Below are 72,089 nucleotides of genomic sequence, written 5' to 3' on the forward strand. Positions count from 1 at the left end.
TAACAGTCAGATGGACTTCTTCTCCTAGAGACTCGGGCAAATTAGTTGTTTGAGAGACGTTGGACCCGAAAGACCAGGTCTACAACGTTCAAGTGGGGAATATCCGCCGGATCCCGGTCTAATAGGATAGTTTGTTCAATTTCTTTTACTATAAATAGATGGGGCGGATCAGATTAAGGCACACAATTTTACACTCGCACTCTTTCATACACTTTAGCTCTCTAGTTACTAGCAACCACCACACAAACACTTGTACTCAAATTACATTGTAACACCTAGTTGATCCGCACTACATCCTGCACTGTATCCTGACGTTTGAAGTAATAGAAGAACAAGGCAGCTGCGATTGTCAGCTCCCGATGTTTTGTGCCGGCGATCTAGATTGATCAAGGGCTTTCCTCGTACATCACGTGTCAACCTTGACTTTTTTGCTCATTGTTTGATCACGGATACAGCTCTATATCCTGAGCCGTATCCTGAAACTGTTTTTACAAATAACTCAATTAACATATTTTTAAACACATTCTCTTAGCACACTACCTCACTTAACTAATTTGATCACTTAATTGCTTCGGTAATTTTTGACCAAAACAATCACCGCTTCTGCTCCAAATACTAAGGAGAAAGGGGTTTGGCCAGTTGCACTCTTTATTTTTGTTCTATCAGCCCACAAAACAAAGGGTAGTTCTTCTGACCATCTTCCTTTTTTAGCTCCTAGTCTCTTTTTCAGGTTGTTGACTATTATCTTGTTTGAAGATTCTGCTTGCCCATTTGCTTGAGGATGTACCGGAGTAGATGTGATCATTTTGATTCCCCAACTCTTGCAAAAGTCAGTAGTCCTCTTGCTTATGAACTGAGAACCATTGTCACAGATGATCTCGGCTGGTACTCCAAACCTGGTCAGGATATTTCTCTTTATGAAGGATAGTACTTCTTGGTCTCTAACTTGGACAAATGCTTCAGCTTCAACCCATTTAGAAAAATAGTCGGTCATTGCTAGCATTAAAACTTTTCCTCCTAGAGCTTTTGGCAACTTTCCTACTATGTCCATTCCCCACTTCATGAATGGCCAAGGGGAAGCTATAGGATATAATGGTTCAGCCGGTTGATGCAATATGTTGCTATGCCTCTGACATGCATAACATCTTCGAGCGTATTCTGCAGCATCTTTCTTCATTGTCAGCCAATAGTATCCTGTTCTCAACACTTTTGAGAATAAAGATCTGCCCCCAGTATGGTTACCACAATCCCCTTCGTGTATATCCTGAAGCACTTCCATGGCCTCAGGATCCTTCAAGCATCTTAGGTATGGACCTGCAAGAGATTTCTTATACAAAATATTATTTATAATGGTGAATCGTGATACCTTCATCCTAAATGCCTTAAGATTCTCGTCTTCAGGAATGTGTCCTTCCTTGAGATATCTTATGATTGGAGTCATCCAGGATCCAATATCCTTCTCAGGATCATGACCAGGATCCTGAGTGCTTGTTACCTCTTTATCCCGAGCTTTGAAGGGATCCATGGTAGGATACAGGATATGAAGTATCGGTATTTGGGTTCCCTCCGGTATCTTGACTGATGATCCTAAGTTTGCCAAGGCATCCGCTTCAGCATTATCCTCTCTTGGTACCTGTTCAAGTGTAAAAACATCGAAATATCCTGCTAATTTTTTGAGAATATCGAGATATTCGATTAACTTCTCACCTTTAACTGCATAGGATCCATTAAAATGATTAGTTATTAACAAGGAGTCAACATATACTTGCAAACTTTTAATATTCATGTTCTTAGCCAATTCTAATCCTGCAATCAAAGCCTCATATTCTGCTTCAATATTAGTGGCAGGAAATTCACATCTAATAGCCTGGGGTATTATGTCCCCCTGTGGCAATTTTAGTAGTATACCCAATCTTACTCCTCTAACATTAGATACACCATCAGTATATAATGTCCAGGATTCTGAAGATTCTCCTAGTTGTTGCACTTCTAAGTCTACTTCATTTTGAATATCACTACTAAAATCAACCACAAAGTCAGCTAAAGCCTGAGATTTTATGCATTTCTAGGTTCGTACACTAGATCATAGGCACTTAACTTTACTGACCATTTAGCCATTCTACCTGACATCTCGGGTTTCCTAAGCACATTTTTAACAGGATAGCTGGTTTTAACATGAATCCTATGTGTTTCAAAGTAATGTCTAAGCTTTGTTGATGCCATAACTAGAGCCAATATTAACTTTTCTAAATGAGAATATCTAGTTTCAGCATGTAAAAAGCTTTTGCTAACATAATAAACAGGATACTGCTGACCTTCATGATCCTTTACGAGGACATCACTTACTGCATTCCTTGATACTGCAAGTGTTAGGGCTGGATTTTTATGACCTATGATCCTTACATGTGATCCTTACGTGTGATCCTAATCAGTGATCCTTGTTTCTTTGGCAGATAGTGATCCTCAGAAGAGTTCCAGGATCAGGATCACGGAGCAACCTAGGGATCCTCATACTAACGATTGTTCTCTTTGAATTTAATGTTGTCTTGCAGGAATTTCGAGTAGGATCCGCTCTTAACAACGTAAACAAGGAACCTGTCACGCTACTTTGGCATATGCATAATCAAAGATGGACGTTGTGGACAATATGGAAACTCAGCACAATTTAAGGGCGATAATTTAGGCTAAATTTACTTCTATTCTTGAAGGGGTAACGAGCTAATAGTTAGGTTATTTACCTAAAATACGACCACACACACTTGTATAAGTAGCACTCTTCAACATTCGGAAGACACAACACATTTCTCACACGCTTTAGCATACGATACTATAGTGATCCTTGTACCTAGCTCGTTACCATCCGAAGTTGTAAAAATATTGTTTGTTATATTGAAGTTTGGTGATCGGTAGTTTCCATCACCCGAGGTTTTTTATGCCGGAGATAATTGATCAAGGGCTTTTTCCTCGTATAAATCCTTGTGTCACTTGTGCATTTTACATTTGAGTGATCCTTCACTTTGTTCATCGTACCAAGCATCATTCCCCGTTTACATAAAGTTTGGTTGCATTATCCTTGTGTGATTTTTGACCAAAACAGTTTGGCGCCCACCGTGGGGCAATTGGTGCTTCATTCACAAGAAAGTTTTTCTGTTGGTGATCATTCCGGAAGTGTTGCATGGCTTCATCATTGAAGAATACTTCCACAGCGATGTCGGCAGTCAATTCATCTAATGGCATTCCACCTTTGCCTCCACCACCAGCTGGATCTCAGAAAAATGCTGAGAAGAGACCAACTCCTATCTCCTCTAAACCATCATCTTCTGCTCTAACTTCTTCTATTCCCAGTACTAGTGATATATTTACTTTGATTTTGCAGATGAGGGATCGTATGCAGCAGCAGGATGAAACTAATGACAGGATCCTCAAGGAAATCGGAGATCTCAAAAGACAAAAGAAAACGGCAGAGGATCATTCCCCACTGATGCCCAAATCTTTGAATTTTGATACTCCGACGATTACTTCTCAGCCATCAGAGGTCCCAGACGTTCAACACATGTGTGGATCAAGAGGAGTGCATTTCGGCCCAGCAGTAGTGACTCAGGCATCAGGATCATATTTCCAACCTGCAGGATCCTATACTCAGCATATGGGATCCTTCATGAACTCAGGATCCTCCTTCGTTCCAGGATCATCCCATATTCAGGGATCCCTTCAGATACCAGGATCCTTGAAGAATTTGCAAACAGGAAGTCCAGATGTCCATCAAGGAGATTTTATTCCAATGCAGACCATTGCTTCCACTGGTCCATCCATCATCCCAGAATCCCAGCAATATGGATTCACATCCAATGTTCCTAACTTGAACCCGATGGGAGGTAACACTTTTAATAATTCTCTTACCACTAACCATGGATTCATGCAGGATACAGGTATCAATCATGCTATGGCCAGAGAACTACAAAAACTGAAGGATATGATATCAAGTGTTCCAGGGGTAGTCAAACCTATCCCGGAAATTGCAGATGGAAGCCATAAGGTATCTCGTTTTGCACCACCAATTTGTGATGCTGAGATACCCAAAAGGTTCCATATCCCTACTATGAAGCTGTATGATGGTACAACGGATCCTGAGGAACACATAGCACAATACAGGGAGAGGATGGAGATCAATCCAATTCCAGAAAAGTTAAAGGAAGCATGCTTATGCAAAGGATTTGGATCCACTCTTACTGGATCAGCTCTTAAATGGCTGTTAAGTCTTCCCCCTTACTCTATTACCTCATTTGCTAATCTAGTTAATTTATTCAATAATCAATTCTCTTGTAGTAGAAAATTTGAAAGATTGACTAGTAATTTATATAGGGTAACTCAGGGTCATAATGAATCATTAAGGGATTATATAACCAAATTCAGTAAAGAATCCTTAGATATTCCCAACTTGGATATGGCCACAGCTGTTGAAGCCTTCAAAATGGGATTGCTTAGGGATTCATTGTTCTATGATGATCTTGTTATGACACCATGCAGGAACCTAGATGAAGTAAGAACTCGTGCACTCAGGTTCATCCGGCTAGAGGATGACAAAAGGATCCAGGAAAGACAAGTAGGATCCTCAAAACAAGAAAAGCAAGGATCCTCTTTCAAAAGCAACAGATTCAAATCCTACAATAGGAATGACAACCAGAACGTGCATGCCGTTGACCAAGAAGAGGATGATGAGGATTATCCTCCGATTTCTGAATATTGTTTTTCCGTTGATAATCATGAACTAATCCTTGCAATGCAGAATCTAGGAGAAAAAGCCAGATGGCCCAGAAAAAACGACAAACCAGCCGGAACTAAAGACAAGTCAAAGTGGTGTGCATACCACGAGGATTTCGGGCATTTAACTGAAGAATGCATCGCATTGAGAAAAGAAATTGGATATCTGCTAAGCAAGGGACATCTAAAAGAGTTGTTGGGAAGAAAAAAGCAAAGGACTCAGGATCCTGAAAGGATCCCTGAAAAAGCTCCAGCCCCTCCGGCAAATGCACAAGTGATCAACTTTATTTCTGGAGGATCAGGCATCTGTGGTACATCCTTCTCAGCAGCTAAAAGGCATGCAAAGGAAGCTAAAATGGATAACGGAGAAAGACCTATTCGAACATCAAGTGTCTCGGAAGGAAAAATCATAACCTTTGATGAGGATGATAGAATCAACATCCAGGATCCTCATCATGATAGTCTAGTCATCACTCTCTTTATCTCTAACCATTTTGTCCGTAGGATCCTTATTGACTGAGGAAGCTCAGTGAATATTATCCAACTTGATGTTCTGAAGAAGATGGGTATCCCTGAATCAGATATCACTCCAAGATCCTCCGTGCTTGTGGGATTTAGTGGCGAAACTAAGAAAACCCTGGGGGACATCAAACTCCCAATCTATGTGGAAGGGTTACATAATTATCAAAAATTTTGTGTTATTGACTGTTTGTCTTGTTGTAATGTCATCCTTGGCAGGCCCTGGATACGCGATATGAAGGCAGTCCCATCCACCTACCATCAATGTGTGAAGCTCCCTAGCCCATGGGGAATAATCAAGATCGACAGTGATCAGCAGGAGGCTAAGGATTGTTACACCTCATCAATGAAACCAGCCTCGAAGCCAAGGGAGCAATAGCAATTACAGTATCCTCCAAGGAATGTCCTGGAGGCGAGAGAACAGGATGTGGACGAAATCCTTTTGGATCCTAATGATCCTGAATCAAAAATCTATATCGGATCAGGGATCCTTGGCAAGATAAAAGAAGACATAGTATCCTTCCTTAAAAGAAGAAAGTCTACCTTTGCATGGAAACATGAGGATATGACAGGTATATCTAAGGATATTATAACTCATAAACTTGGCATCGACAGGTCAATCAAACCAATCCATCAAAAAAGGAGGAAGTTTGCACCAGAAAGAAATGCCATTATCCAGGAAGAAGTAGAAAGATTACTTCGAGCAGGTATGATTAGAGAGGTAAAGTATCCAAAATGGCTAGCCAATGTGGTTGTTGTTCAAAAGAAAAACGGAAAGTGGAGGGTATGTGTCGATTTCACTGATTTGAATAAAGCATGTCCCAAGGATCCTTTCCCATTACCCCACATTGACTCCATGGTGGATGCAACGGCGGGGCATGAACTGTTAACCTTTATGGATGCATCATCTGGATTCCAACAAATTCAGATGGAGCCATCTGACCAAGAGGATACAGCTTTTATGACCCCAACCGGTTTATATTGTTATATTGCTATGCCTTTTGGACTAAGAAATGCAGGTGCAACATATCAAAGGCTAGTGAATATGATGTTCAAAGGTCAAATTGGACAAACTATGGAAGTATACATAGACGATATGGTGGTAAAGTCAAAGAAGGCTGAGGATCACCTAAGGGACTTGGAGGAAGCATTTGATATCCTTGATAATTATAACATGAAGCTTAATCCTTCAAAATGTCACTTCGGTGTTAAAGCAGGCAAATTCTTAGGATATATGGTAACTCAGAGGGGCATTGAAGCAAGCCCGGAACAAATCAGAGCATTGGTGAATATCAAATCCCCTGCCAACGCTAAGGATGTGCAAAGGTTAACAGGCAGGATAGCAGCTCTAAACAGATTCATATCCAAATCCTCGGAAAGGTGTAAAGAATTCTATGATATCCTAAGAAAGAACAAGAAATTTGAGTGGACTGAAAAGCATGAGAATGCTTTACAAGCCCTCAAAGAATACATGTCCTCAGCTCCAGCATTGATGAAACCAGAAAAAGGAGATGTGTTATCCTTATACCTTGCGGTATCCTCAAAAGCAGTAAGTGCGGTCCTTGTTAAGGATCATGAAGGTACACAATATCCTGTCTATTATGTAAGTAAGAGTTTACTTGATGCTGAATCCAGGTATTCACACCTTGAAAAACTTATCCTTGCATTAATTATGGCATCTACTAAACTAAGACATTATTTTGAAACCCATGTTATTGTTGTTAGAACTAATTTTCCAATTAAGAATGTCCTCAGGAAACCAGGGATGTCCGGAAGAATGGCTAAGTGGGCAGTAAAGCTTAGTGCCCATGATATAAGATATGAGCCCAGAACAGCCATCAAATCTCAAGCATTAGCAGACTTTGTGGCTGATTTCAGTAGTGATCTACAAAAGGAAGCCGAATTGGAGGTCCAACAGCTGGATGAGACCAAGGATCCTTGGATACTACATACTGATGGATCCTTAAATGTCAAAGGCACAGGGCTTGGTATACTACTAAAATCGCCACAGGGGGACATAATACCCCATTCCATAGCTTGTGAGTTCCAAGCCACTAATAATGAGGCTGAATATGAAGCCTTAATCGCTGGCTTACAAATTGCTAAGCATATGGGGATCAGGTATCTTGAGGTATACGTGGATTCATTGTTAATCACTAATCACTTTAATGGATCCTATGCTGTGAAAGGTGAAAAACTAACCAAATATTTAGAGATAGTCAAAAAATTGGCACTCTCCTTTGCTTCTTTCAGTTTGACACAGGTACCAAGGGAGGAAAACACAGAAGCTGATGCATTGGCCAATCTAGGATCATCTTTGAAGATCCCAGAGGATATAAGTATCCCCATCATCCATATCCTGGCTCCTGCTATTGAAAATCAGGTGGCCATGGAAATAGAAGAGGATACTGCAATGATCCCTAGTGAGGATACTCAATCTTGTTCAGGATCATGGATCTCACCAATCATGAGATACTTACAACACGGGGAGATTCCTATGGGAGAAAATCCTAGGGCTTTCAGGATTAAGGTATCTCAATTCACAATCTTAAATAATGTGCTATATAAGCGATCTCTTGCAGGACCATATTTAAGATGTATCGAGGATCCTGAAGTTCAAGAAGTGTTAAAAGACTTCCATGAAGGAGACTATGGAAACCACACTGGGGGCAGGGCATTGTTCTCAAGGATCTTAAGAACAGGATACTACTGGCCAACTATGAAAAGGGATGCTGTGGAGTATGCTAAGAAGTGTGATCCTTGTCAAAGACACAGCAATATTCTTCATCAGCCGGCTAAATTTCTACATCCTATACCATCCTCCTGGCCATTCATGAGATGGGGGATGGATATAGTTGGCAAGCTCCCTAAAGCACCTGGTGGAAAAGTATTCATGCTTGCTATGACTGACTACTTCTCCAAGTGGATAGAGGCTGAAGCTTTTGCCCAAGTCAGAGAAAAGGAAGTTATATCCTTTATTAAGAGAAACATTATAACTAGATTTGGCATTCCTTCTGAAATTGTATGTGATAATGGTTCCCAATTTATTGGGAGCAGGACTACTAACTTTTGTGACAGTTGGGGGATTAAGATGATAACATCAACACCAGTCCACCCACAAGCCAATGGTCAAGCAGAATCATCCAACAAGATCATCATCAACAATCTGAAGAAGAAACTTGGATCCAAGAAGGGGAAATGGGCAGAGGAATTGCCTTATGTGCTTTGGGCTGATAGGACAACTCCCAAGAATGCTACTGGTTAAACGCCCTTCTCTTTGGTGTTTGGGGCAGAATCAGTAATCCCAACAGAAATGGTGGTTCCAACTGCTAGAACAAGTACCCATGATCCTGAGGAAAATGATGCAAACCTGGCTCAAGACTTGGATACTATTGAAGAAATCAGGGATCTGGCTAGGATAAGGATGGCTAGCTACCAACAAAGAATGGCTGGTGCTTACAACAAAAATGTCAGGATAAGGAAATTCCAAGTTGGGGATATGGTATTGAGAAAAGCATTCCAAAATACCATCAATCCTGCTGATGGGAAATTGGCACCAAAATTGGAAGGCCCTTACTTGATTGAAGCCGAAGCAGGAAAGGGGGCATATAGATTGCTAACCATGGAAGGAAATTTGTTACCAAGAGCCTGGAATGCTGTTCACTTAAAGAAATATTTCATGTGAAGCAGGATCCTTCTGGCATGAGTGATCCTTACATTGGAAGTATCCTTCAAGGATCCCTGAAGGATCAATGATCCTTACTCTGGTAATGTCCTAAGCTCGAACTCTTATTTACATATCTTCTTATTTAAGGATAAGGATCATGTATCCTTCATCCTTCTCTAACGAGATTTTGAGTTCTGATAAGTCCAGGTATCCTTAGCATAATGTCAACAATCTTCAAAAGCAACTCAGATCCTTGGGCTTGTCCCCAGTTATCTTTGGGCTTGTCCCCAGTTTTTGCCTGTAGCGCACGATGATCCTGGTATAGTTCACGTCTTTGGGACCAGTACTCGCTTTAGGGGCTGATAACCTCATCGTACTGGCTATACCTAGGATCCTACGTATAATGGTAGACGTACCATACATCCGTTCCTTAGGTTTCTAACGTTTTCACGTTAGCTAAGGTTTTGGCATTTTCATGTCACTAAGTTTGGATAGTCGCCAGTGAGGGCCATACTCCAGTTTACATACGATCCTTGGGCTTGTCCCCAGTTATCCTTTGGGCTTATCCCCAGTTATCCTTTGGGCTTGTCCCCAGTTATCCTTTGGGCTTGTCCCCAGTGATCCTTTGGGCTTGTCCCCAGTTATCCTTTGGGCATGTCCCCAGTTACTAACTTATCTTTTATATTGGCTTAGTCCCAAGTTATATCCCATTTTTTCAGGTTTTCGAAGTTAAACAATTAAGGATCCTTAATCCTTACTATCCATTAAAGTTTTACTTATGGTTATCCTGATTAAAGGTTAGGATCCTAACTTGGACCCTCAGGTATGATCCTTAACTATTTTTAATTTCATTCATTATTCATTTGAATAACCCTGAGACCTTGACAACTGAACCTATGATCCTTAAAATAAACTACTTTGAAAATTTTCGATTATAGGATATTTGATCCAGGATCATATCCTAAATTTCTTAAACATAGTTTGCTTAACTTTTCTTATTCAAACAAATATGTATTAAAACAATTGGAAATTAGAAGGATAACAATACGAGATAAGCCAAAAAGATTAGAGTTATTTTATTACCAAAGGTTTGAAACCCTTCAAAGTTGTCAAAATCGCCAACCCACGTTTCTACCAGCAAAACGTGGCCCGTCCACATGGGTTGGCAAAGGGTGTCCATTGTTTGTGCGGTCATAGCATGCAGGTAAATAAAAGGCGGCAGGATCACAATGGCTTCATCCCCCAAACAGAGGATCCCTCCACCATTTGCAATCCTACCTATTGTTCAAAGTTACAGACCATAATTGTTTCTAAAAAAACATCAACAACCACAAAAAAAAATTGGGCTCCGGCTATGTCTAGAAGTTTCCTTCATCGCCCAATCCTGCAGCTCAAGCCTTCGCTGCACCATCACCACCAGCTCCACTTGCCTCTCCACCCTGATCCTTGCCAATATCACCACCCTCAAGCATCGGGATCTCCTCAGCTTCCTCATCATCCTCCAACTCTGTCAGCCTCGCCTTCCAGCCCTCCACGTCCCATGTGCTTTTGTCGAAGGCAGGATCCTGAGCTTCCGCAGCCATCTGCAGCTGGATCTTATACATGGCTATCGCAGCAGAGACCTTGGCATCCTGGGTGATATCATGCTTCTCGTAATCAAAGTTGATCAGCATTTTGGCAGCTTCATCCTTGGTAGCTCGGAGCTCCTTCTCAAGATCAGCAATCTTGAGATCCTTCAGCACACCCATCTGTTGGAGGTCAGCAATTTGACGGTCTTGATCCTCAACGTGGCCAACATAAGTCTCTATTTCAGCAAATTTCTGCAAGGAAAACAAGGCATAACGTCAGTAACAAGTGATCCTCAAAACTGTCAGGATAACAAACAGGGGCAGTGATCCTTACCTCATTGAAGTAGTCTAGAAACTGTTGGCGGAGCAGGGGCAGACCTTGTAAATCCTCAGAGGCCTTTCTCTTCTTTCCTTTACCCCTAATAGGTGCTTTAGGGGCTGAAGCACTTGGGCTAGCAAGATTCTTCTTCCTTGAGGATTTCACGTTGGTCAGATCATCGATGCCAAACTTTGAGGCAGACTTAGAAGGTTTTCCAGCACCTACACAACCAAAATAAGATAAGTATTCTAATTAAAATTGAAATCCTACACAGAATTACTTTATGAATATGAATACTTACTTGACATTGTGGCAGAGGCAGAAGATACTTCTTGAGAATCCTGGGTGGCAACTTGGAAAGTTCTTGTCTCCGGGTCAAGCTTCTTAAAGGCCAAAAGTCTCTCTTTTGCAGCAGGTGTTAACTTCAGATGAGAAATGGAGATAGCTGCACAACAAACAAGAAAATATCAGTGATCCTCATCCTAAGGAACATATTTTATGGTGATCCCTCCAGGATCCTCTATCCTATCATGGATAGCCCACTCCTTGGGCAAATCCTTCCCATCAGGAATGGTATCTCTCCTAACAAAAAAGAACCGACGCTTCCAGTTCGTGTCGTTCTTGGTAACTTTGAAGACAGGGTGATCCTCTCCAGCTTTTCGCTTAAACAAATAACGATGGGATCCGAAAGTAGTAAGATCATACATCTCGGCCAACTCCGCCATACCAAGGTCAATCCCCTCTTGATCAATGATCCTCTCAAGGGTATATAACACCCTCCAGATCACGGGCATGGCCTGGATATAGCAGATGCCGGTGAGAGAGAAGAAGGATTGAGTGAACTGTGGGAAAGGATACGAATATCCTATCAAGAACGGAGTAACCGGGAAGGCTACCCAAGCATCAGAAATAAAATCACTCAAAGCAGTGGGGGTGAAAGACTTGAAGATGGTGTTCGCCGGAAAACAATGACGGATTCTGTCGACCTGAGGATCGGTAAAACAGCACCTCTCGGTGGGAGAATCTTTAATAATCCCCTGACCCTTCAAGGGGCTGGTCTTCTTAGGATCCTTATGCGGGGAGTTCCGGAGCAACATCTTAACAAAAGGATGGAAAGAAGAAGAAAAACAGAGCAAGCAAGGTAGAAGGAGAAGGGGAATACCTGTTCAATTCTCTGATCGCGGTTATAAAGGGAAGAGTTCTCGAATTTAAATGCATTCGATCCTATCCCTATTTCTATTTATAATGATGATACGTGCAGGGTTGTCACTTCCGTGACGTCAGATCGCAATGGATAGTTCCATTGTAACGGCTATATATCCGTTAAGTCAGTTAGAGATAAGACCGGCAAAATATAACTCGTTTATATTAGATAAATACTCCTTATATTTTGGGGGCAATTGTTAGGGCTGGATTTTTATGACCTATGATCCTTACATGTGATCCTTACGCGTGATCCTAATCAGTGATCCTTGTTTCTTTGGCAGATAGTGATCCTCAGAAGAGTTCCAGGATCACGATCACGGAGCAACCTAGGGATCCTCATACTAACGATTGTTCTCTTTGAATTTAATGTTGTCTTGCAGGAATTTCGAGTAGGATCCGCTCTTAACAACGTAAACAAGGAACCTGTCACGCTACTTTGGCATATGCATAATCAAAGATGGACGTTGTGGACAATATGGAAACTCAGCACAATTTAAGGGCGATAATTTAGGCTAAATTTACTTCTATTCTTGAAGGGGTAACGAGCTAATAGTTAGGTTATTTACCTAAAATACGACCACACACACTTGTATAAGTAGCACTCTTCAACATTCGGAAGACACAACACATTTCTCACACGCTTTAGCATACGATACTATAGTGATCGTTGTACCTAGCTCGTTACCATCCGAAGTTGTAAAAATATTGTTTGTTATATTGAAGTTTGGTGATCGGTAGTTTCCATCACCCGAGGTTTTTTATGCCGGAGATCATTGATCAAGGGCTTTTTCCTCGTATAAATCCTTGTGTCACTTGTGCATTTTACATTTGAGTGATCCTTCACTTTGTTCATCGTACCAAGCATCATTCCCCGTTTACATAAAGTTTGGTTGCATTATCCTTGTGTGATTTTTGACCAAAACAGCAAGATACAGGGATAATGGTTCACCATCCTCAGGTTTCATTAATAGAGGTGCTGTTGAGAGGTATTGCTTCAAATCCTGCAAGGTTGCTTCATGCTTCTCCCCCCATTCAAACTTCTTATTTTTCTTCAGGATATCATAAAACTCCTTGCATTTTTCTGAGGATCTTGAGATAAATCTAGTTAACGCTACTACTCGTCCTGTTAGTCTTTGAACATCCTTCATGTTAGAAGGTGATTTGATATCTAGGATGGCTTTGATCTGTTCTGGGCTCGCTTCTATCCCTCTTTTAGTTACCATATATCCTAGAAACTTTCCTGCCCCCACTCCAAAATGGCACTTAGCAGGATTCAGCTTCACATTGTACTGATCCAGGATATCGAATGCTGCTTCAATATCCTGAAGATGATCCTCAGCCTTCTTAGACTTCACTACCATGTCATCGATGTACACCTCCATAGTGTCCCCCAGTTTGTCTTTGAACATCATGTTTACCAATCTTTGATACGTTGCACCTTCATTTTTCAAACCAAAAGGCATAGCAGTATAACAATAAATACCTGTTGGTGTCATGAAGGCAGTATCCTCCTAGTCTGAAGGTTCCATCTGGATCTGCTGAAATCTTGAGGATGCATCCATGAAGGTTAACATTTCATGGCCGGCAGTAGCATCTACCATTGAGTTAATATGAGGAAGAGGAAATGGGTCTTTTGGACAAGCCTTGTTTAAGTCTGTGTAATCTACACTAACTCTCCATTTCCCGTTTTTCTTTTGTACCACCACTACATTTGCTAGCCACCTTGGAAACTTGACCTCTCTGATCATTTTTTTACTTCAATAATCTGTCTACTTCTTCCTGAATAATTGCATTTCGTTCTGGAGCGAATTTCCTTCTTTTCTGTTGGATAGGCTTGAATGACCTGTCAATACCAAGCTTGTGTGTTATAACATCCTTGGAAATACCTGTCATATCCTCGTGCTTCCACGCGAATGTTGACATCCTGCATTTCAAAAAATTAGTTAATTGGTCCTCAATATCCTGAGGGATATTGGTTCCCACGAGCACCGAGATATCCGGATTATCCTGATCCACGATAATTTTCTTTACATCCTACTCCGAAGCCTCCGCAATATCCTGGGCCCGTATCTTTAATTGCTATGCTACATTAGGCTTGGTAGAGGATCTCATGGAGGATGAGTAGCACTCCTTCGCCTCCTGCTGGTCACTATCTACTTTGACAACTCCCCAGGGTGTAGGGATCTTGATGCACTGGTGATAAGTTGACGACACAGCTTTCATATCATGGATCCATGGCCTGCCCAATATGATATTGTAGCAGGATAAGGAGTCCATCACATAAAAGCGCTGCATTGAGTTGACCCCTTCAACATACGCGGGCAACTTTATCTCTCCCACGGTATTCCTTCCTTCTCCACTGAACCCAACAAGTACGGTGGATTTCGAAGTAATATCTATCGGGGATACATTCATCCTCTTCAATGTCTCCAGCTGAATTATGTTGACGGAGCTGCCATTATCCACCAGTATCCTGCGTACAAAATGGTTAGCAACATATAAGGTTATTACCAAAGCATCATGGTGAGGATTCTGGACGGTATCCTGTCATCGCTATCGAACGTGATCACTTTATCAGTCGTGAGGGTTGACATCCTGGTTGGCTTATCTCCTCTCTCTGCCTTGGCCTCCTTCGTGTGTCTTTTCGCCGTAGAATATGATGTCCCGCAAATGTCGGATCCTCCTGAAATGAAATTAATTATCTTGGCATCCGCAGGAGGTGATGCTGCTCGTTCAGGATCCTTCTCAGTATCCTGACCCTTCTTCTTCTTTCTTCCCAGGAGATCCTTCAGATATCCCTTGCTCAAGAGATAGCTTATTTCATTCCTTAGAGCAATGCAATCCTCAGTAACATGTCCGAAATCCTCGTGGAAGGCACACCACTTGGATTTATCCTTCCAATCAGTTTTTTGTTGATTCTTCCGGGGCCATCTTGCTTTTTCTCCTAAACCCTGCATAGCATACATTAGTTCAGGTATATTAACAGAAAAACAATATTCAGATGACTCAGGATACTCCTCAGGATCCTCGTCTTCAACAGCATTCACTTTTTTGTTGTCATTCCGGCCATATGGCTTAGAGCGATATGGTTTATACGAGGATTCTGACTTCCTGTTAGTTGATTCATATGTTGAGGATGCATTCATCCTCTCTTGCATTTTCTTGTCATCCTCGAGCCTTATGTATCTTAAGGCCCTGTTCCGAGCTTCGTCCAAGTTCCTGCAAGGATTCATCACAAGATCTTGATAAAATTGAGAATCCTTCTGTAACCCCCATTTTGAACGCTTGTACTGCCGTGGCAACATCAAGGTTCGGGATATCCAGGGATTCTCTACTAAATTTGTTAACATAGTCCCACAGGGATATTTGGCTTTCATTTCTCTTTAAGGAACTTGAACTTGTGGAGGAGGAGGAAGCACCAAACCAGTTGTTGCAGAGGTTGTAGTAGACACAGTAGAAGAGCTCATGCTTGATCTCGAGGCCATTGAAAATAGTTGTGCAAAAAGTTTCGAAAAAAAGAAAACCAAGTAACGATTTTAGCAAGGTTTTTAGCAAGAATAGCACCACTTGCCCTACGGTGGCGCCAAATTGTTTTGGTCAAAAATTACCAAAGCAATTAAGTGATCAAATTAGTATTGTGAGGTAGTGTGCTAGTAATAATTTGTGAAAAAATATGTTGGTTTGTTAGTTTGCAAAAACAGTTTCAGGATATAGCTCAGGATACCCAGCTATATCAATAATCAAACAATGAGCAAAAATGTAAAGGTTGACACGAGATATACGAGGAAAGCCCTTGATCAATCTAGATCTCTGGCATAAAACCTCGGGAGCTGACAATCGTCGGCTGCCTTCTTCTTCTTATTGCTTGAATAACCAGGATACAGTGCAGGATATGACTCAGATCAATGCTAAGTGGTACAACAATTACAAGTGTTGAGTGTTTGTGCGTAACAGAAAGAAAAAAAGAAGTGTGAGTTCGAGAGTAGAGAGTGAAGTGTGTGTTCCTATTGATCTGGCCTTCTATTTATAGTTACAAATAACAAACTAACTCTCCTATTATTCCGGGATGCTGGGAATATTCCATTCTGAACGTTGGGGGGCTGTTTCTACTTGTTTTCCACGCGCATATTAACCATAATTCCGGGATTTAAGCTTCCATAACCGTTACAACATTAGTATCTTTGACCAGCTTCCATAAAACATGCCTTTCTTCAATGCCGACCGTTACAAGAGCTATTCTTCCGCCATCAACGTCTTTATCCTGACCAATTTGAGCGGGTCTTCAGGATAACTTGGTCCTCATGAACGTTAGTCCCTTGTAACCAACGTTTTACAAGCCAATCATTAGTAATAGTCAGGATACTGCCCCAGGATGTTACCAATATCCTAACTCGGTATCCTGATACGGTATCCTGATATGGTATCCTGATCCGATATCCTGATCATATACAACTAATAAAAAATCAAGATACAAAGTCAGGATATGGGCTCGGAACACCATAAAATCAAGATACAAAGTCAGGATATGTTCCCAGGAGTGTGTGTGGAATGATGGACTCTAATGCCATAAAATCCATAAAAGAGGGTTATATTATTAACATACCATGTGTTCCCAAGAATGTTCGAACAAAATGTTCATCATGTTAATGGAATGTTCATCATGTTACTAAAATGTTCATCATTTTACTGAAATGTTCATCATGTTAATGGAATGTTCATCATGTTACTGAAATTTTCATCATGTTAATGTAATGTTCATCATGTTACTGGAGTGTTCATCATGTTGATGGAATGTTCATCATGTTACTAAAATGTTCATCATTTTAATGAAATGTTAATCATGTTAATGGAATGTTCATTATGTTACTGAAATGTTCATCATGTTAATGGAATGTTCATTATGTTATGGAAATGTTCATCATGTTAATGGAATGTTCATCATGTTACTGAAATGTTCATCATGTTAATGGAATGCTCATCATGTTACTGAAATGTTGATCATGTTAATGTAATGTTCATCATGTTTTTTTGGAAGTTAGTCGGTTATGTTTAATTGCTTTTGCATTGATTTGTTTTGATATGTTTGTTAGGTAAGGCTCCATTTACAAATAAGTGAATGTGACTTGTATGTATGTAGATATGGAATTGTACCGTGTGTAAGTAGTGTGAACTTGTATGTACGCACGTATGAATGTACTTAGGTATATGAAAGTGTATACACGTGTTGTAATCTAATGATTGTAGATCACTAGTATACGTATATGTGAAGATGTGGGTTTTCAATATGTTTGAGATTACGTATCCCTAACCATGTTACTATTGAGAATGAAATGGAGTGCAGGTTTGGGAACGCCGGACTCTCGAGGAATTGATGTCGGACTCGAGTAAATAAAATTGAGAGGATGTTACAATGGAATACCTGTAGGATTGTGTGATGACCCGAACGAGTCGTTCAGAGGAGTTTTGATCTGTTTCAGAGGCGGAAACTAAGAAACAGACGTCGACACAGCTTGCAAATCACTTTAAACACCTTTCTGATTGATATAACACTGATTACATGCGGAAAACAAACCGGCAGCACCTCGGTATGAAAATCCAGAACTACCCACATGATTTCGCTTGAACTTGCTTTATATAAACAAAGTGATTCCGCTTGAAACAGCTTCAAGCAGAATAAGGAATGTTGTTGATTCCGCTTGAAAGTGACAAAAGTCATTTCAAGCGGAATATCATCCTTCAAGCAAAATCACATTAATTCAATCTAAACTCCTCTATTTTCTCGTACAACGTGCCCTGATCTAACATATCTAGTACAAGACTCGATACAAGACGAAGACGACAGATGTACGCACCAACAGACTCCCCCTCAGATGTTGACGAGTCTTAAATGTCAAGTCTTCTCATCTTCAGTCTTTATCAGTCTTTGGGCTTTCAGAATCTCTTCTCTTCCAGAATCTTGACCTAGATCTTCCTCAATCAGCTCCAGCAAATTCCTCCCCTTGAATACTAATAACTTCTAGGATCTGAGCCTGGCTCTTGAGCTTTCTAATTCTCTTGATCAGATCTCTTGATTCCTTAAGTTCATCAGCATCATCTGTTTCAGAATCTTTACCTAGCTCAAACTATCCACCAAGTCCTCAGGTATCGAAAACCTGGCTCTGCTCAAATTTCAAACCTACATTATCTCTACCACAAACATAAGTTTTATGATTTTAACAGTTTAAAATTAAAATGTATGCACCAACAACCAGAATCTCTGTGACCACTTGCAGAAAAATATTTAAACATATTTAGAATTAATAGACTCCCCCTCAAAATATGCTCATCATGTTTAGCACTTGGAATTTTGAAAATCAGCTCTCCAACATCAGTTGTCAAAAATCTTTTTGAATTTTTCAAAATTTATGCTAAAATACACTGAAAATCTTTTTGGATTTTTCATATGAAATGCAGTAAAGAAATATTTACAGACAATATTTTTGTGAGATTGTGTAAGAGGATCATAAGAGTTTATGAGACAAATCATCAACACCGTTAAGCTTCATTTCATTTTAAGTTTTAAACAATTCACTTAGATTGTCAGTATATAGGTCCACTTAAATTTTCACACAAAGTTCAATTGTTTCGAGATACGAGATTAATGTCTTAAGCACTTAAACTTATTCGCGTGTCCCACTATTTGAATATACTCCCGTATCCAGATCCCAATATTCAGTCTTACAGGTGAGTATACAAAAGATGATATCTGTAAAGGGGTTAGATTGCGAAATCGTGAGAGCTCAGGTCAGAACTTCCGTTCAGCAGAAAGATGACGGCTCGACTTTAGGTGTGTCCCCTTTAGAGGATCTTTTCTTCAACAGCAATGATTATCAATTTTATTGTTTCATTATTTTTGCTGAGGGTAGTGCTATATTTCAAGCATTTTTCAGAAAGTATTATACGGGGACTAGGTCAGAATTTCCATTCAGCAGAAGTCCCGGGAGAATACCCCAGATATCACTAAGTATAAAGACCTAGTATCTCAGATAGAGGGACCTTTCAAACAAGATTTCGGGGGTTACCCATATATCCAAGAAATGTTACCCACGATATAAGCAGGTTTGAAATTTAGGTTTATATCTCGTCACAATTTACTAAATGTGTAAAAACCTACTGGCACATCCGCAGTGAGATTGTTTATCACATTTTTGACTTTCCATTTCTTTAGCATGTTGTGATAGTCCACTGATGTACTATCATTTCCTCTTTTATACAACAAAAACTCATTTTTTGATTTTTTATCATGTTTTTGACTTTTTCAAATTTTCTAATGTTTTTGGATTTTCTGAAATTCTTACTCCCCCTAAAATTCAAACACATTTAAAGAAATTTGAAAACAAACTATACAAAAAAAATTACAACTGAAATCGAATCACCTCAATTCTCCATTCACTTAGCATAAACAATCATAACTCCCCCTTTCAACAAGCTATTTTCTCATTATGATTTCAAAACACTTAAGTTTGTTTTAATCAAAATGATTTTTCCGGAAAATAAGTTTTGTTGATTTTACCACTTGTAGGGATGGGTTCATCATCTTGTTCATTCAATCACTTGTATGAGGATTACATCAAGTTCAACTTAATGACCTTGATGAATCACTAATAAGATCCAACCTCATACCACTTGTAAGAAAAACACATGTAATAGAATCAACTTGTAGGATCGTTTTCGACCCGAATGAGTCGGTCGGAAGAGCTCTAGTTCGTTTCAGAGGCGGAAACTAAGAAACGAACGTGAAAACCAGCTGAAAATACACTTTAATACTCTTTTGCATTGATATGACAGTGTTTACAGCGAGAAACAATACCGGCAGCACTTCGGTACAACTTTTCTAACCGTTACAAATGACAAAGAGCTGAACCCTATTTATACTAAAGCCTGTCCGTTTGAACCTTTTCAAACGGTCACATGTTCAAACGGGCACTCGTTCAAACGATGGCTTCATATAGTTCAAACGGTCAACATTCTTTATAAAGTTCAAACGGTCAACTTATAACATATGAAAATCTCAAACTATTGGACCTCAAATGCCATCCTTTCTTGTGATTGGACCTCAAATGGATGAACTCTAATTGGACCATTTCATTCTTGCTTCTCATTGGACCTAAACTTCTTTTGTCTTATGTTAACTAAGCATGATGAGTATATAAACAGTTTCTATCTCGTGAAGTTTGCACAGCATGATGTCATCATATGATGTCATCATCAAAGATGATGACATCATGTTTGATCCAAAAACCGCAACGAACCAGAGACTCGATATAAAGACGAAGACGACAGATGACTGCACCAACAGACTCCCCCTCAGATGTTGACGAGTCTTAAGTGTCGAGTCTTCAACGACTTCAGTCTTTATCAGTCCTCTGAGCTTCTTTCTATTTCTGTCTTCAGACTCCCCCTCTCGATTTGCCGGCATTCCTTTGTTCTTCAGCAACATCTTCAGGATCGTTGTCTGATCTTCACATGTCACAACTTTTCATCTAATTCCTGCAAACACTCTACCTCAAAATAAATTTCTTTCACATACATATTTCAAACATATACCCCTGCACTAACTCAGACTCTCTCTTAGATCATTCACATATGATGAACCATTAGTTGATATAAAAACATATTTTGACAATTAGAAGCACTCCCCCTCACAACAATGTCATCATGTTTAGCACTCGGAATTTTGATAATCAGCTTTCCAACATCACTTTGTCGAAAATCTTTTTGAATTTTTCAAAATTTATGCTAAAACACACACAAAATCTTTTTGGATTTTTCAATGTAAAGAAATGAAATGCAGAGAATGAAATATTTACAAACAGATTTTTGTGAGTTCGTGTAAGAGGATCATATCAGTTTATGAGACATGTCACTAACACCGTTAAGCTGATTTCATTTTCAGTTCTAAACAATTTACCTAGATTGTCAGTATATCGGTCCACTGAAATTTTCACACAAAGTTCAACTGATCCGAGATACGATATTAATGTTTTAAGAACTTAAACTTATCCGTGTGTCCCACTACTTGAATATACTCCCGTATCCAGATCCCAATATTCAGTCTTACAGGTGAGTATACCACAACTGATATCTGTATAGGGGTTAGGTGCGAAACCGTGAGAGCTCAGGTCAGAACTTCCGTTCAGCAGAGAGATGACGGCTCGACTTTTGGTGTGTCCCCTTTAGAGGATCTTTTAATTTCAACAGCAGCGACTGTCAATTTTATTGTTTCATCAGCTTGCTGAGGGCGACACTTATGTTTCAAAGCTTTGCGGAAAGCATTATCCGGGGACTAGGTCAGTACTTCCATACAGCAGAAGTCCCGGGATAATACCCCAGATATCACTGAGTATAAAGACCTAGTATCTTAGAATAAGGGACCTTTCAAACAAGATTTCAGGGGTTACCTATATATCCAAGTTTGTGTTAACCCACAGAACAAGCAAGTTTGAAATTTAGTTTATATCTCGTCACAATCTACTAAATGTGTAAAAATCTACTGACACATCCGCAGTAAGATTGTTTATCACATATTATCTTTCCAATTCTTTAGCATGTTGTGACAGCTCACTGATGTACTATCATTTCCTCTTTTCACAACGAAACTCATTTTAGAATTTTATCATGTTTTTGTCTTTTTCAAATTTTCTAATGTTTTTGGATTTTCTGAAATTTTCTACTCCCCCTAAAATGCAAACACATTTCAAAGGAAATTTGAAAACTACTAGACTCTTGAAAACATAGAAAACAACACAAACTGTACAGAAACTTGACAACTGATATCGAATCACATCAAATCTCCATTCACTCGGCATAAACAATCAGAACTCCCCCTTTCAACAAACCATTTTCTCATTTAGATTTCAAAACACTCAAGTTTGTTTTAATCGAAATGATTTTTCCGGAAAATGAGTTTGTGTGTACCACTTTTAAGTTTACTACTTATGAAGCATGGGGATATGGTTCATCATCTTGTTTATCAATCTTATATGAATAATAAATCAAGTACAACTTAATGTCCCTGATTTATCATTTGCAGTTCAAAATCACTGTACCACTTGTAAATGTAAATTCTTCAGAGTTTAACTACAAATACCACTTGTATATCAAAAATACCATATGCAAGTTTTGCTGTAGGAATTAAACATCTACAGAAACCTCTTTTGCACTTGTCGAATTATTCAGAAAGATGCCGATTCCTGCTTCTCAATTACTAACCTGGAAGCTCCGGCGTAGTCCTTCAACCTGTAAAATTCAAATACTATTCAAAATCTTTCAAACAAACTTTTCAAACACTAGAATGATGCCGATTCCTGATCCACGATATAAACTTGGGACCTCCGGCGTAGTCCTTAGACTATCATGGAAAGCAGACTTCCATCCAAGTCTTCTCAGACTTGATGGATTTCAACTCTTGAGCAGTAGGGTTGTATGTTGCCTTTTTAGTCGCGTAAAAATCTTTAACCCCCTTTGCCCTCCCACTCAACATTTTCCCAAATATCTTTTTAACATTCCCGTTGAATGTTTTCTCGACATCAAAATCTTTTTTCTCATGATAAAACTGATTTGAAATCTCAGTTTTTCCAACTTTCTTTTTAACTTCCTCAAATTTCAGCGATGGAAACTCTTCATCATTCACGGAAATCTTCTCCTCAACCTGTGGCTCTTCTGGCTTTGTGGAACCAGATTCATCGCCGACATTCACATCAACCTTCTTAGCAACCCACATTTGGTTGTCTTTTTCTTTCTTTTTGTAAAAATTCTTCTTCGAACACTCACCAACCACATATTTTGAATTTTCAAAAATTTTAAGTCTATTGGTTGGTGGTTCAACATCGACAACTTTTTCTTTCAATTTCTGAGAAACTCCCTGTGTTGTTTTTGCATCTTTCGAACAATTCCATGCAATGTGACCAACTTCATTGCATCGGTAACAGGTACGAGTTTCTCTTTGATAACACACTTCAGCTCCATTTTTCTTCTTCTCAGCAAGAAACTCCTGGTTTGACTGTCTCCAGAACGGTTTCTTCTGTTCCTCATCTGAGCTTCCACCTGACACAAAATTTGTTTTTGTTTTAGAATTTTTATCATTTTTATAGTTTTCTGGTGGAATGAAACCTAATCCTTTCTTTTTTAGCTACGATTTTGATTAGGTTTCTTTTGAAAACCAGAACCAGAATTGTAACCCCTTTTCTTGTTTAGACGTTGTTGAACTCTTGAAGTGTATTTTTTAGGTTTTTCAATAAGATTTAAATCTTTTATTTCAGAAATATTGATTTCTGTCATTTTGAAAACCTTTTTGATCATGTCAAAACGAACACTTCTTATTGGAAATTCTTTGTCATAGTATAATTTGTCCGAATCATTTAAAGTGTATGCAACTTCAAATGTTTCATCATCCAAATTTGCTTTTGATAACAAAAATTCTATACTGTAAGACCGTTTAACCGACGAATTTTGACTGTTGACTGACGAATTTGACCCTTCAGACTCAGATTTTGACTCAGATTCCTCATCAGTATCCAACACCTGATCGACCACCTTTTTAATTATCTCAGACTCATGATCGGTATCGGACGAGGTAAACGTGACATCAATGTTATCTGGTAAAACGTCAGTTGTGTCGGTTTTTAGCTTTATATTGACTGCTTTCTCAAGTTGCTCCTCGTTTGGTTTCCTAGGAGAATACCCATCCCAAATTGGAGGCGGACACTTGTTATAGCTAACAGTCGATTTCTTACCACAATCTTTCTTCTTCTTTTGCTTCTCGTCTTGAAAAGCTTCCATTCCTGCAACAGTTGGCTAAATACGATCAATGAGATAATCAGAACTAGAATAGCTAAGCAATAAACGTCTAATCCTCTCATTTTCGATCTTCTCGGTCTCCAACTCTTGCTTCCACTTTGCACTCTCTTCGATGTAAAAATTGATCGCTTTTTGTTTTGACATCAAAGTTGCATTCATCATTGTCAGTGCTTGTTCTCTTTCTGAGTTTGTCTTTTGGAGACCAGTTACTGTTTTGTTCAAGACATCGTACGATTCTTTCACGTAGTTGAGGTTGAATAGTAACTGCTCCTTCTTCTTCTCGTACTCAGCTATAATGTCGTCTTTTGCTGCACATTCCTTGCAAGCTTCCAAACATTTCTCGCAAGGCTTGACGACTTCAACAATCTTCTCAACCTCGATTGTTTTCACAATTTCAATCACCTTTTCAGTTTCAGTCACCTTTTCTTCTTCTTTCTCTTTTTCAACTTCGGTAATCTTCTCAGCATCACTTTCAACATTTTGAACATCACCTTCAGACTTCTTTTGTTGTTCTTTAGCATCTCTTTTCTCCTTCAATTTCTCCATGCGATCTGCAAAATAGAAATGAAAACTTTCAGGAGAAAGATGAGATTTAGCAACATTTATATGTTTTTCTTCCTCAACATCACTGCTACTGTCAACTGGTGATTGATCAAACTGTACAGATTTTTCAGAATCAGCATCTGATACACCAGAATCAGACGGTGTTTGATCAAATACAACTGCTTTTTCTGAAATAACCTCATTCTGTACACTCTCACATGAACTTTGTAAACTTTCATCGGAGCCTTCTGAAATATCTCCAGATCTTTCTGAAAATTCATCAGTACTTTCTGAATTTTCATCAGATGTAACAGACTTTTCATTCTCACTAGTTACATTCACTCCAATAGATTTCATCTAAGTAGCAAACAAATCTGGCTCTCTGACAATCTTGGCAATGAATGCTTTGAACTCTCCCTTCTCATTAACAAACATATCCCAACTAAAACCTTCAGGTAGTTTCTCATCATCTTGATCGATTATGCGTGCTGCTTTGCCTTCAGATGATATGTAATCACTCCAGCTGAAATCTACCAAACATGCTCTTTTGGGATCTTCAATCTTCCTCCCATGAGCCGTCTGTGGTTCTTGAGATTGACCAACTTGTTGATAGATAGCTTTGCGGTAGTAATCATCTTTCCCGAATGGATTTTGTGCTCCGCTAGCTTCTCTTCCTTTGCACTCCCGCTTGAAATGGCCTTTCTCCCTGCATCGAAAACAAGTAACTTTAGATTTATCAAAACCTAAAGTAGAGACATGTGCATCAAGAAAGTCATTTCTCCCGGTAATGGTTTTGAACTTCTCAGCTCGTCGAAGAACACTAGCAAGACACCATTTGATATCCATGAGTTCCATTTCTTCGGCGTCTATCTGATCGTAATCCTCTTTGGTAAGCATAGGATTTCCGATCCGACCAGCAACAAGACCCTCATAAGATAACAGTACGGAACCAAGAAGTGCCATGTGGTCTTTCGCAGTGTCTTTAGAGAAACTTTGACCTTCTGGAAGGTTAAGAGCTATGTTGCACTGAATCACATATCCATTTCCGGTTTTAGTGCTCTGAGACTGAAAGCTTGTATTTGTCTCTTTTGGATTGACCCTCGGAAATGATGAAAACCCGCTGCTACTCTTGTTTGAACTCTGATCAGCTTTCTCAGATGAATCACCAGCACTGAAAGCAGTTTGAATCTTTGGACTTCTTTCAGACTCAGTGGTTGGAACACTACCCCGGTAATACATCTTCACATCCTGTTGACCACTCGGACTATTCATCCTCGCGATCTTTTGCTGTTCAAGATCCTGACTCTCAATTTTCTCAATAAACTGTGAGATTGTCAATCCATCGTACACACCAGTATTCTTCAAGATCATCAAATACGTTCCCCACTCCTTCTTAGGTAACGCATCAACCAATTTATCCACCCACTCTTCACGACCCTTTTCAACACCCAACATCGACAGTGATCGCACCAAGTGACAGTATCTCTCAATCAGCTTTTTAGTATCCTCTCCTGGTAAACTGCTAAACAAATCGAACTCCTTTTTAAGCAACGCTTTCTTGCTTTTGATCATATTCTCGCTTCCCTCAAACTTGACTTTAAGAGCATCCCAGATTGATTTAGCAGTTTTATCATGTTGTAGCAGAATGAATATATCTTCTTTGATCGCCTGCTGCAACAAACTGATCATCATTTTCTCGCTCAAACTTAATGTCCCTGATTTATCGCTTGTAGGAATATCACACCTACACAAAATCATTTTACCAGTAAAGATGCCGATTCTTGCTTCACACTTACCAACCTGGAAGCTCCGGGAAGTCGCAACCTGTAATATTCAACGTTTTTTTTAAGATTCATTCTCAAAAACAAACTTTATCTAGAATGATGCCGATTCCTGATCCACGATTACAAACTTGGGATCTCCGGCAAGTCAGGTTTTTCAAGCAAAGAAAATGTCCACCCAAGCCTGACCAGCCTTGAGTGATCTCAACTCTGATTCACTTGGGTTATAAGTTGCCTTCTTTGTTGAATAAAAATCTTTAACCCCTTTGGCCTTCCCCTCGACCATTTTCCCAAAAATCCTTTTCACGTTTCCATTGAATGCCTTCTCAACATCAAATTCTTTCTTCTCAGAATAGAATTGATTTGAGATCTCAACCTTCCCAACTTTTGATTTAAAATTCTCAGCCTTCAATGGTGGAAATTATCATCATCCATCGAAGGTACTAAGTTTTCCTCTTTTACATCAACCTGTGGCTCCACTGATTTTGTGGAATCAGATTCATCGCCGACTTTCTCATCAGATTTTTTAACAATCCACATTTGGTTGTCTTTTGCTCTTCTTTTGTAAAAAAATTTCTTTGAACATTCACCAACCTCATAAGTTGAATTTTCAAAAATTTTGAATTTTTCAGTTGGTTGTTCATCTTTCTCAACAACTTTTCCTTTAAGTTTTTCAGAAACTCCCTATTTTGTCTTTGTATTCATTGGACAATTCCATGCAATGTGACCAGCTTCATTGCATTTAAAACAGGTTCGAGTATCTTTTCTGTGAAAAACTCCAGTTCCTATTCTCTTCTTCTCAGTAAGAAATTCCTGATTTGATTGTCTCCAGAAAGGTTTCTTCTGTTCTTCCTCAGCACTTCCTCCTGAAACAAATTTTGTGTTAGTTTTAGAAATTTTGTCATTTTTATAGTTTTCTGGTGGAATAAAACCAAGACCTTTCTTTTTGTAATTACCATTATGGTTTGGTTTCCTTTGAAAACCAGAACCAGAATTGTAACCTTTTTTCTTGTTTAATCGCTGTTGTACTCTTGAAGTGTATTTTTTAGGTTTTCCAGTAAGATTTAAATCTTTTATTTCAATAATATTGATTTCTGTCATTTTGAAAACCTTTTTGATCATTTCAAATCTAACACTTCTTATTGGAAACTCTTTGTCAGAATCATTCAAAGTATATGCTATTTCGAATGTTTCATCGTTCATATTCGATTTTGATAAGAAAAACTCTTTACTGTAAGCCCGTTTAACTGATGGTTTTGGACTGTTGACTGACGAACTTGAACCTCCAGATTCAGACTTTGACTCAGACTCCTCATCTGTATCCAACACCTGATCGACCACCTTTTTTATTAACTCAGACTCATGATCAGTGTCAGACGATGTGAAAGTGACGTCAATGTTTTCTGGTAATTCATCAGTTATATCAGTTTTATATTGACTGCCTTTTGAACTTGCTCCTCATTTGGTTTTCTGGGAGAATAACCTTCCCAGATCGGAGGCGGACACTTGTTATAGCTAACACTTGGTTTCTTACCCGTATCCTTCTTCTTTAGCTTCTCATCCTAAAATGCTTCGAAACCTGCAACAGTTGGATAAATTCGATCAATAAGATAATCAGAACTAGAATAACTTTGTAACAAGCGTCTGATTCTCTCATTTTCAATTTTCTCAGTCTCCAACTCTTGTTTCAGCTTTGCACATTCTTCAATGTAATAGTTTATAGCTTTTTGCTTCGTCATCATCTTTGCATTCATCATTGTCAAAGCGTCTTCTCTCTCAGAATTTGTCTTTTGAAGACCAGTTACTGTTCTATTCAATACATCATAAGATTCCTTCACGTAATTGAGATTGAACAGTAATTGTTCCTTCATCTTCTCAATCTTAGCCAACTTCTCGTCTTTTGCTGCACATTCCTTGCAATATTTAGAGACTTTGAGCAAGGCTTAATGACTTCCACAATTTTTCTACTTCAATAATTTTTTCAGATTCAACAACTTTTTCAGCTTCCGTCACCTTCTCTGTTTCAACAATCTCCTCAGCAACACTTTTAACTTCATTATTTTGAACAGTCTCATCTTCTTGAACAACACTTTCAGACTTCATTTGCTTTTGTTCTTTTGCTGCTTGTCTCTCCTTCAGCTTCTCCAAGCGATCTGCAAAATAAAAATGAAAGCTTTCAGGAGATAGATGAGTTTTTGCAACATTAATATGTCTTTCTTCTTCATCGTCACCATTGTCATCAGTTGGTGATTTATCAAACTCAATTGATTTATCAGAACTATCATCTGTGAAGTCAGACTCAGATGGTGTTTGATCAAAAACAGTTGCTTTTTCTGAACTTTCATCTGAACTAAGTGAGCTTTCATCTGATGAAACAGACTTTTCTTCTTCATTCTTCACACTAACACCAATAGCGTTCATCCATTCTGTAAACATATCCGGTTCTTTCACAATTTTAGCTATGAAAGCTTTGAACTCTCCTTTTTCATCCACAAACATATCCCAGCTAAAACCTTCAGGTAATCTTTCATCATCCTGATTGATTAAACATGCTTTGCTGTCGGATGAAATGTATTTGTTCCAGCTAAAATTTTCTTGATTTACTAAACATGCTCTCTTCGAATCCTCTATCACTTTTCTACCATGAGCCACTTGTGGTTCTTGTTGTTGTTGTTGTTGACCAACTTGTTGATATATGGCTTTCCAATAGTAATCATCTTTTCCGAATGGATTCTTTGCTTCACTTGCTTCCCTATTCTTGCATTCCCTCTTGAAATGACCTTTCCCCCTGCATCGAAAACAAGTAACTTTAGATTTATCAAAACCTAAAGTAGGCACATGTGCATCAAGAAAATCATTTCTTCCTGTAATCAATTTGAACTTTTCTGCTCTTCTTAGGACACTAGCTAGACACCATTTGATGTCCATGAGTTAAATTTCTTCAGCGTCTAACTGATCATAATCCTCCTTTGTCAGCATAGGATTCCCGATCTTCCCTGCAACTAAACCTTCATAGGATTGTAGCACAGTTGCAAGTAGCGCCATGTGATCTTTTGCAATGTACTTAAGTATGCATTTGAAGAAAACTAACAGTATGTTATGTGTAAGGTAAGCGTAATTGCATGGAGAGGATGATCCATGAATGCGGTCTAGGACCTGCACCAAGGCATGTATTAAGAGAAATTAACCCAGGTATGTAAATTTAACATGTGGGTGCGTGTAATGGTAAAATCTATCAAGTGAAGGAAAATTTTAAATGAAATATAATAATAGAATGGTAATGAAGATTTGAAAATGTTACACATGCCGAAACCTTATTTTTCGGACATAAGGTGACGATTACACGAAGACACGAAACTAGTATGTGGATTGTGTACCTGGCCAGTACACAAGAAACATATGACGTTCGTGAGACCGTGATAATTGTTACAGGTATGTCCGTTAGAATTAGGTAGTAGGTGGGCGTGAGGGTGAAGGGAAATGTAAGACTTTCAGGGATTTGAAAGTATCAAATACACATGAGAAGTATAAATGAAAGATATGAATGATATGTTAGAATCCGAGAGACGGATTCGAAACATGAAAGGAATGAAAGATATGAATGATATGTTAGAATCCATGAGACGGAATTCGAAACATGAAAGGAATGAAAGATATGAATGATATGTTAGAATCCGCGAGACAGATTCGAAACATAGAAGGGAATGAATGATAGAATGAAAAGTTTGAAATTCGCAAATAGGTATGAATCAAATAAGTAAGAATGAATGACAAGAATGAAAGGTTCAAAATTGTAAGTAATTACAGATCAAACGAGTAAATATTTTTTAAAAGCGGATATTTTCCAAGTTATGTTTTGAATACATATATATGAATATAATTATGCTCATGAATTGTATGCAAGAATGGTTGAAAGAATAAATGAGTCGTATGGTGATCGCCATTTGGACTCGGTATCTAATGTTTTGATCTGTTAAGTTTCATACGCATAGGTGAGCTTGATGAATGGGCACGCAATGTAACTAATTGGAAAGAGAGGACCATCGTAAGGTATGAATAACAAATCAATGAATTTTGCTTACATTAGGTATGTAAAAATAGGGTTATACTTTTAATAGGAGTTTATCACTCGACTAGTGGTGGATGTGTCAGAATATGATAATTGATACGCATATGTAAGAATTGTGACAACCGGTGATTTACGGCTCTTAATTACTTGATTAACAGGTGTTTAACATGATAATAAATATTGTTTATGGCGTAGATTAACTTAATTAGGCCTTTGGAGTGCCCAGGAACGTTTATTCGACTATACACTGCGCGTATGGTGATTCACGGGAAATCTCTGGAATATTACGCGACAACAAACTGATACCGTACAAAATACTGACAACGCCGACAAATATTAAATTTTTACGATATATTTTAGCTTCGTAATTAAATTTTAGTAACTACAGACGAAACCAGATCGAAAAACGGATTAAAGATGAGAACGATATAATTTTTCGCGATTATTATCGAGATCGACAAACGTACGCGATAACGACATCAACCGGCACTATTTTACATGTTTTTGAATCCAAATTTTTGGTTTACGATGTTACGGTGGATTCGGGTTTCGAAAACGGGTTCGTAGGAGTTGGTGGACCATTCAAAACGCGAGATTAGGGCTTGTGGGCCTTGGGCCCAAGCCCAAGCCCACTAGGTGAACCCTAGCTATTTAAACCTTCTCCTCCTCATTTTTTCTCATTTCAAACCAAACACCCACAAGCACTCACACCTGCTCACTCTCTCTCTCTAGAACTGAAAACCGACGAGTAGTCGGTGAAGATCCGGCGGAGACCCGACGGCGGCACGGCGGCGCCGTCGCCCGTGGCGGCGACGATATTTTTTTTTTCCGATGATCCCTTTTAGGCGCGTGACAGCGCGTTACTCCCCTAAAACACACCCCACAACAGCCTCCTGCTTCCTTCCCTCTTAGATGAAATCGCCGGCCGGTGCCGGTTAACCGGCGATGAGTCCAGTCGGTGCCGGCCATCGTTCCTGCTGTCGATTGAAATGTTTCCCGATGGCCACCCCCTTTCCTTCTTCCTTCTCGACTGGCGGAACGGACCACCACCACCACGAACTGGTGGTGGTGCGGCGGCGATAACCAGAGAGAGAGGGAGAACCAGCGGTTAAAGGCTCGGACCGCCGGTCGGTCCATTTATCCGGTGGTCGTTCAAGCATAGAGGAACAGAGATCGAGAGAGAGATTGTCGGAAGAGGATGATGATGACGGTGCCGTTTTCCCGGCGTTAGTTCGCCAGCGGTGGCAGAGGTGACGACGGTGGTGAGTGGTCCGACAGGTTTCACGGTAGGTGGTTTAGCGGTTCAGCTTCGAGAGGTATTTTGGTTCGATTATTTTCAGATTTGAGTCTGGTTCAATGATTCGGGTTATGACGGTTCGGGTTTTGGGTTTGGTTCGACACGGGTCTCGGTTTAACTCAGGTTTTGGTTCAGATTCTGAGTCACTCAGCTTGATGTTAGGGTCTCGGTTTAGATGCGGTCAAACGGGTCGACTCGGGTCAGACGAGTCAGCTCGGTCAGCCCGGTCAACTCAGCGGGTTGACTGGTCAAACAGGTCAACTAGGTCAACAGCTCGGGTCAACAGTAGTCAACGGTTTGGGTAGGGTCAGTTTATGAAGCGGGTCGGGTCGACTCGGTCTAACCGAGTCAACTCGGTCAAACCTGGTCAACTCAGCGAGTCAACTCGACCGGTCAACTCAGTCAACGAAAGCGACGTGGAAGACTCGGTAAAGATTTTTAGTGACGCGAATAATATTTACATTAATTATAAGAATTTTTATTAATTTCGTCATACGAGCTCGAACCGATTCGGATTAGCGTCTAGTTATATTCCGCCATATTTATGAAAATTACTTATGTTGATGATTGAGTATTGATTGGTTTTTGAAAAATAACGATAACTTATGTTGTCGGGGGCGTCCAAAAACAGGGGAAACTCTGCCTGTTTTTCGGTAAAATCCGTAAAATAAAGCGTTTTTATTACAAAACATAACATCGGATTCAAACAATCTTTTAGTAAAACAAATACGAATATCGACGACACTTTAAAACTTACAAAAACGACTATTCGGAAATTATTTACAATAAATGAATATAGTTATTATGTTTATTTCAAAACTTGAAAATTCTACAAATCCTTTATAAAAATCAATATAATTACTTATATTGATTTTAAACTCCAAAACCCGATTTCGTTTATCCAATTACATATAGCTTGTTTATTCATTTCAAACGTCAAATAACACGACTTCTTTTATAAAAATACATATAGAGTATATGTTTATTTCGAATATCAAGTGACACAACAATTGTTTTAGTAAAATAAATATAGTTTATATATTTATTTGAAACATCAAACGACAAGCATTCGTTTTATAAAAATAAATATAGCTTATATATATTTATTTTAAAGTTCGCACATCACGAATCCTTTTATAAAATAGATATAGATTATCTATTTATTTCAGACTTCAAATAAACGATTCTTTTATAAAATAAATATAACTTTTTACATGTACATATACTTTGTACACGTACGACTACTCGAGACGGTTAACACAATTTCAACGATGTATTTATATATTTTTATATAAATATTTATTTATTTCTTTCGAGAATCAAGTCTTTTCAAGACTTATTAATTATTACCGACGAATAGACGAACTAAACAAAGTATAACTTCTTCGTTTCATTTAAGTTCACAACTTATCGTCAAATCGTTCGGCCAACGATTCGGTAGAGCTCGGTGACACGTAATTTAGTTACTGCATTTACTTAGAAACTTATAAGATACTCCGTGTTAGGAATATTGTAGAATGCACGCTAGCAAGTCAAGTCTTGGAAACGACACCACAAAGTCGTATATAGCTAGCTTTGTGTAACATCTGTGCTTGTAATCATTGTGAACAGTTCAGTAATCAATAAAACAATGTTATTTGATCCCAATGTTTGTTTGGTTATGTTTTACATTTTTCATGTTTTGACTTTTGTTCAATTTCAAACTCTACATTGCTTTCTGGGAATTATACGCAAACTGGTGCGTAAACCTACCCAGTTTAACGCAACAAATACTCTGGAACATCAACATATACTTAAGATACCTTAAATAACCTTTACATAACTTAGAAATAAGTTTTGAAGGCTTTGGTATGGCAAAAACAAGTTAATTCGCCTACAGGGACTAAATTCGACAAACTGCGAAAGTATGCCAATTTGAACTGTAACAGACATTCCGGAACATGACCATAAGTTAAACACACCTTAAAAATCCTTTATATAGCTTGGAAATAGGCTTTGAGGGGTTCGGTGTGCTAAAATAAACTTTTGGGTCATTCATGGACTAAAAGTGTCAAAAAGTGCACAAGTTTGCACTTTCACGCATAACTTACGTTCTGAATACATCCGGACATCCAAAAATTTATGTAAGCATTATAATATTTTATTTTAGTGTTTGGCATGAGAAAAATACATTCGTCACGCAATTTGGATCATTTTTCGCGCTTATGCGCATTCCGTCGTAATTAAGCGAACATCGCAACCGTACGGCCAAACGAACTGACATTCGAGATGTTTTCAAGCATATTTCATGTTCCCTATGTCTTAACATCATTGTGGAGCTTGAAATTGGGATTGACGGGTGTTAGAAGTGCCGTTACGCAACGAAACAAGGTGCAGGGACTGAAAATGTAATTCTGCCAAAGTTAATGGCTTACGGAGCGTAAGCCATGACCCTTACGGTCCGTAAGGGGTCCCCAGAACAGCAGATCAGTTTAAACGGCTATTGCCTCTTCTGGATAATGAGGGGCCAATTTGCACTTGCCTCTTCAGGATAATGAGGGGCCAATTTGCACTTGCCTCTTCAGGATAATGAGGGGCCAATTTGCACTTGCCTCTTCAGGATAATGAGGGGCCAATTGTGGTGTTCCATGGAAATTGCAACAAGTGTAAGGTTGAGATTGAAGCACGTTATTCGATAAACGATCTTAACGGTTCCAACATTCCTATAAATACCCAACCCTTTCACAACTCAAAACCCACAAGATCTGATCTAAAAGCTCTAAGTTGAAGCCATTGCTTCATACCTGAGCTACTTGGATCAAGATTAGCTTTCGGGGACCCTTTGTAAGTGTTCCTTAGTTCTTTTATCGCTTTTCTAGTCCGAAGTCAAACTATGTTTGACTTTCTGCGTTGACCAGTTTATAGTCAACACGAAGTTCGATTGAACTTCATAACGTGAGCGTAATCACAATGGTTATAGTCCCTAGAGACTATACCTACTGATTACCACGTTATCCAGGCTCAGTGACGAGTCGTAGTTTCGGCCAAAATGCGTATTCTTGCGTATTTTGTAACCAAACTACTCTTAGGTATCAAAACCGTTTGTTTTGATACCAAACCTATTTTCTAAACTTAGTTAAGCATGTTTGAACATGATTAGCTCGTCACTTTTAGTTTAGTGCTTATATAGGGTCGTAAGGTAAGCGATCTAAACAATCGCTTATACTTTCGAACCCAACCCGTTTGGTCGATCATTAGGATCCGACCAAACACATTAGGTGACCATAGTTGTATAGGGAATAACCTTCCGAGGTTATACCTTATGGTCACATCGTTTGAATAGTTGTATGATAGGTAGTATATATGCCTTAGGTAAATTACCAGAATGCCCTTTTTACGCCAAAATTCATTTTAAGCATATGTAACATAACTTTTGGTATCTAAACTGATTTGGTAACAATATTAGACATGTTAAGGCATATTTTACTTATCATAGGACTAGTTAGGCATTCCAAACGCGTTTCACGCGAACGACGCCTTAAAGTAGCATAAGCTACCTAAACGGTTCGTAATGGGTCGTAAGCACTTAGGTTAGGTTTCATTTTAGTATGAAGGCTTTGTTATACCATATTACACGAGTCTCCATACTCGTTTGGTTTACGAACCCTCATTCTATCCAATCCTCCGATTTAGGTCCGGTATATTAACATAGTTACCTATATTAGGTGCCGTTTGATATCCGTGATCTCTAGCATTGTTTGGTTGTTACTCAAGGACTACTAAGCAATCTCAAGTGAGTACATAGACCCCTCTTTTACTGTTTTCAAACTATTTTGGGGTGAAGCACATGTGCCTACTTGTTACTTTCGTGCCTTTCATGTTTTCATATCATATGCTTATTGTGTTCATTAGTACATTATAGTACATGATTTCATCACATTTTATGTTATGTATGTCCATTGTGTGCATACTTAGTACATCGTTTTACATTACATTTTATGCTATGTATGTCCATTGTGTGCATACTTAGTACATCGTTTTACATTACATTTCATGCTATGTATGTCCATTGTGTGCATACTTAGTACATTATTTTACATTACATTTCACGCTATGTATGCTCATTTGATTACATACTTAGTGCATTGTTTTCACATGCTTACATTTTTGGTATGACATTTGGTTTGTTTAAATGGGACAAAAATACATTCATTAACATGGATCACGCCATTCGTTAGTAGGTAGTGGTACCATAGGAATTGACAACTCCCGTTCCTGAACCCTAGGTTTGTTTGGGTGGAAGGAATGACTGAATTCGATAAACATAACACAGATAAACCTTTAATTTGTTTAAAGGTCTATCACCACAGTCATAAGGCTTGAATGTATGCATTTTCACAATACCGCATAGGTGTTTGTATCAGTATAGCATGCTTTTGCTCCACAAAACATAACTTTGACTTAAACTATGTTTAATTCAATACCCTGTTTTTGTGCATTGTACCTATGGTTTAGTTGATATATTTCACATGCCATACATGATATTTATGGATACACATTATATGATTTACATTAAACATAAACATTTTGACATTGAAATACACATTTGGTGATTTACATTAGACATGGACATTTTGATATGGTTTACACAATAACACTTGGCAATTGATTTATACATGAACAAATTTACATTGGTGGTTGGTTTGGGTAAATGGTTTGAGTAACGAGGCGTGTGTAATATGATACAAACATGGTGGATACGCCGCTGGTACTTCCTATATATAAGTGTTTGTGTAATATTACATATCGTAGCATTATTTAAATCATTTCAGTAAAGACATATTACATTTTACACAAATAACATATTCTTTACAAGTCATTGTTTTACAAAATAGTTTGTTTTATCCAACTCATTTTGTTTGGTTATTTCTTTAACCATACTCCTTTCTTTTATATAAATCTGATTTCTAATCGAGTTTTCATATGATTTATAACAGAAAACACTTAACAAGATTCATGACTAATTTTTATCAAACCTTTCTTCTGAAACCCCCGTCATGAATCATATTTTCACAAAACCTATGTATCTCACAAGCATTTTTATGCTGACGTACCTATTTTCACATGTGTTTTCAGGAGCTGTCGCTTAGGATGATGATCGTGACACTAGGGCGGACCTGTGCCTTAGAGACTTAAAATAAAGATAGAACTAGTTTAATTATGTTCTGAACTCTTTATTTCCCGTTTTGAGACAATGTAACACTCATGTTTGATAAATAAAATGTAACTTTAATTTCCATGGTTGTGAAACAATAATTCTGTTACAACACTCCCCGACATTTCAGCCACGATTTGATGTTTTACGTGGTCGGGGTGTGACAGAAGAGTTGGTATCAGAGCCAATGGTTATAGGGAATTAGGTTATTAGTAATACTTTGACCTAGACTATAACCTTTCTAGGACCCTAACACAAGTTATCTTGTGTTTAGATCTTATAACATGCACATCACCTATCCTTAGGTGATTATCAAAACAAGAACCCAATTTTTCCGAAACGATCTTTTGTTTTTGAATGATTTATTACAAGGTTTTGAACCCTCTGTTGTAAGGTTTTGAACCCCTTTGAATTTTCAAAAATCTCGTCAAAGTTTTGGGTTTTAAATAGTATGAACACGTGCAAACTGGAAGAGTGAATGCCTGTACCCTGGGTTTTCTGTCTAAGGCTAGAGTGTTCATACAAATCCACATAATCGGACCAGTCACTCTTACCTGGGAACTCTTGGGGTGAGTGTTCACTTATAGGCGAGCATGTCTTCGCGATACATTATTTTTGACCCATTTACTTTGATTAGTCACTGTGTGTCGTTTGTTTGCTTTGTGATGCGGATGAATGACCACCATCTTTGCTTTTGTTGATTTTGTTTCATCTCATTCTCTTCATCCAATCAGCTCACTCGTTTCGTTTCATGTTTCCTCTTTTAGAATGCCTCCTCGACGCGAAAACTAGATAGCGACTGCCGAACTGGCAGAAATTATTGCGCAGCAAATGGCTGCTGCATTCCCAAACCTCTTTGCTCAATGGAACCAAGCCAACAACAACAACAATGCTCCATGCAATTTCAAGAATTTTAACTCGGCTAAACCACTCAAGTTTAGTGGTTCTGAAGGAGCGACTGGGCTTCTTCAATGGTTTGAGAGCATTGAGAATACTTTCCGTCACATGCAGTGTCCTGACAATCGCAAGGTCGAGTTTTCTTCGAGTGTGTTTCAGAAGAGGGCTCTTACGTGGTGGAACGGGGTTATGAGAGATCGCGGTGCAGAAGTTGCTCTAGCACAGACTTGGGCTGAACTTAGGGCTCTTATGATATGGGAGTTTTGTCCTCGTCATGAACTGTGAGCATTGGAAAGAGAGTTTGATGATTTGAAACAAGATAGTGGCGAACATCGGGCGTATACTGATAGGTTTGAGGATCTGAGTCTGCTTTGCCCAACAATGGTTACCCCACTCGACAAGGCTATCGAAAGGCACATCGATGGTCTACCTGACTCAGTACAAGACATCATTACTGGTAGTAACCCTACCACACTCCATCAGGCGATCGAGTTAGCAGCGACATTGACTGAGTCGCAGGTTCGAAAGGGAAAGCTGCACAAAAAGGGTGACAAGGGTAAGAAGCAGGCAGCTGACAAAGTAGATAGCAAGAAAGGTCAAAACAAGAAGGGAAAGGATTCTGGTTCCTCAAAGGGGTCAAGGAAGCGTAAGGCTTCCCAAAATTTTGCTGTCACTGCCCAAGTTAACCAGGCAGCTCCCAACCAACCCGCACAGCCTCCAACGAAGAAACCTTATGCAGGAAATGCACCTTTGTGCAATAGATGCAACAGTCACCATCAGCCGCAATTTCCGTGCCGTTTCTGTACTAACTGTGGGAAGTCAGGTCATCTTGCTGGTGTTTGTCGTTTTGCTTAGAATCAGGCAGTTCAAAACCCGGCTCAACGAGTTGCTCAGCCTCCTGCTCAGCAACAGGGTCAAGCTGCACGACCACACTACCCTCCAGGTTCTTGTTACAACTGTGGGGATCTGACCCACTACCGTAATTAGTGTCCAAGATTGGTGAATGCTAATCCAAATCAGAATCAGGCTCAGGCTCGAGGGCGAGTCTTCAACATGAATGCACAAGAGGCACAAGCAGACAATGAAGTGGTGAACGGTACGTTCTTTATTAATAATCGGCCTGCATCTGTTCTTTTTGATTCGGGTGCCGATAAGAGTTTTGTGTCATTATCTTTTGAGCCATTGCTTCGCATGTCTAGAACGAAACTAGGAAAACCCTTGACAGTAGAAGTGGCTAGTGGTGAACCCATTGTTCTTGATTCTGTTCTCCGCAACTGCCAATTGAACCTTAACGACTATCGTTTTCCTATTGACCTCACGCCTATGCAACTTGGAAGCTTCGATGTTATTGTGGGTATGGATTGGTTAGCCAAGCATCGCACAGAGGTAGTTTGTTTTGAGAAGATTGTTTGTGTGCCACTTTCGACAGGCGAGATCCTACAAGTTCGTGGTGAGAAACCTGCTGGTGGTCTCAAACTCATGTCTTGTTTTAAAGCTCGGAAGTATCTACGAAAGAACTATGTGGCCTTTTTGGCACATGTTGTAGCAGATAAAGGCAAAGGTAAATCTATTCAAGATATTCCTGTTGTTCGGGATTATTCTGAAGTATTCCCTGAAGAGTTACCTGGTCTACCTCTAGCACGCCAAGTCGAGTTCCGTATTGATCTCATACCTGGTGCAAATCCCATTGCCAGATCTCCATATCGTCTTGCACCGTCTGAGATGCAAGAGTTGTCTAAGCAGCTTCAGGAGCTCTCTGACAAAGGTTTTATCCGTCCTAGCTTTTCACCTTGGGGTGCTCCCGTTCTTTTTGTCAAGAAGAAGGATGGATCTTTTAGGATGTGTATCGATTATCGTGAGCTTAACAAGCTTACCATCAAGAATCGATATCCCCTACCTCGCATCGATGATCTCTTTGATCAGTTACAGGGCGCTTCTTATTTTTCAAAGATTGATCTACATTCTGGATATCATCAACTTCGTGTACATGAAGAAGATATTCCTAAGACGGCATTCCGCACTCGTTATGGGCATTATGAGTTCACAGTCATGCCATTCGGTTTGACTAATGCTCCAGCTGTTTTCATGGACTTAATGAATAGGGTCTGCAAGCCTTATTTGGATCAGTTCGTCATTGTTTTTATTGACGACATCTTGATATACTCTAAGACGCGAGCTGATCACGAGCAACATCTTCGTCTTACTTTGGAACTCCTAAAGAAAGAGCAACTTTTCGCCAAATTCTCCAAGTGTGAATTCTGGCTTAAAGAAGTTCAATTTTTAGGACATATTGTCAACGAACAAGGTATTCATGTAGATCCCTCCAAGATCAGTGCGATTAAGGATTGGGATACGCCTACTACTCCTACTGAAGTTCGTTTTTTTCTTGGTCTAGCGGGTTCTTATCGCTGCTTCATAGAAAATTTCTCGAAGATTGCAGTTCCTCTAACTGCTCTAACTTAGAAGAACAAACCCTTTGATTGGGGATTCAAGCAAGAGGAAGCATTTCTGACTTTGAAACAAAAACTTTGCGACGCGCCTGTTCTAACTTTGCCTGGGGGCAATGATGATTTCGTCGTTTATTGCAATGCATCTAAATTGGGTCTTGGCTGCGTCCTGATGCAAAGAAACAAAGTCATAGCATACGCATCGAGGCAGTTGAAGATACATGAGAAGAACTACACCACTCATGATCTTGAGTTGGGTGCAGTTGTCTTTGCTCTTAAGATCTGGAGACACTACTGGTACGGTACAAAATGTGTGGTTTTCACGGACCACAAAAGTCTTCAGCATATCTTCAATCAGAAAGAACTCCACATGAGGCAACGAAGTTGGGTTGAGCTTCTAAACGACTATGACTGCGAAATTCGCTACCATCCGGGTAAGGCAAATGTCGTAGCCGATGCATTGAGTCGTAAGGAACGTACTAAGCTTCATTGTGTTCCTGTCCAATCTATTATTCAAGCTCAATCCGATATCCAAACCCGCATTTCTCAGGCTCAACACACTTGTGTTTCACAAGGTTTGATGGATAAGGAATTTCCTTATCATATAACACCTGCTCTTGAACTGAAGGACAATGGATCGTATTACTTCATGGACCGGTTGTGGGTCCCAAGCCAAGATAATCTTCGTACCTTGGTTATGGATGAAGCCCATAAGTCTCGTTATTCTATTCATCCTGGCTCAGATAAGATGTATAAGGATCTTCGTATTCAGTATTGGTGGCCTGGTATGAAGAAAGACATCGCCTTATATGTATCAAAATGCCTTACTTGTCTTAAAGTTAAGGCTGAACATCAATGTCCTTCTGGTTTATTGGTGCAACCAGAGATCCCAGTCTGGAAATGGGAAAACATTACTATGGATCTCATTACTAAACTCCCGCGCACAAAGAAAGGTCATGATGCCATCTGGGTAGTTGTTGATCGTCTTACTAAGTCAGCGCATTTCTTGCCAATCCGTGAGGATTTCTCGGCTGACAAACTTGCTAAAATCTATGTGGATGAAATTGTAGCTCGACATGGTGTTCCTTTGAACATCATTTCTGACAGAGATGCTCGTTTCACTTCTCATTTTTGGAGAACCATGCAATCTGCTATGGGGACCCAACTTAACCTGAGCACAGCTTATCATCCGCAAACGGATGGTCAGTCTGAAAGAACAATCCAGACTCTGGAGGATATGCTTAGAGCCTGTGTGATCGATTTTGGTGGTAGTTGGGATTCACATCTTCCGTTGATTGAATTCTCCTACAACAACAGTTATCACTCCAGCATCAACATGCTTTCGAGGCTCTCTATGGTCGAAAATGTCGTTCACCAGTCTGCTGGAATGAGATCGGCGAGGCTCAGCTTACTGGACCTGCCCTCATTTTAGAGACAACAGATAAGGTTAAGAAAGTTCGTGATAACCTTCAGACAGCTAGAAACCGTCAAAAGAGTTACGCGGACCTAAAACGCAAGCCCTTGGATTTTCAAGTCGGTGATCGTGTATTACTTAAGGTCTCACCTTGGAAAGGTGTGATCATATTTGGAAAGAAAGGAAAACTTGCACCTAGATACGTTGGACCATTCAAGATCGTCGAAAGAATCGGTAAGGTAGCCTACAGACTTGAGTTACCTCCTGAACTTGGAAATGTTCATCCAACCTTTCACATGTCCAATCTCAAGAGGTGTTTAGCTGATGAGAACCTCCACATACCGCTTGACGAAATTCGTGTTGATAAAACACTAAAATTTGTTGAGAAACCGGTGGAAATCATGGAACGTGAAGTCAAGTGGCTTAAACCCAAGCGCATTCCTTTGTTCAAGGTTCGCTGGGAATCTAAACGTGGACCCAAGTTTACTTGGGAATGCGAAGATCAAATGAAGGCGAAGTATCCGCATCTTTTTCCACGAGTTTCCTGTAAATAAATTTCCGGACGAAATTTCCACAAGTAGGGAAGACTGTAACATCTGTGCTTGTAATCATTGTGAACAGTTTAGTAATCAATAAAACAATGTTATTTGATCCCAATGTTTGTTTGGTTATGTTTTACATTTTTCATGTTTTGACTTTTGTTCAATTTCAAACTCTACAACGCTTTCTGGAGAATTATACGCAAACTGGTGCGTAAACCTACCCAGTTTAACGCAACAAATACTCCGGAACATCAACATATACTTAAGATACCTTAAATAACCTTTACATAACTTAGAAATAAGTTTTGAAGGCTTTGGTATGGCAAAAACAAGTTAATTCGCCTACAGGGACTAAATTCGACAAACTGCGAAAGTATGCCAATTTGAACTGTAACAGACATTCCGGAACATGACCATAAGTTAAACACACCTTAAATATCCTTTATATAGCTTAGAAATAGGCTTTGAGGGGTTCGGTGTGCTAAAATAAACTTTTGGGTCATTCATGGACTAAAAGTGTCAAAAAGTGCACAAGTTTGCACTTTCACGCATAACTTACGTTCTGAATACATCCGGACATCCAAAAATTTATGTAAGCATTATAATATTTTATTTTAGTGTTTGGCATGAGAAAAATACATTCGTCACACAATTTGGATCATTTTTCGCGCTTATGCGCATTCCGTCGTAATTAAGCGAACATCGCAACCGTACGGCCAAACGAACTGACATCCGAGATGTTTTCAAGCATATTTCATGTTCCCTATGTCTTAACATCATTGTGGAGCTTGAAATTGGGATTGACAGGTGTTAGAAGTGCCGTTACGCAACAAAACAAGGTGCAGGGACTGAAAATGTAATTCTGCCAAAGTTAATGGCTTATGGACCGTAAGCCATGACCCTTTCGGTCCGTAAGGGGTCCCCAGAACAGCAGATCAGTTTAAACGGCTGTTGCCTCTTCAGAATAATGAGGGGCCAATTTGCACTTGCCTCTTCAGGATAATGAGGGGCCAATTTGCACTTGCCTCTTCAGGATAATGAGGGGCCAATTTGCACTTGCCTCTTCAGGATAATGAGGGGCCAATTGTGGTGTTCCATGGAAATTGCAACATGTGTAAGGTTTAGATTGAAGCACGTTATTCGATAAACGATCTTAACGGTTCCAACATTCCTATAAATACCCAACCCTTTCACAACTCAAAACCCACAAGATCTGATCTAAAAGCTCTAAGTTGAAGCCATTGCTTCATACCTGAGCTACTTGGATCAAGATTAGCTTTCGGGGACCCTTTGTAAGTGTTCCTTAGTTCTTTTATCGCTTTTCTAGTCCGAAAGTCAAACTATGTTTGACTTTCTGCGTTGACCAGTTTATGGTCAACACGAAGTTCGATTGAACTTCATAACGTGAGCTTAATTACGATGGTTATAGTCCCTAGAGACTATACCTACTGATTACCACGTTATCTAGGCTCAGTGACGAGTCGTAGTTTCGGCCAAAATGCGTATTCTTGCGTATTTAGTAACCAAACTACTCTTAGGTATCAAAACCGTTTGTTTTGATACCAAACCTATTTTCTAAACTTAGTTAAGCATGTTTTAACATGCTTAGCTCGTCACTTTTAGTTTAGTGCTTATATAGGGTCGTAAGGTAAGCGATCTAAACAATCGCTTATACTTTCGAACCCGACCCGTTTGGTCGATCATTAGGATCCGACCAAACACATTAGGTGACCATAGTTATATAGGGAATAACCTTCCGAGGTTATACCTTATGGTCACAACGTTTGAGTAGTTGTATGATAGGTAGTATATATGCCTTAGGTAAATTACCAGAATGCCCTTTTTACGCCAAAATTCATTTTAAGCATATGTAACATAACTTTTGGTATCTAAACTGATTTGGTAACAATATTAGACATGTTAAGGCATATTTTACTTATCATAGGACTAGTTAGGCATTCCAAACGCGTTTCACGCGAACGACGCGTTAAAGTAGCATAAGCTACCTAAACGGGTCGTAATGGGTCGTAAGCACTTAGGTTAGGTTTCATTTTAGTATGAAGGCTTTGTTAAACCATATTACACGAGTCTCCATACTCCTTTGGTTTACGAACCCTCATTCTATCCAATCCTCCGATTTAGGTCCGGTATATTAACATAGTTACCTATATTAGGTGTCGTTTGATATCCGTGATCTCTAGCATTGTTTGGTTGTTACTCAAGGACTACTAAGCAATCTCAAGTGAGTACATAGACCCGTCTTTTACTGTTTTCAAACTATTTTGGGTTGAAACACATGTGCCTACTTGTTACTTTCGTGCCTTTCATGTTTTCATATCATATGCTTATTATGTTCATTAGTACATTATAGTACATGATTTCATTACATTTTATGCTATGTATGTCCATTGTGTGCATACTTAGTACATCGTTTTACATTACATTTTATGCTATGTATGTCCATTGTGTGCATACTTAGTACATCGTTTTACATTACATTTCATGCTATGTATGTCCATTGTGTGCATACTTAGTACATTGTTTTACATTACATTTCACGCTATGTATGTTCATTTGATTACATACTTAGTGCATTGTTTTCACATGCTTACATTTTTGGTATGACATTTGGTTTGTTTAAATGGGACAAAAATACATTCATTAACATTGATCACACCATTCGTTAGTAGGTAGTGGTACCATAGGAATTGACAACTCCCGTTCCTGAACCCTAGGTTTGTTTGGGTGGAAGGAATGACTGAATTCGATAAACATAACACAGATAAACCTTTAATTTGTTTAAAGGTCTATCACCACAGTCATAAGGCTTGAATGTATGCATTTTCACAATACCACATAGGTGTTTGTATCAGTATAGCATGCTTTTGCTCCACAAAACATAACTTTGACTTAAACTATGTTTAATTCAATACCCTGTTTTTGTGCATTGTACCTATGGTTTAGTTGATATATTTCACATGCCATACATGATATTTTTGGATACACATTATATGATTTACATTAAACATAAACATTTTGACATTGAAATACACATTTGGTGATTTACATTAGACATGGACATTTTGATATGGTTTACACAATAACACTTGGCAATTGATTTATACATGAACAAATTTACATTAGTGGTTGGTTTGGGTAAATGGTTTGAGTAACGAGGCGCGTGTAATATGATACAAACATGGTGGATACGCCGCTGGTACTTCCTATATATAAATGTTTGTGTAATATTACATATCGTAGCATTATTTAAATCATTTCAGTATAGACATATTATATTTTACACAAATAACATATTCTTTACAAGTCATTGTTTTACAAAATAGTTTGTTTTATCCAACTCATTTTGTTTGGTTATTTCTTTAACCATACTCCTTTCTTTTATATAAATCTGATTTCTAATCGAGTTTTCATATGATTTATAACAGAAAACACTTAACAAGATTCATGACTAATTTTTATCAAACCTTTCTTCTGAAACCCCCGTCATGAATCCTATTTTCACAAAACCTATGTATCTCACAGGTATTTTTATGCTGACGTACCTATTTTCACATGTGTTTTCAGGAGCTGTCGCTTAGGATGATGATCGTGACACTAGGGCGGACCTGTGCCTTAGAGACTTAAAATAAAGATAGAACTAGTTTAATTATGTTCTGAACTCTTTATTTCCCGTTTTGAGACAATGTAACACTCATGTTTGATAAATAAAATGTAACTTTAATTTCCATGGTTGTGAAACAATAATTCTGTTACAACACTCCCCGACATTTCCGCCACGATTTGATGTTTTACGTGGTCAGGGTGTGACACTTTGCACATGAATATTCAGGTGAGTTCATAACCCTACCTTTTTACAGTTTTACATTTTTGTAAATGTTTTCGGGGTGGAAAGACATGCACGATTTTCAGAAACATACAAAGTTTTCGATAAACAAAGACTGTATATTTTTAGACAAAGCACGTTTTGCAAGAACATACAAAGTTTTGAACAAACGCCAAACTCGTATTTCTAAATCATATTACAAATGGATTTCGAGGAACTCAAATGATTTACGAAAGGTTTATACTAAACATACCGGTTTTTACAAAAGAAATTCTTATTATCGAAATGTGAATGATTTTCATAACTAGGGACGGGTCGTCTGGTGATAATATATAGAGACTAGGGATTTGGCCTTAGAGGCTAGGGAGGTTCAGCCTTAGAGGCTGGGGAGGTTCAGCCTTAGAGGATGCGGTAAAATACGTGTTACAATTATTACAAACTTTTACGTAAATGGTATGGTTAGCGTAGGGAGGGTTTTTACTACTAGATCATGTGAGGGGTGGGTACAACACTTAAGGCCATCAATCCTCGTTGTTAGGACCGAGGGACACAAGAGTGATAGATCTATTTGGGTGTAGCGAGCCCACACCCGTGAGGCCGGGGCGACCCATAGAGGTGACTGTGTCTTACAGCCGAGGGCCTGTAACAAATTTGCTAGGTTTGAGTTTTCCTGCATCACTTCACACATGCCAGTGGCTTTGCAACGCATTGGTGATCTCATTTCCTTATTGCTATATACCAGGGACATACATACTTTCAGAAATACTTGATTTTTACAAATTAAATATCATGTTTTATACAAATTCAAGGCATAGGATTATGCGGACTTTACAAATTCAAGAGTTTTCAATACATGGTTTTACGAACATAATGCGTTACAAATACAAAGTTTCCATGTAACTTGGCAAGAAAATGATTTCTAAATTCATTTTCTCAATGTTATTTCACAAACCGGTTATTCAAAAGATTTATTTCAAATCTTTTACAAACAAACTATGAACTCGCTCAACTTTATGTTGACTTTTTCGCATGTTTCTTTCTCAGGTTGCATATCAAAAATAATGGCACGGTTGGAATAGGAGAACCATTGGAGATACGAGTACTTAGTGGGCATTCGTTTTCTAGAAGTCTTGGTTTATTTTGCTTCCACTGTGCAATGAAGATACCAGTCCAGTCACGCCAGCTCTGATAATTTCGGGGTGTGACAAGAATGAATTTACAAATTAGACTTCCGAAAGTCAAATGAAATAAAATGATAAGTAATAAAACAAGTAATAAAAGAATGGATAGAGCAGTCTGGTCCATTAAGTAAGTAAGTATAAAACATTGAAAACGGTTGATGTGGCAAGAAGCTTTAGTTGTAAGAAATAAACCTTAGATAAATTACAAGCATGAAATATGTTAATAGTCGACTCTAGAGAGCCAAAGTGAATGACGGGTTACGACCCGGGCGGAAGGCTTAAGTTTTAATGGAAAGGACAAGTATACGTGAGAAACACTAAGACATGAAGTGATGAAATTATATGCATGCTTGAATCGACAAGATGTACAAATATGTGCTTTGTTTTGTGGATTTATAATAAGAAAGAAGTGACAGATTGACTTTGAAAAGTCAAACTACAAGGGTTGACGAAATAAGTAACCAGAGTAAAAGAATTGCATGTAAGGGTGGGATGTGTTATAGCATGTATGTAGAAAAATGTAAAAGAATTATAGGTGAGTAATCACCTAGTATAATGAATGTTTGAATGAAAGATGCTAACCGCCGATTTTGTAGATGTTAATGGTAGAATTCCTAATGAGATGAAACCAATCGAATTGGTGAAAGAATGTGCACGAGTGGAAGCCCATTACAAGGATGAATGAAAGCTGGCCTGGTACGGTTAGTACTCGTGAAGGAGAGGATCGATCTGGCTTACGGATCGCTGAAGTATGATATGAAATCGAGGTAATTAAAATGTTTTAACTCATGCCGGATAGATATGAATTAGTAAATTGAAAATGACTTTCGAGATGAATGATGGAATAGGTTTGGTATGGTATGGAATGTTTGACTTTTAATAGTTGACGTAAGAAGAAAACTATGTCATTAAGAACTAAATCTTAAAGGTTTTGAGTGAAAATTTCGGGTATTGGTTAAACTCTCGCCTAATGAACTTTCATGACACGTCTGCTTATGCAAATTAAGTAATGCATGAAATGAGAGGAATAGTAATGTAGAATGAATGAGGTGAGTTAAATGTAACGTAAGGGTATGTATGATGCAAATAACTGCAAGAAATGTAGAATGATATTAATTTTGGAGTTAAGCACGTATGCGTGACCATGAAATAGTGTCACACCCCAAAAACGTCGCAGCGGAATATAAAACGTAGTGGTGACGGAAGCTGGTGCCCATTTCTATCTTGATGTTGGATGCATTATAGTGTTGGACATATTAACTTAATTAAAACATAAGTTTTTAAGCATGACGTCCCATAACATGACACAACCACGACATAGTTAATTTGTCTTTGATCCTTATGGATCTTATTACATTTGTCCCAACAAGTTTTTAAAATTAGTCCAACATATTTAAGTGACCAAAACATGCATCAACAACCACAAGATACGCCATAATTCCTGAAGCCGAACTCAAGTACCTGTAGAACACGTTAAAATCAAGTGTCAACACAAAGGAAGGTGAGTTCACGTATTCACATAGAAACTCCAAAGGAAAACTTTCTGATTCAGTGTTTATTTGAAAACATCCATATAATTTTAGAAAGTCCATTTTACTTCCTTAGTAAAATCCATGGGCCTTCCGTCGGTTCGTCGATCCGACAACAGTGCTATTGCCCAGGTTTTGTATATTAAATTATTGCGCCAATTTTCAGACTCGTATGTTAGCTAGCCAATACGAACTATATATTAACCATCCAGGGATAATCAATGCTAGACAATAAACAGAATATCAATTCATCGTTTGACTTGACACGGGGCGACCGGTCACGACGGGGTTGTCAACCCGATAGATCTACCAACAATTACTCGCGTACAATACTTAAATGATTAAATGACATCATGGGCGAAAGGGTCCTCTTGAAGAACAATATGATGTCTGCCTCACGTACAATATATATATCCTACTAATATGACAATTTAATACACGATGTTGTACGAATCCCCTGAATCTCCATCATTCGAGACCCAGGCCGGCATCCGTCCAACGTTACGGTCTTGTTTCGCCTAGGAAATACCATACCATTCATTCATCAAAAACGTTTTTACTTCGAAACGTATGACTTATCAAATTTCATATATTTTCAACGAAAATATATATTTTATATTAAAAGGTATGTTTTATTTCAAAAACAATATTAAACTCTTTTATTGACGTGTTCTACCCCCAAAATATATACAAAGCAGTAAAAAGAGGGGTTTAGTGACACTCACCTTTGGGTGCGTATTTTAAATAGCGCAATCCCAGAGATTGATTTCTACACGTCCTATTATATATATATATATATATATATATATATAGGAACGATTTTAAATCAATATACATAACACAAAAATCCTAAGTTTCTCCGTTTCTTAGAAATATCACATAACTTTGGGATTTTCTCGAAAAGTTATTATTTTTGATTATGTTGGCACGTTAATATATATATATATATGAGTCCATATATAAATATTTTTATGATTTTGCGACTTGAACAATTTTATTGGTGACCATTTTTGTGTAAATCCATTAACTCTCCCGTTTATACGCAATATGTATACGATTTGCGCGTCGAAATTATACCCTTATACAGTTAGCAACTTGGGTTATGTCCCATTTATCTAAAAGTCACACCCTTTAGTTTATTTTAGTCACACCCTTTCATTTTATTATTATATATATAACTACAAAAATCAACTGCGGTCACCAGTAACTAACATTCAATTACAAAATGCTTTGAATGGTTGTGACTTTTTGCATATATACGAAGCATTGTGACTCTTTGTAAAGGTGTGATATATATAAAATTATTTTGAAGGGGTGTGATTTAAACTATTGTGTCTTTAAGTTATTTTTTAGTATTATATAATATAATATAATTAAATGCAAGTGCAAATCAATTAAATATTAAATGCCGCATAAACCGTTTCTTACGAATCGCTTCCGCCGATTCGCCAATTTCTTTCATATTTCCAAATTCAAATCTTAAACCCACATTTTCCATTCTTGAATCCAAATCACCTCACCAGTTACATTGCCATGAAAAGTAAAAATTCAACTTCTTGTCAATCATATGATTATTCTACGATTTTTTCTTCTATGATTTTCGTATATTCTTGAACATGCGTTCTTACATGTCAGTAATATGACCCATAACTTTACATTCATATTATTTTACTATACCATTGAATAATTTGTTATTTGCAAGACTGTTATTTGCATCTCTAATTACAGATGTCTTATGTGTTTGATTTTTGTAAGAATATGAATTTAATCGGTATATATATATATATATATATATATATATCAAGATTGCTTGAAAATCTGGTACTCACCAAACAAATTTGTGCACTTCATACAAAAAACAAAAGAAATTTTTTTTGTAAGGAATATGAATTTCAGTGAATTAGTGTTAATGATTTGTTTTTTATTCAATCAAATTCACTGATACCTATAAGGAAAGGTCCCACAAGACTGCGATAACGGTTCCAATCACTAACGTTATTTGTGTTTTAAACATTTCATCTGATTTTTTGGAGTTCAATAGAATGACTGAATTTGAATAACCTTGATTAAACTTTCAAAAACATTTGTTATTTGCAATGATTTTGTATCACATAATTGGTTAGATCTCGCCGCATGTTTATTGATTCGAATGCCTGATTCATATCCTTTTATGTTTAATCTATGGAATTCCTATTGAAAACTTACAATTCCTACGAAATTATGTAGAATTTTGAGTTTGTTAGGGATGATCTTTTGATGTTTATATAATGGATGGATTGGTTTTCAATATATTTAATCATTGTTATCAAAATCGATTTTGTTATTAAATTTTTCCATCCATTTATTGCAACCAAGCCAGGAAATTTTGGCATGAAACATGATCTCGGTTTCAATCACGTAAGTGTTGTTTAGTATTTAAAAAAAATCAATCAAACTTATTGGTGAAGAAAAGGATTAAATTTGATCAAATTTTGGAAAACCATTTCTTGAGTTCAATTCGTTTCTCAACATAGAAGATATTAAAATCAATTTGACTTTTGCAAAGTCAAAATTGATTTGTTTGTTTGTATGTTTCATTCAGTTTCGATCGGTGATAATCAAATACTCCTTTGATTATCGATGACTTTATTCGTGAAACGTTCGAATCGGTTTTCCGCGCCTGTGATTGTTATAGTTCAACCTTCACGTCCAATCAAATACCTTTTGATTAAAAGAATATGTATGTATATAGTATGTGATTATTGTGTGTTTTTTAGAACAGTGAAGAAGTAAGATGGGCTTTGTTGGGTTTGTGTAAGTTTATGTGATTAGTGATGGTTGTGTGTGTTTCAGTTGTAGGAATTGTGAACACTCATATAGATGGTATTCCAGTTGAGAAAATTTGGATTTTGTTAAAGTTGTACAAATTTTGAAGTTTGTTTCAATGAGATTTTTTATCAGATAATCGGTTAGATCTTGCCATATTTTTGCGTTTCGTATAGTGACCGGCATTCATAATCAATATCCCGCCGCAACGCGCGGGTTGGCGTTAACTCGTATATATACATAAACGTTCACATAATTTATCATCAAAACACGCGAAATCTTGTTAACTTATCTATTTTGTCATTTTAAAAGCAAATATACATAAAGTATCTTATATGTATCAAATTTCATGCTCGACAACCAAGTTACACATTTAACGCAATTTTCACCGTTTCTACCGCACAAAACGTACAAGCATACATGCGTAAGCTAGATTTCTAACATCATGTTAAAAACTTAACATATTTTCATATTCTTATGTTTAAATCACATAACATATTTTGCCACATAAAGTTTACCCACACTTGTGTACATTGAAAAATGCGTATTTTAGCGATTCAGTAACGTTTTCGGGCGTCGGAAGTCACGTATGACCAACCAAACACCAAGTAAACTTAAAATTAGTTAAAATGCTTATTTTTAAACTAAAAATGTCAGTTTAATTACTGATCTAAATCAGTTTTATAAAAATCATTCGAAAAGCCGATTTTTGACTGTTTTAACGCATAGTTTCACGTTAAACGTTACTATAATCATCCCAACTTGAAACGACTTGATATTTTAACACAATACATGTTATTTACTAATTAAAATAGTGATTATAATCAGATTAGTGCGGCTTTTGTATAAGTCACATAAATCATGCGATTTCACATATTTTACAACTTTTATTGCACCATGTACAACATGCAAATCTAACAAACATTATGACAAAGTTATATATCATTAAACACTTCAAAATAATCTTATTTTAGTGTTTAGAATCTGATCTAAAATTATTTTTATCAAATCATATCTAAATCTTCATGATCACAAATCATCATGCATGTTCAAGTAAATGCATCTAATGCATCCATATAACATCAACATCATTAGTTATGATCTAATCATACTCAAGAACATATTAAATCCATGTTATTACAAATTTTAACCTATATCATCCATCATCACATAATCATTCATGCAAAATTATTCTTACATAATACAAGTGTTCTTTCATTTATGAGTATATGACTAAAATTACATGCATGTATTCTATCATTCAAGAATCATTTAACCAAAAAACAAAACACATCTAAATACACATACTCATATAATTTTCGGCCATACATACTTGCATATACACACTCATTTTTATTCTCTTTGAAAACCCATTTATTATTACCTTCAAGTTTGCGAAATATTCTAAGATTCAAGAGAAACCTTTCACTATTATTTTCAACACTAAGAATCAAGAGCACTTTTAAAAAGAATAGTTTTATACCCTCAAGATTCAAATGGGTTTTGATTAAAAAGATGATATGAAGCTTGGTTCTTGCTTGAAACTCCTTGGAATCACCTTCAAACCTTCAAATGGCCTTGAAATCACCTTGGAATGAGCTTGAATCTCCATGAACAAGTTAGGATTTTCAAAATTATTGTGATATGGGGGGTGTTTCGGCTGGTTTGTGAAGAGAGAGAGAGAGAAGATGAATTGGGTTTGTAATTCCTTTCTTGGAATTGTAAGGATTTAGAGATTTAAGAAATGTTGGGGGAACATAATCTTCACCACCTCCATCTAGAGCCAATAAGTAGAGGAGAGAGAGTGAGGATATGATGTGCATGGCTGCCATCTTGCCACACACCCATACACCCACACGAATATATATACATATATATGATTTATTGGCCAAAAATTGGTATTTTACGGGATACCGGGTATTTTATCTAACGTTTTAACCTGTTTTAGCGTGTTTTAAATTATTTTTAACGCTCTATAAAAATAAACTCACCAAAATATTATTGAACAATATTTTGTTCGTCTGGACTGGCTACGTTGCCGGTATTTGGCAGTATGTGCGCTGTGCTGCGCGGTACGCGCTTAAAATCGCAAAAATAGGGATTTATGCGTTTTTATTTATTTTTCCTCACGAATAAGATTAAAATTATTATTCTAATCATAATAGACTTTTTTTAAGGATTTTAACATTAATCGGGTGGTCACCGACGTTCGTTTCCATTTTAACCGTTACGCGATAAGCGTTTATCTTACCGTTGGCAACATAATTTTTACCAAGGTTTAAATTTACCAACTCATTAAATTTCACATATAAACATCATAATCAGTCAAATACAGCCTTTTATCTATTCACAACACGTGTTACAATTGTACGGTACGGCCTGAAAAGCCGGGTGTCACAAATAGTAACATCGCTGCGATAACAAAATGATAATTAAATACTATGTAATATATGTATAGAATGTAATCTTAAAGGATGAGATGAAGGTTTTTGATCCGTTATAAGTGGATCATATGAATGTAAGCATTATTATAAGTTTGAATAAATATGTATATTGACCTGTTACTAACGGGTCAAGGAAATGGGAATGTTATGTGGAAGTATGGCAGGGAAAGTAAAGACTTGTTAGGAAGAAATCAATTGTATGAATAATTATGAATTGAGATTGGATGGTTACTTATAATTATAATGCAACTAGGAAGTCAAACATAGATGTGTAAATGGAAATGAGAAAGGTTTCGGGGACGAAACCTTATTTAAGGGGGGGGGGGTAGACTTGTAACACCCCAAAAACGGGTTTGGTAATTTAGCACCCGGTTAAGATAAAGGAATGGGTAAAGTACCGTTAGTAGTAAAAGTGAACCCATAAACAAAATGACTAGGAATGAATTTGCCTAGTGGTATTATGTATATAAGTAAGAAGATGAGGAGTTTAGTCCCGTATGTAATCAAAATGAAACATGAGGGACCAAACCGTTAAGATGGAAACATGGGTTTTATTTATGAAAGGTTAAAACACATAAACACACACTTTCGTGTGTTCTAGAAACGAGCAGGAGCTTCATGAGAGCTCACAACCCTAACTTTTATCCATTTCATCAAATTGAAAGGCAAGATGAAGCTTAAATTCATAACCGAGCATGGATTAATGATCACCTTCACAAGGGGATCATAAGGTATGTCTTAAAATCTAGATTGGTGATTATGCACAAAGTGGGTTATGTTAGAAATCGCGAAATTGTATGAAATTGAGTACGAGTATGTGTTAAAAACACCATATAGGTCTTGGGTTATGAACGATTTGGAGTAATTTGATGTTTGGAGGTGAAACCCACTTCTAGTGGTGAAGATGGCGACATGGGTGTGTCACCCATGTCCAATCCTTGTTCAAATCTTGTTGTGCTATATTGCATGTAATGCATTCTTGTTAGGTAGATTGAATGTGATATGAATTTGTTGATGTTTTTGTGTTAATTGATGAATGAAAGCATGAAGTAGGAAGTAAAGCATGAAACACTTGTACATTATGCATAAATTGTGGTATGCACACCAAGTGTTTGATGAAATGCCTAGGTGAGATTAATAGATGAAATGGTATCCAAGTAATGGATTAAATCGTATAATATGGGGATATGATGTATTTGATGATAAATAAACATGAGAAATCTATTTTTAGATGGAATTCATGTAGGATTTGGTTGGCCATGTTATTTGGTAAAAGTATGCATTAGAATATTGTACTCTATGTTGGAGTGGTATGATGTTTACTACATGTTTGAATAATTGCTTAATCAAAATTGATAAGTAAAAATACTCTAAATGTGAAGCATATGAGATCATTAGAACAAGATGAAGTTAGAATGATGGTGGGTTGTTAAGCATAGGTCATGGTGTTAGTTGTAGAATTATGAGTGTGAACGGAATTGAATATGTTTGGTGTGTGCATATAACTAGATGATCATGTGGTTGTATGCTTATTGCATCATGAGTATGAAATGTATATAGTGTCATTAGTATAGTCTACTATAATTACATGGATGTATGAGGTTAAGTCGAAAGTTCATATGATAAATCGTTGACTTTCTGAAAGTCAACTGTGCATAAGTAGCAATGTTAGACTTTTTGTCACAATTGTAATGTTATAGAAAGTCATATGATGCGTGTTATATCCATATGTGTTATATGTGATGACGTGATGAATTATATGGGTTTGAAAAGATTGACTTGTGGAAATATGCCTTATGCTTGTTAGAACTGACTAATGAAAGTCAAATGTGAAAAATGAATTTGATATGATCGTTATATGTACAATCATGTATGCTAACAAGAATGTGAATGCGATGACATGAAAGTATAGTGATCATGTCAAGATGGATGGAAGCATGGAAGGCTAACGGGTCAAAAGGAGGCGAGGAAACGGATGCGAATACGGACACTTAATGTAAGTGATCTCCGGAATCACTTCTTATTTATAAATGAAGTTTGGTATGTTGTATATAGAGAACCATGTAAGAAGTTACGGGTAAGGGAAAGTACCAAGGTAAGTTCATGTGAACTTTATCTATCCTTAATTTAAATTAGGTTGATAGTCTCTCATCATGTTACTAAAATGTTCATCATTTTACTAAAATGTTCATCATGTTAATGGAATGTTCATCATGTTACGAAAGTGTTCATCATGTTAATGGAATGTTCATCATGTTACTGAAGTGTTCATCATGTTAATGGAATGTTCATTATGTTACTAAAATGTTCATCATTTTACTGAAATGTTCATCATGTTAATGGAATGTTCATCATGTTACTGAAATGTTCATCATGTTAATGTAATGTTCATCATGTTACTAGAATGTTCATCATGTTGATGGAATGTTCATCATGTTACTAAAATGTTCATCATTTTACTGAAATGTTCATCATGTTAATGGAATGTTCATTATGTTACTGAAATGTTCCTCATGTTAATGGAATGTTCATTATGTTACGGAAATGTTCATCATGTTAATGGAATGTTCATCATGTTACTGAAATGTTCATCATGTTAATGTAATGTTCATCATGTTACTGGAATGTTCATCATGTTAATGGAATGCTCATTATGTTACTGAAATGTTCATCATGCTAATGTAATGTTCATCATGTTTTTTGGAAGTTAGTCGGTTATGTTTAATTGCTTTTGCATTGATTTGTGTTGATATGTTTGTTAGGTAAAGTTCCATTTACAAATTAGTGAATGTGACTTGTATGTATGTAGATATGGAATTGTAGCGTGTGTAAGTAGTGTGATCTTGTATGTACGCACATATGAACGGGATACGTATGAATGTAGTTAGATATATGAAAGTGTATACACGTGTTGTAATCTAATGATTGTAGATCACTAGTATACGTATATGTGAAGATGTGGGTTTTCAATATGTTTGAGATTACGTATCCCTAACCATGTTACTATTGAGAATGAAATGGAGTGCAGGTATGGGAACGCTGGACTCTCGGGAATTGATGTCGGACTCGTGTAAATAAAATTGAGAAGATGTTTCAATGGAATACCTTACGTAGTTAGAATGTGATATAGCCTTTTAAGTATATGTATTAAATTATATACGATGTCATCATGTACTAACGTGTTGGTTATATATGGTGATTACAGGTTAGTCAGGTATTCATGATGGACAAGTGAACGAGTGTCGAGTTGAAGATCATGGATTGTACGTGAAAGTGGTCACATTGTTTGTAATTATTTGTTAACATAGTTACATTTAATAAACAATGAATGATGTATTTATGTTAAAAGGGTTGACCTAAACGGTATTCAAGTATGGCTCATTTTCCGCTGCTTCGTTTTGGGTCAAATCATGATTAGGGTCTTACAAAAATACCCCTGGTTAAAGATGGAGTTTTTCGATGGAGTTAGGGTATGTGATCAAAATGGCAACAAAAGGGAAAAGTCAGGGACCCAGATGTGAAAAAAAATATTTGGACTAAAATGACAAATTTGGACAAACCTCAGGGACTAATATGGCAATTAACTCTTATTTTTGAGTAATAATTTACTTTGAAATACTTCTAAGTTCTTTCTTTTGTAGGAGTTGCAAGTAGTTGAAATGCACCTTTGCAAGCGTTGGTAGTTACATATCGTAAGTAGTTGCATGCGATTTATCGGACTCATAACATGCGATAAATTGAAAACTCCAAAATTTCATCATAAGAACGTGCAAATTGTTGGACTCATAACATGCGAAATAGACCATTTTGATAATATGTTTTACACCTGCGATTTATGATATCAGAACATGCGAAATCAACATTTAGAATTAACATCACATGCGAATTGTCAGACTCATAACATGCGAACTTAAACACTTTGCTTTCATATCAATTATCCTCTAATAAAAATTCAAAACCTTCCAACCAGTTATAATCATACAAAATCATTAAAACGATTACACAAAAACATCTGCGAACAATTTAAACATCTGAATTAACAAAACTTACCATTCGAAAACTCATTTACACCACTTATATTTGCATTTGCAGAATTAGGATTTATAACTTCGTCAATCGTAACTCTCTGATAAGCAGATAATTAATTGAACCTGATCACTGACCGATCGAGCGTCTTCAAACTCAACATCTGTGTTTCGTCCGGTACTACTATGTGGATCCATTGAAAACAACAATCGATTCAAACCCTAATGCAGAAAAATGAAACTGCAATGTATTGTTTGAGAATTATGAAAATTTGAAACTGATGCGAATCATAATTACCGGGATAGTGGTGTAATGAACTTCTCGCCGATTCAATGAATAGACTAATTTGCCCTCGGCTGATTGAATGAATTGTCTGATTTAATTTTATGAAACTAAAATGAATCACGACACGTGTACGACCATGGATATAACGTACGTAATGTAGGATAAGGGTATTGTATCCTACACTTCCACTCTCTCTCTCTCTCTATATATATAGGGTCGGGATTTAGAGAAAACGGTAGAAAGTGTGAGAATGGTGAGAACGCTTATGGATCGTCTGATCATAATAATCTATAGACTAGATTGGCACGGTGGCGTTTGAGTAAATAACATCAATTTTATTACGTGGACGCGCTTCATTAAGGGTAAAACGTCATCTAATGAAATAAAACGCCAAAAACAAAAATCACACACCATTCTAAGTAAAAATGCCATTAGATATAAAACGCCAAACTTAATTATAGTAAAATCCCGCCTAAAAAAACCGCCAAAAAAATCGTATATATACAACATCTCAGACCTTCAATTAAAAACACACACAAAAACCCAAACGCCATATTTAATATACCCCATTCGCCTTAGAAACGCCAAAAAAACCCAAACATCAAATATCTTTTAACCCAAAACGTTTTTTGAAATTCAGTTTGGTTGTCCGTAAGATTTCACTCAATGAAATAGACAAAATCCTTAAGTGAGGATGTTGTCCATTTCATTGAGTAAAATCTTATTGACTTATCCTCAACTTCCATCCAATTTATAACGCCAAAACATACAAAACTATTATTGACGTTTGTTGTCAATAAAGTTTAGCTGTATGGGGTGGACAACATTGTCAGTTATCTTTCTTAACAGAGGATTAACAATGTTGTCCATCTCATACAACAAAACATTATTGATTTTAGCATGATCAAATTTTGAGGTTTAAGGTGCTTTCATTTGGTGGCGTTCTTTTTATCGGTAAAAGTTAAAAAATCAAACATCATTCATTGGAAAATTCAAGATTGTTGGCTGAAGGGTCTAAACTCAATAACATTTTGCTGCATGAGATGGACAAATCTTCAAGAAAAGGATGCTGATGTCAGACTTTGTGCTTCCAAACAGTCACAAAAAACTACTTGAAAAACAAAAAAAAAACAAAATTAATCATACGAAAGTCGAACCAGCCAGTTAAGATGATTCAAAAAAGAAGAAAGAGACTGGTGACAGTGAAGATTTGGAAGATCAATTGTTTATATATTCATTTTTTATTTTCTTTTTTAGTTGATTGTTATTAATAAAAACGCCAAAACAGCCAAAATGCTTGTTTAAACGCTATCATCCTGTAAAACGCCCTCAAAAACTCCCAAACTATATTAAAATTACTTTGAAAAAGTATTATAAAAAAACCCAAAAAATAAAAAAAAAATAGAAAGCAAACTTGAAAATGTAACTAGAAACAGTAATTACAAAACATTAAAAATGAAGAGACGGAAAATTTATTATATTAGAATCTAAAACGCCAAACTTGAAAGATGGGACGTGTTACAGACTTCAGAGAAAAAAGCTTATCAAAAACAATAATTACAAACAGTATCTGAAATGACGAATACTTTATTATAATAATGCACCGGCTAACCTACGCCGCCAAAAAGAAATCCTATAAAATAATAACTCTCAGCAACTTCCATTTTATCAAAGCAAAAAAAAAAAAAAAAAAACAAACACCAAAATACTACTAAATACCACTCACTGCAAAATGCCAAAAAAAAAAAAAAATCAAAGATGGCTAATATGCTATCTTGGATATTCAGTATTGTTTTTCGGGAAGTTTCACTGAATGGATTGTTAGCTGAGAGGAGTAATTCAGAAAGATTTTGCTGCATGAGATGGACAATTCTACAAGAAAAAGATACTGATGACAATCGAATGTCATTTTGTGTTCTTTGTTCTTGAATAAGGCTTGGATGAGGAAAAGAGATCAATGACACTGAAGAATGCCATGATTATAAAGATGAAGATGACGATAAAGAAAAAGCGAAAAACCCACCTACACGTCATAGATCTATGTACCCAAACATCCACTTCAACAGACGAGCAGGAAAAATAATCAAACCGATGGGTTTGTTAAGTTTTACATAAAACGCCATATATTTGGTGAAAGTTCTTGTACTATTAAAGAAGAGAGAGACTGATGACAGTGAAGATTGTGAAGAGAGATCCGATTATGATTTTCAATTAATTTTCTTCGCTTTTATTTTTTTCCCTGTGGTTGTGATATAATCTTACAATTGTAAAACGTCAAGTTACCACAAACGCCAAAATGTATATAAAAAATAATAGAACAATGGAACATCTTGTTTAAAACGCCATTCAGATAGATTCCTGACCACCCTGGGGTTCCAATGGCATACGATTTGAAAAACGCCATAAACGCCAAAATGTTAATACGATGAAACCATTAAACGCCATTAATTATTGAATTTGGGTAACGCCAAAAATCTTAAACCACAAAAAATTAAACAATATTGGGAAAAGCGGAACTAGAAAAGCAGAAGATAAAAGGACAAAAAAGCCCCTCCACCCTTCTTTAAGCCGCGTTACACGTGTTGGGCCAGGATGCGTTCTCACCGTTCTCACACTTTTGAGCGTTTTCTCCTAATCCCGTTTCTATATATATATATAGGACAAAGATCCGTTAGGAACCACCCTTTATTGCGAGAACCGCGAGAACCAGTGTGAACACAAACAGTAATACCTAAAAAAATCTAAAAAACACCCAAAAAAAATTTTTTTTTATTTTTTTACTATTTTTTATATAAAAATCGCTACTTTTAGTATCCAAAAAAAAAAAAATTTTTTTTGGCTACTAAAAGTAGCGATTTGAACATAAAAAATAGTAAAAAAAAAAATTTAGATTTTTTTTTGATTTTTTTTTTGATTTTTTTAGATTTTTTAGGTTTTTTGGGGGGTTTAGTTTTTAGCATTTTAGCTTGGGGGGGGGGGGGTGGGGGGGGTTTAGGTTTTTGGGGGGTGGGGGAGGGGGTTTAGGTTTTTTTTGGGGTGGGGGGGGTTAGGTTTTTGGGGGGGGGGGGGGTTTAGGTTTTTGGGGGGTGGGGGTGGGGGTGGGGGTTAGGTTTTTTTTAGGGTTTTTTTAGGTTTTTTTAGCTATTTTAGCTTGTGTTCACATTGGTTCTCGCGGTTCTCGCAATAAAGGTGGTTCTCGCATGAACCTTACCCTATATATATATATATATATATATATATATATATATATATATATATATATATATATATATATAGGAGAAGGATCCGTTAGGAACCACCCTTTATTGCGAGAACCGTGAGAACCAGTGTGAACACAAACAGTAATTCCTAAAAAAATCTAAAAAACACCCAAAATTTTTTTTTATTTTTTTTTTTTTGGAAAGATCGCTATATTTTGTTAATAAAAAAATTAAAAAAAATAAAAAAAAAATTTTAGTAACAGTTATCCATGCACATGTGCATATGTATCATTTTATTGACAAATTCCGTAATTCATTACAAATATTAGTCAATTGCACTTTCATTTACACTATCACGTGTAATACACTAGTTTTTATGTTAACAATAATATAAATAAGGTGTTTTGGTACACTACTTTGAATACACTTTTCCTTTCGTATATCATACCATCCATAATACACTAGCATTACCTCCTACCATCCATAATACAATACCATTACCAATATTTTCACTTTATTACATGTATATCAACAATATTTATACCATCCAATCATCATATTACATTATAAAGTAACAACTATAGCCAAACCATCAACCACTAAATATGACTAACCAAAAAACATGTATATGGGCCTACTTCTCTATTCAAAATCACAAACGTTTTGTAACAAAACATGTTATATCATGGTTATACCTAATGATGCACATGTGCATTTTGAATATTGATAATGTAAAAAGTAGTGTATTACAAAAGGTATTGTAAATTAAAGTGCAATTGTCTATTACTGATAACGTATTACGGAATTTGTTGAAGTAATGATACATATGCACATGTGCATGGATAACTGTTACTCGAAAAAAAAGGTTTTTTTTTTTTTGTAACTAAATATAGCGATTTTTGTTTAAAAATATTAAAAATAAAAATAAAAAATTTTGTGAGTGCTTTTTTGATTTTTTTAGATTTTATTTTGTGTTCACATTGGTTCTCGCGGTTCTCGCAATAAGGGTGGTTCTCAAATGAACCTTACCCTATATATATATATATATATATATATATATATATATATATATATATATATGGGGCTGCTAGAATGAGAACCACCTCGAGTTGTAAGAACCGCGAGAACTACACCCCACGGAGCGCCGTTCGCCATGATTTTTTTTTACAAGTAGATGTGTGTATTATAAACACAGCCGTAAAAAATCATGGCGAACGGCGCTCCGTGGGTGTAGTTTTTTACACCACAAGTTTGGTATTTTTTAATTTTTTTTCTTTTTTCTTTTTTTTTTTCACCAAACTTGTGGTGTAAAAATCTACACCCCACGGAGCGCCGTTCGCCATGATTTTTTACGGCTGTGTTTATAATATACACATCTACTTGTAAAAAAAAAATCATGGCGAACGGCGCTCCGTGGGGTGTAGTTCTCGCGGTTTTTACAACTCGAGGTGGTTCTCATTCTAGCGGCTCCCTATATATATATATATATATGTATATAGTAGAGAGTTCAAATGAGAAGAAATTTTTTGTAAGAAGAAAAAAGAATAAATTTCAACCAATAAGAATGTTTTATTTTACTTCATTTAATATAAGTAGTTAATATTACTATAAGGGTACATTGATAAATCTACATAGGTCATTAATTTGTAGTATTACTCTTTAATAGCTAACTACATTAAATAATTTGTAACCTATCTTCCAAATGTATATTTTTTCAAAAAAAAAAAAAAAATTTAAAGTGTAGGATAAATTACGAGTTGTGTAGGATAAATTTCAACGTCTAGGATAAATTTCGAAATATGTAGGATAACTTTTGATGTGTGTAGGCAAAAAAAGTTAATGTGGAGGATATTAGTATTTATAACTAATTAATTAGTAAAAAATGATAATAAATGAGATAAGTGGAAAAACTATTTAATGTTTTACAAAATTACCCTTTGTTCTTTTTATTCTTAATTAAATTTTTTCTTCTCAAATAAACCTTACATACATATATATATATATATATATATATATATATATATATATGATAATATTTTATATTTTATCGATTTAGTTCACTATTTTTCCCTATATTATTTTGTAAAAAGGTATTGTCAGTATTTTACACTGTTCGATTTTTTAGAACTTATTAATGCTTTAGACCATGGGGTATAGTGGGGCGGGGGCATGAGTTGACACGTGAAATTCGACCCCCCCATCACCGAGTGACGTGTACGTGGGGTATGGCAGGGCCTGGGTGAACCGCGTAGCTTGGTAGTTTATACAAAAAAAAAATACAAAAAATTAAAAAAAATACCCACAACATTAAAAAAAAGCCTAAACTTTTATTAAATTCTTAAAACGATTACAACATAAAAAAAAAACCTAAAAACGATTTCAAAATAAAAAAACCTAAAAATTACAAAAAAAAAAAAAAAACGAAAAACGATTACCAAATAAAAAAAACCTAGAGCGTTAGGTAAATTTCAAAAAGCGCGAGCTTGTCGAACGGCTTTCGCTCCTTGCTCCGAAATCCAATGTTCGCCACCGCCACCCGGTCCTCGTGGCTTAACTCACCGCTCGGAACGGCTTCGTAGTAGGCTTTGAAACGATCAAGCTTGGGCCGTAGCTCGCGCCATTTATGTTGGCACGCGTTTAAGTTGTGACGGTCGTGTCCGACGTTATGTCGGTAGCTTGCAAAGGCTTCCGGCCAATATCGGGGTTGATCGGGTTGTCGCCCCTTCATAGCGTCAACGACGCTCGTGACGAGAGCTAGCTCTTCTTCGTGTGTCCAAGAGGCCATCGGTTAAGTGGGTTGGGGTAGCGGGTTCGATCAAGTGGGGTTTGGTTGGGGTAGCGGTGGACAACGATTGTTTGGGTTGGGGTAGCCGGGGGGGGGGGGGGGGGGGGTTGGGGTTATATTTATAGTGATGTTGATGGGTTGGGGTGAACGCTTGGCTTGGCCAAACCGCTACATTTTAAATTTTAAAATTTAAACACCCCGCTATGACATGGCCACCAAGCGAATAGGAGCCCGCCACATATGATCGCTAGCCCACCCCACGCTCGGCTATAAACTCCCGCCCCTTGGGCCACGCCCCAACCCAAGCCCACCCGGGGTGGTGGCTTGGGCGTTTTCAGCCAACCCACGCTCCAACCCAAGCCCCATACCCCACAGTCTTAGGTACAAGTAAGTTAAGCACCATGCTTTTCATATGTATTCTCTAGCTATAACTCTCAGACACTAATTCTTGGTTGTTTCTCATCTCTCTCTTTCTCTCCTCTCATTATTTAGACTTGCACAATGTTTGCAAGCTCTCTTCTTCCATCCGATGACCCCAACCTTTCAAGTTATCATGTGGATCCGAGAGCTTTTGACAATGGTAAATGGCCGCTGCCATGCTCCGACAGCGGCGGTAGGTTGTGGTTAGCGACATTGTCACATTGAGATTGGCTAGACATATCATTAAAACTGTCTCGCGGATCATTGGTGGTGTTGTGGTGGAGATGGTGTTGTGTTAGTGGTGCTACGGAGGTGGTGGTGTTGCGGTGGTGGCAATGCTGCGGTGGTTTGTGTCGGTGGCAATTTTGATGGTGGTGCGTTGGTTGCATGTAGGGGGTGAGCAATGGTAGCTGGGTTTTTAGAGTGAGAGTGGTTGGGTTTTAGTCTTTTGATGGTGGTGGTGATTTTTGTTCAGTCAAAAACTATCGGATGAAATTAAGGGTTTTTATTATTTGTTGATATGGGAACAAATCAGAGGATTTTTAAAGACATAGTTTATAATTTTTACAGTTGATTAAAATGAATTCTCTTACCAGCTTTGATAATTATAGCTGTGACAACATTGTATAAAAGTTTATAAATGAAATAATTTTCTAAACTTTTATTTGAAAAAAATTTCATATAAATTGAATTATTATCTTAGAGACAATGAAATGATAACTTTTATAAAATATAAAACATATAAAATTTACAGTTATGCATATTGAACCAATAGCCCGTACCATAATGAACCAATGTTACCGTTTCGTTTTGATTAAGTGTTTTAACTTAACTTTTCTTCTATTTAACAGTCTGGGCCGTTGTCGCGCAAAAGAAGCCAGGTTACAACAGTGGTGGTGGTTCAAGCTTAAGATCGGACGAGAACAGGTTCTGTGGCGGCAACAACGGTTTCACAACGGCGATGGTTGAGGGTTTTAGTGGTCAGAACCCGCAACGGCGGTTCTTGGTGGTTGGTGGCGTCGCTACGGTAGTGCGAGGGTGGTGGCTAGGTGATTGATGGCGGTGGCAATTTGTGATGGTGGTAACCGGTGTTGTGTTGGTGCTTATAGCACTATGAGAGAGAGAGAGCAATAATCAAGAGAGAGAGGTAGAGATGTAATCACACGTCTTTTGAAAACCATATTCAAAAGAAAGAGCTACCTTTCCTCATTTCTATATTGTATAAGTTTGACCAGTACTTTTTTTTTCTTTTTTCATTAAAATAAATAAAATTGTTTTTTAACGGCATAAATAAAATTATTTCACAATTGATATCAATACAAATTCTGACGTGTAATGTATATGCACCTTAGTCATTTTTCACATATTTAGTAGCCTTTAGATTCTCCCTGACTGACCCCTTAGAGGGGAGGTCCATTTTACGCCCGACGGACATCCTTGTGTTTGGATGGGAAGGGGAGAAACACGCTTGTGTAGATCTAACTGGAGTCTCCCCTATTGTCGGGCTCAAGGACAAGGACTTTGTCGTAGGGCAAGCGGTGCTCAAGGCAGAGGCGAGCAAAGTGGCAAAACATGAGAAAGCCTGCCGGGAGAATCAACATGTGTTTGTCCCATTTGCGTTTGATACCTTTGGTAGTCTCGCTCCTGACGCTGTGCGACTCTTGAATCGGGTTCAAAAAGTCGTTAATAGTAATTCTTCGTCGCTAAAGGTTTCAAACTTTGTATTTAGTAGAATTGGTTTTTCTATTCAAAAGGGGGTGGCGGCGCAACTTGTTGCCCGACTACCTGTCATTGCTTTGTAATTGCCCTTTTTTCGTATGGAATGATAAGGAATGCAATTATATTTCTGAAAAAAAGATTAAAATTATTTAGTCCGTTTAAGCATCAAATCCAATATTTGAAGCACGAATCCAAATATTTTATTTAAATATCGCTTATAATCTGTATCGATAAATGGATTCATTTTATACTTCTTAATTAATGTAACTCCCTTTTGGTATTTAATTTTTCTTTGCTCTAGCGAGTGTCCGTATAACCGTACTGTAATATTATTGTTTTGACTTTATTATTTTTTTCTACGATAATGTCATAAATAACGGTCTGCAAATTTCATATGTGGTTCAACGTTTTGACGTCTTTTTCTGTTTGGTTTAACAGTCCCGCCGCAAAACGCGGGTGCTAAAAACTCGTTCTATATAAATACAAATTATTGTTATTATATATTCTTTTGACGCTTTAACCATTTTTACCAACTTAAACTAAAAACCTCATAAATCATATGAACCTAGAATTCCTATCCCATTGTATTCGCTTTTTCGTTATATTCATTGTATTCGTACTTGTATATATTATATTATGTTGTTAGGATAATTTTTGGAATTTATTCCAAAATGCTACAACTTGTGCTAGGTTGTATTTGTTCTTATCTTCCAAAGTATTCAATCATCTGGATTCATTCCTGCCTATGTGTTTAGTTATGCTTTGTGTTAGACGTATTCAACCATTTGTGATATTCATCCATTTGAGATTCAACCATTGATTCATGTTTTGATCATTAACAACACCAAATTTAAGGTAGTAGATAATAGCGCTATTGGATTGACCACCCGCCCAAAGGCATTTTGGGTATCGAAACCGATTATTGTGTTATAGGTTTGATTAATGCATGTTCATTTATTCATATATGCATAACTTATATCTTGCACTTACGATTCACTATTTTTACTCATATTATACAAAGTATAAATATATGTTTACTCACTAAATTTTTAGTCGACCCTTTATTTTTATACATGATACATGAAATGGAGTTTTAGACTTTACAAGCTTGATGATTCACACATAACGCATTTGGACTTGGACTTAATAAAAAAAAAACTTTATTTCATGTTATATTTGAAAACTATTAGATTTTTGTACTTGACATTTAACTTGGTATGATTAAATACATCAATTTTAATAGTACCATGAATTATGAATAATCTAGATGCTTCAACGTATTCCGCTGTTGGTTGGGATGTTACAAATACTCCAATGTTCATTTTTGTAATTGAGTCAAAATATTATACACTGAAATGAAATGTGAAACATCGATCGACACTTAAGTCTCAACCCGCCATTCGATTAGAAGTACAAAATCTAATCTAAACCCCCCATCGGCCATCGTTATTTGATTTTCTCATTGCCACTCGCCAAGACACTAACTGACCAGGGTATTGCCTCAACTGATTTATTCGATTTCGAACGAACAAGGGCCTGCTTCAATTGGTCGACGATTTATCTTCCGACTCAATTTCTTTTGATAGAACCAGTTGAGTATTTTTTTTTCCTTGTTAAGTTTACACTTGTTATGTGTTAAATTTATACATGTTTTTTAATTGCACGAAACCTTAGGGATAAAAACTGCACTTTACTCTAAAAAATAACACCATCATAGTTACTTTCCTTTTTTATACGACACTCGATATTCGCTCAAAAAAAACTCCGACCGAAAGATGCTCGTTTGAATTTGGCTCGATTGAAAAAACATTCGGTTCAATTCAGTTTGTAAACAAACCGAATACGAACAAAAATCCGATCTGTTTTGATTCAGCTCCTCAACAGCCCTACCCTTATCTCTTGTGTACGCACACATATTTGTGTATGACGTGAAGATGAGATTATATAATATATTATTAATTGTTTTTATTAAACAAACCGAGCTTTAAATATTTGACGAATCTTCCAAGATATTTGATTTTTCAAAATGAAATAAAACTATGTTCTGGTTTCCACGTGACACTTCATAGAAATGGACAGATATAGCTCGTATTGTTGTTATGTTTTGAACCATACAAGAGCAAACACTAAACCTTGTTGCATGTTTACCATCTATCTTAATGTAAAACATTGAATTTTATATTTTCTTAATAATATAAGTCATACCATTATTTCTTCAATTGAAACCTTTTAACCGTATACAATTTTATTTCATACAACTTATTCTAGTAGTCATAGTGGATATCATCATTATTTATCATTACACAAAGAAAAGGAAGATATTCAACGCCTCACGCATACAAAAAATACATAAAGAAAGATACACACCATTTAACAAGTAACACGCTAGATGTTACATAGGGACTGGAACAAAAAACAAGAGTGCAATATATTCTTTAAACGTATTTTCTGGATAAGTGAACCCATCGTCGTACCTGTACACCACGTTATTCATTCGAGCAAGATTAACAATTGGAGTAAGTAGATCCATGGGGACTTCTGTTGGCTTTAGACACTCCTCGTTTAAATCGTTCCATGCATTTTTAACCATTTTATTAACTGCCTCGACAGCCACATTTTCCGACACCATAAAAGCCTTCATGTACGCATCTACACTTGTGGCTGATGGACCTCTTTCATGCTTAAACTTCATATGAACATCAAATGTTATTAGACTATATATAACACTATATGCTATTTTGTAGTCATGACAAACAAAAGGTTACCTGAATTAGTTTATATGAGCCGAAAAAATATAGTTTTTCAGATCTATAAGCTTATGGCCTTTCACTACATGGGATGATAAATTTTGGAATGTAAATAAGGTAAATTTAGTACCTTAACATACGCGACATCAGCTTCGATCCTTCCAATTAACTCCGTTGCTGATATGATCTTTGGATAACTTTCGTACCAAGCTAAAGCCTCTTGTGTGACAATTTTGCCCATACCGATCAACGCAGACTTACAAAGAAGACCATATGTAGAACAAGTTAAACCAATCTTCATATACTCTTTAAATGATGGCACCTCTTCACCATGTCTCCATTCAACCCTTTGATGGTAGCTTCTGGCCAACTCTTGAAACTAGACCCATGACAAAAATAAAGGAAAAATAATGATAAATGTAATTTAATTCTTTTACATTTATTGCAATTTGCAAGTGATAATTTACGCCGAGGCATATATAATGCACAACGGAATCATACAGCTTTTTTTGAAGCGCCAATGATATTTGATGTGAGTGTCCCTTGTTGCGGTTGTAGTTTGTTAAATTCAGCATATTCGTTGAGTACAGTTTCATAAAAGGGTTTTATATATTCCGGAAGTTGCGACATAGCATTGATCATGTCCCACCTGAAAAGAACGAAACAACAACTAATATCATACTAAAGGATCATTTGATCATCAGCAGTAATCAGCATGCAGTTGAAGTGAAATTATATGGTTTGAAAGTGTGAGATAATAACATATACCTATTTATCGCACTGGTTAGAAGTCGGGACTCCTCAAGAGTAGCATATGCATCATATGTGTCATGTAACACCAACACTAACAGTAGAATTTTTGTTGTTATTATTCGGGCTTGAGAGTAACAAGGCTTCAAGAACATTGCCAATATCCATACATAGAGCTCAGGTACTCTATCTCTTACATATGGCATTTTCACTTGTAAGTCCGTGTCTTTCCACCATCTAAATTCAAAGTGTAAACTTGTTATCATTTACAATGTCACTTTTAAACAATATCTAGGGGAGGGTTCTAGATGTAACACAATGTAGGTAAACATCAGAAAGTAAGAAAAAATAAAAATACATATGAATAAATTAGTTTAATGCTTTTTATGTGCATATCATATACATTTATATGTAAAAATAAAAATTCAAAAAAATATGAACCATCAATAACTAAATTAAACAATTTATGATTGCTATTTTTTTCTTACAATAACTTAGTATTCTGAATGACCATTACCTAGGAGTATACATGCGATTAGAAATTATTATTTTCTTTAGCAATAACTTACTTTGAAATAATTCCAAGTTCGTTTTTCTGTAGGAGTTGCAAGTAGTTGAAATGCACCTTTGCAAGCGTTAGTAACGAGTCAAATCTTGAAATTTCTTCTTCAAAATTGACCAGATACTGCCTTGCATCTAACATTGGATGCCCTCGATTATACGGTCCTTCCAACACATGTTTCACTTGTCGTGCAAGGGTACCTGGTTGGAGTGTTTTTTGTATGGTTTTTAGTCTAGTTTCCGTGAATTCAATGGCTTCATCTAGTATAGATTCTCCTCTTATTCTTAACTGGGTACTCTCATAGAAACTTATCAGACCCTTCACATCCATAGTAATGTCTTCCTTGAATTCACCCGAACTGCAGTCCTTGAACTTGTTGAACACATCTACAAAACCGAGCAATAAATCATGAAAATTTACCAAAAAGAACATGACTATATATATAATTTTGTTATGAGTGACTTACATACCACAAGAAAATTTGTAACCAAAGTTTCTAAAGACCTTAAAATGAATAGATAATGTATAGAGATCTGCATCATGGTAACTTTGCACCTTAAGATAGTCGAAAAGCTTATCAAGTTGGCTATCAATATCTTTCGAGAAAAGATATGTCAAACCAAGACGATATATAGAATAAATCAAACTCAATTTCTCATTTGAGTCGATGGCAGTATTTAATATCAATCCTCTCACTTGTTCTTTTAGCTGATCCATAGCTTTACCATGTGCTTCCAATTGCTACAAAAGGATACATGTATTCTTAATGTTAACCAACACATCAAACAAACATACCCACTAATATCTCACTTGTAGAGTAAGGTCTAACAGGGTAAGATGAATCAAAGCTTCTCAATCCCAGATCATGATAGACATTGACTCAACAAACCTCTTTTTACAAATGAGATAAAATGTATACTTTAACCTACAGATCAACGTTTTGCAATTGTGTGTGTATGTGCCACAAGTTTTGTGTTAGTAATTGATTCGAGCTCTTACCGCATTGTCAAGGGAGAATGATAAGAAGCGATCACCCCAAATAGAAGGAGGAAAGTTGACCAAAGGACGCACTGGCTCTACGGTGCTTTGTGTGTTGGCTTGGAGAATAATGTTAGCTTCAGCTGTGGCCATTTATGAATGGATGAGCATTTGTGTTGTCCAGTTTCTGGTTTTAAACAACGACTATATCTAGAAACTTTATGGATCTGACTACATTATTTTGCGTAGAATAAGGAAAAGTGTAAGACAAGAAAATACTAGATATATTTTTTCACTAGGAGAGGTAGGGTAGCATATGGTGTATTTAGACATGTTCATGGTTATGAAAACACTTAAGGGTGTACTCACAAACTTTTTCTAAGCCATTCATTCATCCCAGAAAAAACTTTCTTACATAGTTACATTTGCCATATATCTATGTTTTTCATAATCTATGTTATTTGTTATAATCAACTATAATAGATCTATTATAATAAAGTCGCATTTTACATCGATCTAAAATTTATGACACAAAATGATCTAATGTAACAAATTTACAGAAAAAAGAAGTTAATTTGCAATACTTTTATGACACAAAATGATCTAATGTAACACAAATAATAAAGTCGCATTTTACATCGATCTAAAACTATAGAAACTAATAATACCAATACAGGTTCCAATTAAATTGCGATACTGATACAAATGTTGTTTAGTCGATATCGGCTCAGTTCGTCATCATACCAGTACCC

At 37.1% G+C, this 72,089-nt stretch overlaps 1 protein-coding gene and 3 long non-coding RNA genes across 5 annotated transcripts; 2 read left to right on the forward strand and 2 right to left on the reverse strand.

The window, feature by feature from the left end:
- Positions 1-48,284: 48,284 nt before the first annotated feature.
- On the reverse strand, positions 48,285-53,241 carry LOC110917581. The gene is made up of 2 exons (XR_002580669.2): positions 52,905-53,241; positions 48,285-48,548 (listed from the first exon to the last, which is right to left on the reverse strand). It is a non-coding gene; the product is annotated as an uncharacterized LOC110917581 (long non-coding RNA).
- A 1,161-nt stretch (positions 53,242-54,402) lies between these two features.
- On the forward strand, positions 54,403-57,258 carry LOC110916530. 2 transcript variants are annotated; one of them, XR_004863969.1, is made up of 3 exons: positions 54,403-54,596; positions 55,773-55,861; positions 57,071-57,258. It is a non-coding gene; the product is annotated as an uncharacterized LOC110916530 (long non-coding RNA). The 2 variants fall into 2 exon arrangements; XR_002579823.1 differs by having other exon boundaries at positions 55,778-55,861.
- Positions 57,259-64,303: 7,045 nt separating this feature from the next.
- On the forward strand, positions 64,304-65,904 carry LOC110916376. Its single transcript, XR_004863970.1, has 2 exons — positions 64,304-64,774; positions 65,433-65,904. It is a non-coding gene; the product is annotated as an uncharacterized LOC110916376 (long non-coding RNA).
- Positions 65,905-68,552: 2,648 nt separating this feature from the next.
- On the reverse strand, positions 68,553-71,526 carry LOC110917685 (alpha-copaene synthase-like). The gene is made up of 7 exons (XM_022162155.2): positions 71,359-71,526; positions 70,830-71,100; positions 70,367-70,745; positions 69,816-70,034; positions 69,549-69,696; positions 69,178-69,426; positions 68,553-68,986 (listed from the first exon to the last, which is right to left on the reverse strand). The coding sequence occupies exons 1-7, from the start codon at positions 71,488-71,490 to the stop codon at positions 68,693-68,695; spliced, it is 1,692 nt and encodes a 563-aa protein (XP_022017847.1). The 5' UTR covers positions 71,491-71,526; the 3' UTR covers positions 68,553-68,692.
- Positions 71,527-72,089: the final 563 nt, after the last annotated feature.

This window comes from Helianthus annuus, chromosome 8 (assembly GCF_002127325.2).
Source record: "Helianthus annuus cultivar XRQ/B chromosome 8, HanXRQr2.0-SUNRISE, whole genome shotgun sequence".
In the NCBI taxonomy this organism is placed as follows: domain Eukaryota; kingdom Viridiplantae; phylum Streptophyta; class Magnoliopsida; order Asterales; family Asteraceae; genus Helianthus; species Helianthus annuus.

Bases quoted from the DNA above. Each gene is read 5' to 3' on its own strand.
- LOC110917685 (XM_022162155.2), bottom strand. From the start codon at position 71,490: ATGGCCACAGCTGAAGCTAACATTATTCTCCAAGCCAACACACAAAGC. The intron at 71,101-71,358 runs GTAAGAGCTCGA...ATCCTTTTGTAG, and splicing joins CATTCTCCCTTGACAATGCG to CAATTGGAAGCACATGGTAA. The intron at 70,035-70,366 runs GTAAGTTATTGC...CTTTGAATTTAG, and splicing joins GAACTTGGAATTATTTCAAA to ATGGTGGAAAGACACGGACT.